The following is a 72,089-nucleotide window of genomic DNA, read 5'->3' as shown; positions in this document are numbered from 1 at the left end:
TGATTTTTTATATATGTTTAAATTGTCGGATTTAAGTGTGCTCACTATTCTTGTATTGACTTTTTTGTCAGAAATCTTCAATTTAAGCAATGGAATCCCGATTAAAAAATAATCTATAAAGCCATTTTTGGTTTTTGTAGTTTTAATTCATATAGTCTGAATAGCCATTTTTGAAAATCTTATAAAATCTCTGTTATTTTGTCATAATTTATAAAACTAAAACGCTGCAAAAAAAAAAAACAAAAAAAAAAAAAAAACAAACAAACAAACAAAATAAAACACAAAAATACAAAACTCCGAAGAAAATTCAAAAAGGAATGACAAATTCAATAACATAAACACATGAAACGAATGAATAACAATTGTCATATTCCTAACTTGGAACAGGCCTTTTCTCATGTAGACAATGGAGGATTAAACCTGCAAATGTTAAATGTATGAACAATTTAGAGATATTTATTTCTCGCATTCTTTTTTAGTACAGTTATTTACCTGCTATTACTTTATAATAGTCTTTAAACAAACTTGTTTTTTTTTTAAATTGAGGGGTTAACATCCTTAATCTGTAAAGTATGTCATACTGATGTTAGCAAAATGTCGCTAATAACTTCAGGTTAAATCAATTAATATAAATGTTATTATGTCACAGCCATTACCTGAAATGATTATCACTTAATATTCTTACACATGTAAATGTTACATGTTTCAGGTGGTACCGAACACTTTCACTAAAATTAATTTGGCTCGTTTAATTTGCACAAAATTTTGACTATGTATTAACTTTGATCCTTTGACAAAAATATAAAAATTTCAAAAAATTTGAACCAACCATTTTATCAGAAAAATTACACTGGTTACATAGCAGTTTGACAGACAGTAATTTTGATCATTGAGAAGCTTAATATTCCCTTAAAAAACGCAACGTAATTAGAACGTTTAGCTGACTTTACAGAGTTATCTCCCTGTAGTGTTAGGTACCACCTTAAGACATACATTTTAGTTTCTGTAGAATGACGAACAATAGGAAAAAAACCTTTCATAGTAATTAGACTTTTCAGTAATGTTTGACTGGCAATCGCAAGGCTTGCATATATTTCCATAGAAAGAGATTGAATTTGATGCATTCATTTTTTTTAACCCCTTTGTTTTGAATCAGATGTTTTTTATTTGTATTGTACAATGTTGTTAGTCGTTTTGTTGTTCTTGTTCGTACGAGTTTGGATCGATGTAAAGTAGATTATTCACGTTCATGTATGCGCTTGTATTATGTAATTTGTCGGTTTTAATTTTACATGTTTCTCAAATCGACGTCCAAATCTGACGTCACAATGAAATATCCTTCCAAATTGACGGTCAATTTGATGCATATCTAATCGATGTCAATTTTTTGGCTACTCTAAACGACGTCTAATTTTTAGCCTCTCATATCAACGTCCGTTTTGGACACAGAACACAGAATTGACCAGAACCGACAGCAGCTGAAACATTTTGACATATGATACATATCATGTGCGACAAAATTGATCTATTTAACAAAATTTGTCTTTTTTAAAATTTATAACATACTAGACTAAATATATACCCAGGTTGTGATATTTTTTTTTTAATTTTAGAGATTACATAAAAATAAGGAGATGTGGTATGACATGAATAATGAAAACAATTGAAAGTAGAAAGTTAACTATATTATCTATATTTTTTTCCCAAAATAAACAAATATAACGGACATAAACCATCGAAAACCACTACAGTACGGGCCCATAAAGATTATGTCGGGGTTAAACATGTGTGTTACCGCTTAAACTAAAACAGTTGTGTAACAGCACAACAAAAAACATTATTCCAATTTCCAATTTGTTGAAATATATCTTACAAAAACAATTGGCTGTACTTCTTTATTTTGTCTATTGTTGAAGATTCAATAATGTCCTCTAGATGTCGTTTGGTTTTCTTTGTCGTTAGATTGCTTTCTCCTTGACATACACTTACATGCATGTCATTTGTTAAGTTAACATGAATAGTAATGACACACTACTATATAGATCGATTCTATGACCTTATCAAGATTAACTTTAATATGCATGATACTTATTTCGGTTTGATTAATCTATAAAGTATGTATAAATGTTTGAATCCTACAAAACATGTACATCAATGAGTGTAAACAGTCCAGTAGTTTATTATTTAATGATATTGGACATCTATTAAAGATGACTACAATCAATCGGGCGTAGTTTTGTCAATACATGCCGTCACATTGGACGTCGATGAGAGTATTTACAAATTGAATGTCGAGTTGAGAATGTGACGTCAGATTTGGACTTCGATTTGAGAAACAGAAGTCGTTTAGAGGCCGGACGTCGATCTGAGTCTAACATATAAGCACATGTGTTATGAGTGCCAATGAGACAATTCTCGAGATGCATCACATGCAGTCACAATTTGTAAACGTACACCATTTTAGGTCGAAATACAGTAGTCACCACGACTCGTAATTCTACTTTCGCTCTGCGTTCAATACCTATTGGTGGCCTTCTGCTATTTTCTGCTTTTTGATCGGGTTGTTGTCTCTTTGACATATTCTCAATTTCCATTCTCAATTTTATTTATTTATCATTCCATGTAGGTTTTATAACGTCATATGTTTAACTCAAATTTACACGTATCATATTCCTAACAATAGTGTTACCGCTAAAAGACTCAACAAATAAAACTTGACATTTCTACTTTTATTTGTAATGGAGGCGTTATATCCTGAAAGTCTCGTTATTGACCATACCATACGGTGGTATGACGTTCAATGTATTCTTTAAGTATATAAAGCTAAATGAAGGCAACAGTAGTATACCGCTGTCCAAAAATCGTAAATCTATGGACAAAAAACCAAAATCGGAGAAAACAAACTAAAACTGAGGGAAACGCATTAAATATAAGAGGAGAACAACGACACAACATTCAAATGTAACACACATAGCAACGGACTAAGCATAGACAAAATCCGATGAGAATAACCAATATAACATCAAAACCAAATACATGAATTTGGGATAGAAAAGTACCGTGACACGTCTTATAGAATTCACACTCAAATATAGGAGAAAACAAACGACACAACGGAAACACAACATAAAAATGTTACACACACAGAAACGAACTATGATATAACAATGGCCATTTCCTGATTCAACACAGGATTAGACAATCCGTCACACCTTTAATTGTTTTTTTGAAACAGAAGTCTAACATAAAGTTTAAACTTTATTGCTTAAGTCATGAAATTCAGGAAATGGAAAGTTCCTTAGCATTGATTAGTGAATGCCTTATCTCTTGGGAAACTCAAACTTGCAAAACTTTTAATTGAAGGAGGACACAATGTGAACTGTTGTAATACCTCAGGAGTTTCAACTTTAATGTTATATACATATATGATATTACAGATCATCAAGCGTCTTTTAGATAATAGTGCGAGTTTAAATGTTTCGGACAACATTGAAAGGACAGCTTTAATGTATGCACTATTTTCAGAATGTACACAAACAATACAGTTACTTAAAAGTCATGGACTCGTTGAATCGGTAGATACTTCTTTAAAGACCAAAAAGAAACAAATCCACGGTTACTTCACTGTTTTTGAATATGCTAACGATACTTATAGTCGAAACGACAAAGTAATTCAGTGATTCAAACGTCAAATATTAACTATAATAGTTGAAGGTTTCAAGCCATTTGAAAATAGATTTAGAACTAGATTTCAAGTACCGAAGTCGAGTATAAAAGTGATGTATGTCAATTTTGTTATTGTTCTATATATGAGAATAAACTCATCGTAGATACCAGGACTAAATCAATACGCCAGACGCGTGTTTCGTCTACAAAAGACACATCAGTGACGCTCGAATCCAAACTTTAAAAGTTAAAAAAAAAACCCAAATAAAGTACGAAGTTGAAGAGCATTGAGATCCAAAATTTCTAAAAGTGTTGTCAAATACACCTCAGGTTATCTATGCCTGAGGTAAAAAAGCCTTAGTTTTTCAAAAAAATTCATAAATTTTGTAAACAGATAATTTATAAATATAACAATATCAATGATAATTCATGTCAGCACAAAACGTGCTGACTACTAGGTTTGTGATATACTCGGGGAAATAAATCTCCACAAGCAGTGGCATCGACCCAGTGGTTGTAAATAAACTCATCATAGATACCAGGACTAAATTTTAGAAATTGATGTTATAATTATTATTCGTTGTATTATACTTCATTGTCAGGAAAATACTTTCATGCATATTAAAACCGAGTAGGGGGCGATAAGAAAAAAACCCACGCGTTTCAATTAGGTTAAAATAGCGTAATTATGTTTTACAGGCAAATTTTAAACCCAAGATTGTACTCAGATTGATCAATCTGGATCATAAAGTTGGCTTTTTGCAAAGATTAGAAACTATATTCATTTTTGTTGCATAGAAGCCATTGAATATTGCTTTTCCAGTTGATTAAGTTAAAACTATTGTTTTTATAACTGCATTAAAGGTCAACTGTTCTGCAAGACCCTGTATTCTATAAGCGAGAATTCAACACTGACATTTTTGACATCAAAAAGACAAACACTATTGAATACAAAACCATAGAAAACTCAAGACTGAACATCACTCATTTCACTATTCCAATCAAAAGGCTTGGTTGAAACAAAATTAATACACCAAAATCGAACTATTTCTAGAGAAACATATGCAAGCATTGCGATTATCATGTAAACATTACTTAAATGTAAATTTCATACAATCAACAATCATTTGAAATTAGATATAATCTTATTTTTAAGATGAATTCGTTCTTTTCATTAATACTATGAGAATGTTGGTTGCTGATGTTTTTTGTATTTTGTGTAATTTCAGCATATGCTGGTGACAAAAATATCATCAATGAAGTATATGCAAATTACATCCGTTAAAACAGATGACGCAACACGATATAGCAATACAGAATTAGTTCATTGACAAAAACCAAGTATTATTTGATTATCAAAATTCTGCATAAGCACACATTGTCAAATATTAAATGTATTTTTGTTCTTCTATGACGAGCAATTGACTCTTACGAGTAAGAGCGAAAAGTGATTAATACAGTATAAGAGTCTAGGTAAAGTGATTTTAACTTTGAGATTCAGCATGTTATGCATCCAGCTAAACCAATTGTTCAATTAGCATAACCAGTAGCTATCCAATGTTTAAATTTCGTAAATCTATTAGAATTGTTAAAAAATCCTTGAAGTACCAGACGAACAATCATTATGATAAAGTTCAAGTGCTTCGTCATTTAGGGCGTCATCCTTTTTCAAATCAACTGCCATGCAATGTAGCCACCCCTTTATAATCATATATTGTCCTTTATGAGTAGAGAGTAAAGAGCCAGGCTTTATGTCAATTATATGTTTAACCAAAGGATAAATGCACAAGAAACTATAAAAAAAAAATATCTCTGGAGTCTTGAACTTAAAACCTGTCCGTCAGCACATTACTGCCTGTATTAAAATTTCTCTTGTTATCCCCCCTGTTTTGAAAGCATATGATATCAATAAGCTAAGTATAATGTTTTAATCTCAAAATGGTATAATATGTTTATCAAACTCATTTATATTATCTTAATCATGATTAAATAAAAATTTCAATAATATCAAAATTCTTTAAAAGTAACCTGAAATTGCGACTCAGTTCTCCATGTTCTTTTGTTCTAATAAAGACATGTGAGATAGATGTATTGAAATAGCATAATTATAACGTTACGAATGTCGCTTATTATGATCATAGTGGGGTTTCGATTTGTATTTAACCAATATATGTATTTGACAGCAGGTCAGTGAGTAGAAATCAATGCGTAACAACAACAGAATATACATTTTTTTTAAATTTCCCCCACTTTACAAACATATATATGACCCTCCAGGGTAACAACAACAGAATATGAAATTTGTTAAAATTTGCCCCCACCTTACAGTAAAATTATATAGATATAAAAATCATATTACATTACGTCCTGAATTCAACGACATGTTTTTGAAGACTGATTCATACCAATATATATATGACCCTATTTAACCAATAATACATTATTTAAGTTGAATTTCAATACCAAGGGAAAGAAATTTTTAACACGTGTTACAGCTAATATCCTAATGCATGTAACATGTGTAGATCTTGGTTATCTTGCTTTCTTTTTTTGTATATTGTACAATAGTAATTCAGATAACGTCCTATCGAAGTTATTTATAATATCTACAGGTTTAAGATTGCATATATTTCTTGTTCAAAGAAGTCAAGTAGAAAGTTTAGCTAAACGTTTTTACAAGCAAAGCAAGCAAGCCAACTAAAGTTTTACTCTTCAAGCTTTAGGAAATTAGCTGAAATGGTTTCAGTATTCTGATTTTTACACCATAAAAAATTTTAACGATTAAAATGATCATTATGGTTTTTTGTAACAATGGCTCGATTTCGAAAGCAATAAATGGACGTTAAAACTAATTCTTAGCCGATCAGATGCGGCGGGTGAACATCCTCGAGGTTGGAAAAGTATTGATTATCTGTTTATCGCTATTTTAGCCTATTACGTCGTTGATAAGTACTCTGACAATGACACGTCCTAATCACTCACGCTAGTAGCATGATAAAAATAATTATCACAAACAATATCAAAAAGAAAAAAAAAACGCAAAATGGACACGATATTGATTATCATATATATCTTGTTTATGTAAATGGCAAAATCAAAAGCTTAAACACATAAGACGAACAATTACAATATTTCTTACTTGGTACATGCATTTTCTTATGTAGAAAATGGTGGATTAAACCTGGCTTTATAGCTATCTAAACCTCTGACTTGTATGACAGGTGCATCAAATTTCATTATATTGACAACGAAACATCATAAACAAACATAATATAAAACATAAAACATAAATAAAAATGTCAAAAAAAATGGGCACAACAGTCAACATTATGTTATAATCTTAATCAGCATAAAAACGAACACATATGTAAACTAGAGGCTCTTAAGAGCCTGTGTCGCTCACCTTGGTCTATGTTCTGCATATTAACAATGGACACAGATAAATTCATGACAAAATAGTGTTTTGGTGATGGTAATGTGTTTGTAGATCTTTAGTTACTGAACATTCTTGTTGCTACAATTATTTCTATCTATAATGAACTTGGCCCAGTAATTACAGTGGAAAATATTTCCTAAAAATTTACAAAATTTAACTAAAATTTATGAAAATTGTTAACAATTAACTATAACGGGCAATAACTCCTTAAGGGGTCAATTGCAAATTTTGGTCATGTTGACTTATTTGTAGATCTTATTTTGCTGAACATTATTGCTGTTTAGAAGTTTATCTCTATCTATAATAATATTCAAGATAATAGCCCCAAAACGGTATAATTTCCAAAAAATTGCCAATTCCAGGGCAGCAACCCAACAACGAGTTGTCCGATTCTTTTGAAAATTTCAGGGCAGATAGATCTTGACCTGATAAACAATTTTACCACGTGTCAGATTTGCTCTAAAGGCTTTGGTTTCAGAGTTATAAGCCAAAAACTACATTTTACCCCTATGTTCTATTTTTAGCCATGGCGGCCATTTTGGTTGTTTGGCCGGGTCACGCCACACATTTTTAAAACTAGATTCCCCAATAATGATTGTGGCCAAGTTTGGTTTAATTTGGCACAGTAGTTTCAGAGGAGAAGATTTTTGTAAAAGCTAACGACGACGGACGACGACGACGGACGACGGATGCAAAGTGATGAGAAAAGCTTACTTGGACCTTCGGGCCAGGTGAGCTAAAAAGAAGCAAAAACGGAATAGACATAGAACATTAACTAAAATTAAAGACAAAGATACAAAAATTTATAGAAGCACAATAATGCAATGACGGAATACATAAGTAAAGAGTTACGAAAATAGCATTACTTTAAAGTCAATCAACAGCACTGAAAACAAACTCCACATGTTGCTCATGCCTGTTTATAGACGTAAATATCAAATGAGATTATTGAAATGTTAGTAGATCATCAATATCTTTAAATGAATATCACCCATTACTCCTACATAAAGGTTCTACACAATATTAATTTTATGTTTTTGGAAGTTGCAATTTATATCTGACCAAATTTGTATTTGGCAGCATTTCAGAAAAGAAATAACAATGCTTCGCAATAATATAAACTGAAATTTGAAAAAAATAAAATATGCACCCTTTTTACAGTAATTTAAATACAAATGAAACTAAAATTACTTCATGTCTCGAATTCAACGACATAGTTTTAATGATCCTGATGATCATATATATGCCCCTATTTAACCAAGAATACATTATACAAACTGGGTTTCAATACCAAGGGAACGAAACTTTTTACACTTGTTAATGATTGATTTAACACAAAACGAAATTTTAACGATGTGAATGATAATGTTGTCCATTGTTAACATCTCCTACTGGTCATGACTCGGTTTCTGAAGAAAATAAATGGACTTTTAAAGCTGACAATTAGCCGATTAGATATGGCGGGTGGACATTCTTGATTTTAAAAACCATTTCTAATCTGTTTATCGCTATTTTGCCTATGACGTCGTTGATAAGTACACTGACAATGACACATGCGTCCTTAATTACTCATAGGATAAAAACACAAAATGGCAATAATCTTAATTATCATATATATCATATATGTAAATATTCCGATAAGTTTTATATTTTTTTTTGTTTTGTATAAATATCATTAATTCAGAGACTTTGTTGTTTATATAATTAGACCTAAAATAATGAATTGACTTAGAGTATAGTGTCGACAACTGACCGGAAAAAATTGTTTAACACCACACCCCTTACTTTATTAATTTTGTATTTTGTATGGTGTCATAGATCAAATTTTTTAATTTAGTGTATCTTCATCTGTGTGAATATGTCTTTTGATTGAGTTAAGCCAGTTCAATTGTTAATTTTAAGTGTGTCCTTCTTTGTTGTGATGTTACACTATTATTTGAAGTAAGGTCAAAGACTGGTAACTATTATACCGTTTATTAGACCCGCTGCATTTATTTACACCAGTTTTAATTAGTCAGAAACATTTTGTTAAGTGGGTATCATTTGTTTACGTCATTCAGAAGTGCTTTTCTGTTCTCGTTTTTATTAAGATTACACCGTTGGTTTTCCCATTTAAATGATTTTACACTAATCATTTTGGAGCCCTTGATAACTTGTGTTCCGTACGAGCCAATAATCCGTATATGCACATATTTTGGTCTACTTTTACAAGTTGTGACTCGGATTGGGAGTTGACTCATTGACACTCAGGCCACATCTTATTATATCTTCTTACCTTTAAAGAACAGCTTTTGTGAATATTTTATAACATGCAGAAAATGGTATTAGTTTTAAAGTCATTCGGCAGAATTAGGAACGAACTTCCACATGTTTCTTATATATACTTAAATATCAAATAAGATTAATGAAATGTTAGTAGATCATCAATATCTTTCAACGAATTTCACCCATTACTCCTACAGAGTGGTACAACAAATATATTAATTTACTTTTCAATGACGTCGAATGTCATAAATAAATACTTGTATGTTCAACTTCTCTCTAAGATTTACTCTGAATTTTATAATTTTAACAGTAAAATACTTGATTCGATAACCACTGCATTTTCATTTCATTTTCCAAAAATCTAATAGAAATATGTATACCAAGTATGTTACTATACATTGGACATAGATTCCACACCAACAGCTTTCTTTAAACTTTAATTCGTGATGAAATAAAACCTAAACACACCAGTTTTCTCGAACACAAAGTGCTTGTGTGTCATATACGTTTGTATAAAGTAATACGTCGAATAGCGTTGTGTAATAACTACTGTTCAGAATCTTTGGACATTCTGAGCAAGAAAATATTCCTGCAAAAAATATTTAAAATAAAAGTCAGAGAAAAGCAACTTTGTAACTGGCAGGACACTTGATCATTTCCCGTAACATCAGATTATTGTATTTACGAACTTTGAATGTACCGCTTTTCATTCCCTATTGATTCTTTTCGTAACTAATTAACGATAAAACAAACAAAAAATCTGTTCTTCGGATAATGCATTGTATAGATTTACTGAACTAAAACACTTTGACATATGCAGGTAGTTTATTTATTTAAGCATTTTCTGCTAAAGAGCTTTTATTTCTATTCTAATAGTTATTTCTTCTTAGTTTTTTCAATCTCTAATTTATGAGAAACTCATCATATATACATAACTGAAATTGTGAACGCAAGTCGCGCGTTTCATTTACAAAACATTCCTCACTAACACACAAATTAATATTCTAAAAAAGACCAACTAAATAACTAAGTTATAGAGCAGAGCATTGAACATCCAAAATTAAGTAAGTTTTTACTAATCCTAAACGATGATAATAACATCATAATATCAGACAGAATAAACAAAATTTAGTTTCTGTACGATACCGATTTATACTGTCATAGAATTTGTTTGCAGACCACTGTTTGAAGAATATATATACCTACAGAAGTTAGCGATATACTGATTTGAGCGAATTTTCATCAGTAGATCTGTGAAGCTGATTTGTAACGTACACAATAATCACATAGAATTGAAAGCAGCAGGCATCCGATTGTTAACTATTCTGTGGAGGAATTTTATTGAGTATTTAGTTTTTGTGGCATATTCTGAACAATGAATCATGCAATTTACAATATTTTTCTCATTTTCTATAAAAACGTTAACGTATCCTTACTTAGACAATAATATAGTTATTATTACATAGTCACAGTTTATCTACTTTGATTGCAATCATTCTGTTGGAAAAAAGATAATGTAAACGTTTCGGAATTGTCCTCAACATGCTCGATGACTCCAGTCCTAACTATATATGTCATTTTTAATATTTTTGATTCCGTCTTTTATGGACAGACGCACGTCCGAAGGCGCACAAATTTTAAGCCTTGTACCTTTAATCCTCCATGACACAATTTGTTTTCTGATATCAATAATGTCAGGGAATCCTGACCAATTATGGAATATAGTTGCTATCTATAATATTTTCGATGAAAAAAAATGATTCAGAAACATATGGTAGAATTCCGTTATTGAAGGAATGACTGTTATATTTTTCTATCTATGAAGAAACAACATAAAAAAATATGGTTCACACTGAATAGCTCGTGTGACGGGATATTTTAAAGTGTACACCACATTTTAATGTTATTTTGAATAGACAGAAAAATATTACAGTTATTTCTTATAATTTAATTCCAAATTCCATTTGTAAATGTAGTAAACCATGAAAAAACGTTGATGACGTCATTGTCATATGACAAAAAGATTATGTCTATGAGCTGATAAACAAAACAACGTCAACCAATCAGAAGACGCGTCACGTCCAAAGTTAAATTTTCTAATTTAAACAGCAGAATGATTCCCACCAAGTCATCTAAATATCATAATACTACAAAACAATCTATTTGATTACCACTTATACTGCCACATGTAGGAGGGTAGACATGGGGGAATATTCCTGACGAATAACGGTTCTTGCCAAAAGACGTTCACGGTAATTTTTGGTGCATGACGATAAAATATGCACTTCCTTTTAGACGATAAAAAAATCGAATTATTTTTAAAACTTATCACATTAATTTTTTTCAAAAATAACTGTAACGATAAAAATTGAGACCTCTGACGAATCACGATAAAGATATTTTGACGAATCACGGTAAAATTTTAATCAATGGCTGATTGACGCTTGACGGTAAATGGGATTTCTACCCTCATATAGTTGATACACATACACTTAATTTTTCATGAAATAAACTATCTTACACTATAATCTATTTTACTTCCTTTTTTATCGTTATATAAAATTAAGATACTTGCTTCGAAAACAAAGGACATGGTTTTGTCAATATACCTATATTAACACAAACACTACATGTGTTATTAAGACACACTTTTCAATTCATTTTTACCCAAACCAAAGTCTTCATAATATGGAGGCCTTTAAATAGCTAAAAGAAGTAAATTATATTTTGACATTTCTATCGTTGTACTACCTGTCATTGTTATTAAGATGCTGTGTTATGACGTAAATGTATTTTCAAAGCATATAAAAGGGACACAGAGTGAAACACAACATTCAGTAGATCATTGGTAACTACATCGAAACAGAAGTAAATTGTAACGTTAAATTGAGTTGCTGAAAACAGGAAAAAAAAAGAAAATGGAAAATACGTTGCTGAATGCTCTTTTTGCAGAGAAACTCAAACTTGCCAAACTTTTGATCGAAGGAGGACATAATATTGATTTGTGTACCGAATCAGGCGTTACACCTTTAATGATTGCTAGTAATCTACAAGTGGAGGAGAAAAATGTACCCAAAAAATTACAGATAATAAAATGTCTTCTAGATAACAACGCAAATTTGAATGCTTCGGACAATATCGGACGAACGGCACTAATGTTTGCACTATTTTCAGGTTGTAAACAAACAATACAATTACTTAAAAGTTATGGACTTGTGGATTCTGTGAAGACTTCTTTAAAGACCAAACGAACAAAATCGAGAGAAACGTCCCTGTTTGGTAATTGTGAATATGCTATCAAGCATTCTTCAGCTTAGATTATGATGTAGTCTTTCGACCGAAAAATATATATATTTCAATAGTGCTTGGTGAGATTCTTTTAAAATGTTACGTAACTGTATCAATGTAATTAAGTGTTTCTTATAGTGAGAAATACCTTCTTGAATTTTGTTTGTATTTGTTATATATATAAAAAAATTAAAAATAAATATAAGTTTGTTATTAATTGATAATACTTCTTAGATGTTTAAAACCATAGCACGTGAATTCAGGTCAAACTATATCATTGACCTATCTATTTAAAATAAAAAAAATTGTCTAAAACAGGAAACATGTTTTTTTGATTGTCGAATAATTTGAAGAGTACAAGTCTCCCTCTGATATCGTAAAAAGTAAACTTTCAATCTGTTGAATTTATAAAAAAGACTGACAACACCAGGTCAAAAATATACCCAAAAAGACACACAAAACCATATATAATACAACATATGAAACTAAAGACCAAGCAACACGAACGCAACGCAAAAACAAAGGGCCATTTGCGATGCTCCACGTGTGGCATGGCCGTCCTGTTTCTCAATCGCGGTGATCAATTAAAATCGGTTAACAATGAGACAGCTTTTATCATATTATGTCAGTAGACGTTTTGATGCTTCTGTGTCTCCGAATGACCCTAGACAAAGACAATAACTAAATGTTAAAGGAAGTAAGAAAGAACTGTACTCATCAGTTAGTCCCAAAACACAAACGAAAGCCAGTGTTAATGATGAACACAAATTATGCATAGCTACACTGTGATACAAAAATTATCATAAATTCATTTATCAAAAATGGTTTTATTCATAAATAAGACACTCAATGAACAGATTAAGCTAAAAATCAAAAGGTCGTAATACAGGCTTATTTGATAACCATTAATTATGAGTGGTAGAAATGTTAAAATATCCAGATAAATGATTGTCCATTTAAAAGGCTAGTGTTGTCTAAGTCAAAAGGGCAAAGTAGCTTTACAAGGTTTAAATATCGAAATCGGAATTGTTATCTATATGATCGTGGAACTAATGATTTAGGTCTTCATTTGTTCAATTTTTATTTGTAGAGTTTCATATTTGTAGTAAATAAATACTAGTGTTAAAGTTAAAGTTAAAGTATCGACTCTGTATTGACAAGGATTGTGAGACATCTTCCAAGCTTCCGCTGTGATTTTTCTTCGACTCTAAATATTCCTTAATGCGGCAATTTTTGACAAAGTTGTGAAGGTCTTCAGATAATCTAGTTTCATCGATAGATGCATGTAGAGGGCAGAACTTAAGGCCTATCGAGAGAAGAAATGTTTCAGCTGTCGTCAACTTTTGTTTTTCAAAGATTGAACACAATATTAGAGGGTGAAGAAGCCTCTTGTCGCGTACGTTTTAATAGTAACACTGTTGTTTTCTTTTCATCAGATGGTAAAGAAGGATATATGAATTCAATGCTATCTCTAAGGAATTTTATTTTCTGCCTTTCACTCAGATTTTGGGATCGTGTTGAATTTATATGCGAAAAATATAGCATCACAGATGAACTATATGAGATCTTTCTTGTAGCTATTTAAAACAGTGTTAAATTTGCCAGTACGAGTGTTGATATTTATATTTATCTTACTATATACTTTACAAAAAAGTGTATTTATTTATATCTTGGCAGTTTTACCATGTCTCTGCAGCCTGGTTTGACGGCGTATGCTGATTTTTGGTGTATGTTTAGTTTTACATGCAAGATTATGTCAATTAACATATACTCAGACATATAGAATCTTTCAAAAATTAAAGTGTTAAGCCTCACAGTTTTGGTTTGAGACCAGAATTTTTGTCAGTTAAGAATGTTTGATCGTCTACTTTTTTGAATTTTTGCCAGATTTTCGGAATCCTTTGCTTTTATCCATGTATTGTCATTAAACTTTTTTGCCCACTAACCTCTTCTTTTCTTTTCATAGCTTTATTACATGAAGTTCAAAAAGCCATATTTCAAAATCTTATAAAATCCTTGTTATTTTTTCATACTTTTTGAACCAAAAAACGTTTAAAGGTTAAATGTATGACAAATCTAGAGAGAATTATTTCCCGTCAAATTTTCTATGGCTTACATCTTGAAAAAAAGCATACGTACCCTCATTTTTATGCTTTTTTTGTTTCTTTATATATATACTTTCAATTCATAACAGTCTTTTAAAAAGCTTGTTATATTTAACCAGATTAGCTAACATCCTTAAATAGATTTGTGGCTATTGCAAAGCAGTATACTACTATTGCCTGTATTTAAACCCAACGAATATAACAAATTTGATGACAAATCCTTAGATAAGTATTAATAAGATACCACTCCTGTAACATATTAATTCACACCATTACAGTATGATTTATTAGACTTGTATATAAGATTCAAATTAGCACCATTAGAACAGGAAATTAAATACAGAACAAATGTTAACCTTAAAAAAAGTAAAATTCAGTAGTGAAAGTATTCAATCGTTTCACATGTTACAATTGTGATGGTGTATAGACATTTAGTTTCAAAGGTCTCAAATATGTATTCGAGTTTGAATTGTCTAGTCATTTGTGTTGTATGTTCTTTGTGTATATTTACATAGTTTAGACTGCTAAATCCCAGTTATTATCAGATGGTTTACCTATTTTGTCGTTTTTAGCTACTCACTTTACCTTGTCAATTTTACGTAACTGTTAATAGCTCTCATAGAAGTAGGAGGTTTAAAATGAAAAAAAAAAAAAAAAAAACAGTTTAAACCAAACATTTACTTTAAAAAATGCGACTAAAACAAAACATTTGTTTTCCACTAGTTCTGTTGGTTAATGACGTTTTATTTCGACCGTTTTTGTTGAATTACCCGTAGGGAGTAGTATAATTGTCATTAATATACATAGCACTTATCACACAGATTATCAAAAGGTCACAATTTTCTTAGGTTTCTGATATGTTTAACCTACATAATCGGTACCAAGCTTAATTTTTAGATGCATATGTTATCATTTCAAAGTCAGATATAATCGATATAGATTACGACAACAAGACTGTAAGTTGCCGATCTTTAAAAGCTATAATAAATTTAACGTGATGTATAATACAATGATGCCTCTGTATGTCTTTTTGAGGCACTAATGTTTCAGATGCGCACATGACACATTCATGTGTTTATGATAACTTGAAAAAATTGGTATTATACGATGATGTCTTGCTATGACTTATTGCAACACTAATGTATTAGATGTGCATGTGACACTTTTACGTTTGTGTAACTATAAAAATATTAAGATTAAAATTCAAGTGTTACACCATGATGCTATGACACCTCTAGATATCAAAATCATATACATTCTAGTTAATAATTTAATTCTTGTGTTGACCTTTTTGGAATTGTTATACGCACATGGCACCTTCTTTAAAATCTAATAAATATAAAATCAATTAGATTAAACTGTTGTATAATTAAGTACGCCAGACATCAGTTTTATCTACCAAACCTATAAACGGCACATAAATTAAACATTTTGAAGAAATTTTTTTTTATGAACATAGGAAGATCATTATTTAAAAACAAAGTAAACTTTGTAAGTTTATAAAGAATAACGGAAACAAAAACTAATACAAAATGTAATAAGGCCATCATGGTAAGTTGAATAGAGCGTTTATACATCGTAGAATTCAAACAATTCGCAAGGACAGTTAAATATCTGCTGAACATACACATAAATTTTGGGATAAATATATTATAACAAAGGAGGGACGAAAGGTACCAAAGATAACAAAAGACATCAAGCAATGTTGTTGTTATTTTATGTACCAACATGAATACCAGGCTGATTGTAAACCATTTTTTTATTTTTTAAATTTCATTCAGACATGAACTAATAAAAATTAAATCAAATAAATTAACAGGCATTTAAACAGCATATTATTCACACAGATATAATGAACATTTGAAAAAAAAAAAACAAACAACGAGAACATTTGATTACATTTTTGAATTTAAGGTCCGTTTTTTCGGATTTCGGGAGAATTCAATGAGAATAGAAATTTGTTCCCATATTTGCAAATCTTATTTTACTTGATCTTACTGGACCAGTTACCAATATTTACTACCACAGAGTTAAACAATTGTATACCCTTGTCATATGAAATATGTCTATTGTAATGTGAGTTAAAGAATAATTTATAAGTTGGGAAATTGGATACATTTTATATTATACATCTACCAATGATGTTAAAAATGAATATGTAAATCAAAATTAAAAGAATAAACATGTGATATCGAAATTTTTAAAAATTAAATTAAACAAGTTATAAGAGGTATTTACCATATTAGGTTTATTTTTTCCATTTTTTTTTTTTTGTTAACGAGACTAATATATTTTATTGCACTTAATTGCTGTTAACAATTTACCTAGTGTACAGGATTGGACTAAGTATCCCTGATATATTAGGTATTAGGTATCCAGGGAGAATATCTAATAAAAGTAAATTGATCTTACATAGCAATATAATGAGTAAATATTACAATATTTTAAATGATTTCATGTTTACCGGAGAATTTCACTTCCATCCGATAGTGGGTTTTAATATTAGATAAATGTGCATCGTGTTTATCATCATCTTTGTGATTTGGATAGAATTAATTCATAATACTTTGACAATTTGTCTAATTTAAAATGTAAGTTGACTATAATTTACGTTATGTTTTTAATCATAAGCGACGTTTTAACTTATTTGAACAGTGAGGTATTTTAGATTAAGATCATATATAAACTACTCAGGTAAACATGAGTATACATAACCTCAGAGTGTGCAACACAAAAGTTGTTAAAAATAAAATGAAATAAAAAGTAAAAGGAGAGAACAAAGTGTGTATTATACAATATTGAATAATATGTTATATTTTTTAACATGTGTTAGATGGTAAATTACATTATAGTCACCTGACATGCTCAAGTCATGTGACTTAATAATTTTGTAGTCATAATATAGGTTAAATAATTAATAGGTTTGTATTTTCCTAATATGCATGGATTTATGTTTATATGGTACTGGGTATTCAGTAAAATAACGTCAATAATTTTGATTGTTAGAGAGAAAAATAAAACGACTGCTATATGAATGCATGCACAGCGAGGATCACAAAAGGAATTGCGAAGGGACATTATCAGATGCCTAGTTTCGAAATCTTCTGAATTTTTTGCCTTTAATGTACTCTTTGTACTTTTCAGTACAATGGCCTTAAAATTTCTCAAAGAGAAATCAAGCATTGTCATAGGGTAATATACAAAGTATCTATTTGCAAGTATCCTGAGTGAATTTCAATGTGAACTGAACTTGTTTTTCGTACCAATTTGTTTTGGGTTGGGTTTTTTTTCGGGGGGGGGGGGGGTGTCTTCGCTATACACGTTCAACCGTGTAAATTTATCTTAAATGTAAGTTAACACATTGATGGATTACCAATACGGATACTGGTGTTTGTGGAGGCGGACGGATTAAAAGTAATGCATACTTTGGTCTTGTTAGAACTAAATATATATACCTAAATATCAAATAGGATAATTGAAATGTTAATGTGTCAATTTAATTACTTAAATTGATAATCATCCATTACCCCTACATAGAGGTGCTACAGATATATTAAAAATATTTTAATGACATAAAAAAACAGATATAGGTACCGACCAAGACCTCGATACAAATTGTAAAAATGTGTGGGCAAAAATATCTTATGAAGGTAACAAATAACTTTACCTAAGCACTACTATCGACCACCATCAGATAAAGGAGAATACCTAGAACAACTTGGTATCTCACTCAACAGAGTAATATGCAAGAAAACAAACTCAAATATTGGGGTAAATGGCGATTTCAACCTTGGCCACATAGACTCCAACACACCAGCAGTCATACCTAGTGAACTTGGTGCATCACTACACCAACAACTCTTCGATATATTAACTGACAACAATTAAACACAGGTCATAAACAAGAACACCAGAAACGACACAACCCTAAACCTTTTGTTTATAACCAATCCATCATTTATTATTAGAGTCGAAACATTACCACCAATCGGAGCAAGTGATCGTGGCATTGTCTACAGTAAAATAAACTTAACTCTGCCGCAAAATAAACATCAGGCTCATAAAATACTTCACTACAAAAAAGAAAATTGGGAGCAAATAGAAAAAGATCTTACTGAAACATATAAACAACTAAAACAAGATTAAGATAAATTAAATCTCAATGAACTTTGGAACACTTTCAAAACCATTCTCCAATAAAGAATCATACAGACAAATTCAGGACAATAAAGACAGCTATAAATTTTCTTTTTTCTGTCAAACCATCATAGACTGGAACAATCTATCCCCTGAAATTACTAAAAACACTACTACAGAAAACGTCAAGGGTGTACTCACGCACGATGTGCTCCTTGATACTTACCCTCATCTGAAATAAATAGTAGTACTATATTAGTATATATATATAATACCATATAGGAAAAAATGTAATATTTAAAACCAAAGAAAAATTGCATGAATCAAAAATACAGAAAAATTGTAAAAATTGAAAATATATAACCAAAAAAAAGTTTGAACAAGAAAAATTTTGTTAATCTATGTTTTGACAAAAAAAAAAATAATCCACATAAATGTATTTTGAAACATTTACCAGGCATGCGCTGGAAAGTAAACATCAGTACGTTGATAGTTTTCTGTAATAAAAGAAGAAGAAGAAGACGAGAAAAGAGGTAAGAAAGATACCAAAGGGACAGTCAAACTCATAAATCTAAAACAAACTGACAACGCCATGGCTACAAATGAAAAAGACAAACAAACAACAGCACACATGACACAACATAGAAAACTAAAGTATAAACAACACGAACCCCACCAAAAAACTAGGAGTGATCTCAGGTGCTCCGGAAGGGTAAGCAGATCCTGCTCCACATGTGGCACCCGTCTTGTAGCTGATGCGATAACAAATCTGGTAAATAGTCTAATTGGTAGGTCACATTCATGAAAGGGAAGGGGATTGTAGTTACGACGTAAGGAACATATCCAATATCATTTGTGAAACGGTTATTCCATCACGGTCAACCAACTCGTGATGGCGTCCGTAAAATTTACGAAGGGAAGATTTCAACTTCACCATTTGGAACTCTTGGTTTAATAGCTTCCTTGTGAGCAGCAACCCTCTATCAAGAAAATCATGAACATGCAAGAACGAGAATATCGTATCAATTGGGAGATATATACCCCGTATGCAGGTGCTGCTGGAATGTTGCTACTTAGAAATGGTAAGTTCACAATTGGAAAGTTGTAATCATTTTTTTGTCGTAAAGTTTTGTTTTCAACCGACCCTCATTGTCAATTTCTAGATGTAAGTCAATATATGAGGCCGACTTAACTGTATATGTAGTATCCTTTATCTCTAGCTCGATGGGATAGATGCGTTCCATATAATCACCAAATTTTGAATTATATAGTGAAAGAACATCATCTATATAGCGGAAAATAGAGTTAAAGGATATTGCTAACTTCTTATCTTTCTTTCTAAGAAGTTTCTGTATGACGTCAGCCTCATAATAATAAAAAACAAGTCGGCAAGTATAGGGGCACAGTTTGTTCCCATTGTAATACCGACAGTCTGTTGAAAAACACGTCCTCCGAACGTAACAAATATGTTGTCAATCAAGAAATCAAGCATCTTGATAATATCAGTTTCAGATTTTTTTTTGTTTGAATCAGAGTGATCCTTTACAAAGTAGGATTTATCCCTCCCTAAGACAAGATACTTGTATCTACGTTGGCCATTCTTTTTTATGAAAAAGATATGTTTAGGTTCTATTTTTCTAGTTTTATAAACATAAAGTACTTAAAATGGTTCATCATATCACCAATGTTTTATCAATTTCAGGTTTCGTAACACTTAACATTGATATTTTCCTATTGATTTTACATAACAATTTCCAACAAACCGCTATCCTGTCTTAAACTGGAAAACAATTTCATTCTAAATCAAACATCCGAGTTTTGTTTAAGTACAAAGGGCTTATGTGATTCGACTGATTTTCATGCTTATATTTATGTTATATAACAGCCTTTTTATCTTTGTTTTCTTACAATATTTTGACAGTTTTCACACCAAAAAATATTTAAGCAACCAACATTGCAAAAGTATAAAAAAAAACTATTTGCCCACATTCATGATATTTCTCAAAACTTAAACATTTTCTGAAAAATGATAAAATGTTTTTTCAAAAATCGGAAATGTACTACTATATTCTATCAGCTGAACTTTTTTCAAGTGACAAACTAACGACATACAACTCAAAGGGAACGCCCACATATGAAAACCCGGTAGCTGTATGTACATATACAGAATCACGTACAAAGGGGAAAAAATAGCAAAAAGACTAAAAGAGGAAAATTATAAAATGATTAAAAAAGAATTGGAGCTTATCACAATAAATCTTTTTAACAAAAGCATTTTCTATTATTTGTATTAGACACAATGCTTTCAAATTTAATATTTAAGAAAATCACACGTGCTTTGTGGATTGATTATACAGACACTGTATATTTATATATTAGTCTAAGTACTTTATAATCAATCCACAAAGCAAGTTTGACTTTCTTAAATATTAAATTGGAAAGCATTGTGTCTGAAACATGAACCTGTCAATACTGTAATATAAAAGCAGACCATTCACATGTTAGAAGTCACACGTTTAATATACAAAAATTTGGGGGGGGGGGGGACAAAATTTTACACTTCAGTCAAGAAGGTTTACTTTATTTAGCAGAAAAAGTTAATCCATTTTGGCATGATATCCTGGTAAATTTTTCCAAGTTAAAAAAAAGGCTGACAGCTGAAAACAATACTGAAATTTTGATCCAGTCCATATGGCTGAATCCGAACATCAAAATTGATGGCAAGATGATTTTGAGGTTCAAATATATTGAAAATAGTTTATTCTTCATTAATGATCTGATGTCAGATAATAATACATTATTCTTATATGATAAATTTTAAAAAAAGTATGATATCAATACTAATTTTGTAGAATTTTATAGTATTTTAAGTGCAATTCCAAAAAGATGGAAAAGTATTATAGAAGGTAGTTCAAAACTGGAAATTATTGAAAATAAATTAATAGATAAAGTTAAAAAGGAACCAAAATCTTGTAAATTTTTCTATACATTATTTTTGGAGGATAATAAGTGATATCTTTATCTTCCCGTGAAAAATGGGAAAGAGATTTAAATATGCAGATTGAGGATTGGAATGCTATTTATTCCATGCCCTTCATTATAACTAGAAACTCTCAAAAAAAAAGTCACACGTTTAATGTTCATATTAACACGAATTATAGTCATCACATTATGGCTGACATTAACAGTTACTGTTTAAAGGTTAATGATTTCTCACGTTTCCATAGGACATATTCGAATTGTTTTATCCTCGTAGTCCCGTCATTCTTAACATTACGCTGTGTTATGACGTGCTTTGAAAACTAATACTGTAAACCAACTTTTTTTGCGGATATTTTATTTCGTGTTTGGTCCTTACCAGCTTTTTTTGCGCCGATTTATTTTTGAGATTCTAAAATTTACTCAATGATGTTATGTAAGGAAAATTCGAGTTTTACATGTTGGCAACTATTTGAATACACAATAATTTTCTACTTGCAAACTTCTCGAAAATATAGTTGGTTTACAGTGAAGCAGACACAAAATTAAAACAAATGTTTTTGGGTCATTGAAAAAAAAATACCGTTTTAAAAAATATTCTTTCGTATACAAATTTGAAACAAAAAAAACAAAGGATGAAAACTTACAAAACTGACTTGAACATCACATCAGAAAGATGTCTTTTGGTTAAACAACCACACACAAATAGGAGCACTAGTTCGCTTCGAAATCATTCAGAAACGAAATGACAACCCTGAGTAGCATCGACATACAGCACTTGCATAGATCTCTTTAAAAAATCCCATCTTACATGTACAAGACGATTGTATCGTCTACATAAGACTTAATAGTGGTGCTCAAATCGAAAATTAGTTATGAAGTTCAGTGAAATGCAACAACAACTGAAATTGGAAGCATATGAACTACGATTTTTATGAGCAATGACAAAAACAAATAAATGCCGAAGGTTGTAATTCAGTAGGTTTCCTTTTCTGTTTATCATATATGTTTTTTTGTTTATTGTTTTGATTTAATTGCCTTTACTTTTTAATCTTTGACTTCTTTTACATTTGTTATTTCGAGACCTTTCATAGATGACTATATGTGGTATGGGTTTAATTTTATATTTCATCACATAGATTATCAATTTATCCCTTATATTCATTAAATGTTTTCCAGACTTCGCAAACATAATGCATTTGCACTGTTTGATAATATTTACACGGTTTTTGTTGATGCTTAATTTCTTTTTACTTTGATATTTAAAGATAAATTGCATAATACAATATCAGACATTCCGAAAAGTTGCCTTGAAATTCAAAAATTGATTTCAATTTTCTATTAAAATCGATCAAATATCATAATTTTACTCGAGTGGGCCCCTCAATACTTATATCTAAAACAAGTTATTCACATGTTAAATTGTCACTTGTTTTCATTCAAATTGACACGAAATGATGTGAATGCTGTTATAGAGGTGTTTTAAGGTATTGCCTTTCTGACATTTGTACAGGACATATTAATTTGAGGAATCATATCAAAATAGCCCCTGTTATTGTCAATACCATGCTGTGTTCTGACGTAAATTTATTTTCAAAAACAATAAAGCTGACACAAAAAATAAGAAATAACAGAATATCAAATTTTTATGACTTTGTTGAAAAATAAATGGATTAAAACATTAAATTGCTTTAGATCATAAAATATCAATTCATGAAATGGAAAATATATTGATGACTGGTAGTATTTAAGGTGAACAAAAACAATACTGAAAATGGCAATAGAAAATTCGTATTGCTGTGCTTTGACGTAAACATGTTTTGAAAGCATATATAGGGGAAACAGAAAGGAAAAAGAAAGACTTTTGAACTTTTTTAATATCGTTGAAATGAAGGTAGATGACAACTTTGAATATTTGTTGCTGAAAAGTTTTGATTCACAAAATAAAAAAATACATTAATGACTGACTGCTAGTTATTATACTTTTTATGTATGCCATTTGTAAAGCTCAAATGCTTTAAATTTTTGAATTGATATTTGCCCTTTAAAAATTAAACATATATAGATCATCATTCTATAGTTAAAACAAGTTTAATCACATGTTATAAGACATTTGAAGACAACACTTTAAATAGCTATATATATATAGGTACATGCACATGTATTCAAAAGATACAAATAGTCTCTTGGTGACCTTCTACTGTTGCTTGTTCTATGGTCGGGTTGTTGTCTCTTTGACACATTCCCCATTTCCATTCTCAATTTTATCTAACGGTTCATATCAATTAACAAATTATATTTTATAATTATAATATTGTTACTTGTGATGCATATTAAAACACCTACCAAACCAGAAATTGGAACACTTGACAAATGCCAATTTTTCAAAATTTCGAAACATACAACCAAAGTAATTGTATGGTTTATTTTTACATTTAATTTCAAAGGTCTAAAATATATAGCAAATGTCACACGATTGGTGAACATGGACTACTGTTTCTTATTCACAAATGACATACTCTTTTTTTTTCTAAAATAATATCTTTATTGCACTTTTCTTTGCTGTTTTAACAAATTACTTGACCTAGAGCAGTTGGCCGAGTATCCCTGTGAATTAGTCACTGGATAACCAGGGAATTTATTCAGTTAATTCATATCTATAGGCAGTTTGATAATTTTACAATTCATAGGTGTTACATGCATCTGAGACATACATTTTACAAAAAAAATATATTGTTTCATGATTACGGAAAGTGTACAGTTTTGTCCGGTTTTGTTTCTAAAGATTAAAACGTTGTGATCATTGACCTTAACCTTTTTTTGAAAGCCGTTGAAGCTTGATCAGTTGTCCTAATTAATTTTTGTGTTTTATTGAATCTCACGAACAACTTTTAAAACTTTAGTTAAAATTTATATATGGTAAGTCTTGACAATTTAATTGAACCTTTATTTAATTAATTATGCATAAATGAGTTTGGAGACAAAATTCTGTACATTCGTTTTCAGTAAGCATACTATTTTGATTTATTGTCATGTGTTCAGATACATTATCAACTTTTGCTTAAATTTTCTATACATGAAAGTATTTTAGATTCATGATCATATGTATCTTTTTGCATCATTTAAAAATTTGCTATTTTTAACATTAATATATTTGTTAATTTCGTGTATGTAAAAATTCATTACTGAAAACTGCATAAGCGTCTATGCCTTTTTGTTTATAATTTGATATATGAATACTTTTATGGATTGAATATATAAAGATAGTTAGGAAGAGATTGATATCGTGATACAAAGGAGCATGTATTTTATAGCCCAGTACTAAAGTTCTTAAGTTAAATATATGTGACCCAATCTTGATTTTGCTTTCAAGTACATATATTTTCTTCCAAAATTCATTGAATAATTGACATTTAAGAAAAAAGTGTTCGTAATCTTCAATCAGGTTACACAAGTCACACATACTTGTGTTTTGTATGTTCCATTGTAACAGTAATTGTTTACTTGGGAGGTTATAATGGAGTAATTTCCATCTTAACATTTTATAGTTATTATTAGTTAAATAATTAAATGTAAATTGTAACATATTATTTATTGGATTGATCGATTCTAGTTTAAAGCATTTTTTTTCCATTTAGAGAATCCTATGGGTCTCTCCATATTTATGTAATTTAAATGGTTGTATATGTCTTTGGATGACATATTTTCAATTAGCTCTGTCAAATGACATATTCACGTAAAAATAAGGTCATGTTTTTTCTCCATCAAATGCACATCTGATTAATTCGAAGTTAACCAAAAATAGCAAAAAACAATAACAGTAATAAATTCTTTTTAAATCTCCTGTATCATGTTTATCGATATTATGAGTAATATCATTAGAATTAGCTATGACTTATTGACAACTTCATATTTTATGAGTAATATCATTAGAATTAGCTTTAACTTATTGACACCTTTATATTATGAGTAATATCATTAGAATTAGCTATGACGTATTGACACCTTTATATTTTTGCGCACATGATACAAAGAAAAACAGAACATTTGTAAACAAAGTATACAATTCGTTAAACATTATTAACGTGATAAACTAATGGTTTCAAATATTTCAATAAATCGTTGTCAAAGCCTATCCCAGCACCCCAACTCCATAGATCACAAGGTGTTTCGAACATCTATTTAGACCAATTAGAATTAACTAATTGACCATGGCCATGTCCATCGTCAGGAGCCCAAGCCATTGCATAGTGACACTTATTATAAAAATACTGTAATTTTTATTAGGGGCTCGACACCTCATGATCTGTCTGACTACTATTTTCTATACTCTTTATCTACTTAACCTTGTTTATCAATTTAACGAACAAAGTATAGAATCTATTTTCATAATCTGCAACATATTAATTATTCAGAGTTGCTGATGTTACTGTGTCTTTCAAGTTTTTATGCCTACGGAAAGCAAACAGAGGTCTTTTATCAAATAAAAGTTTTGCCTCTTCGTCATCCTTTAATTTATCCCAGTGTTTGAAGTTAGATTCAAAACAAACCGGACATAGTTTTATAATATAGTTAATTGCTACCTTAGTTTGATATTAATAAGTATTAAAATGTGCTTTGTTATTAAATGCTATATCAGTATTTAGTTCAAATATATAATCTTAAATCAATCCTAATTCTATCTTATTCATTCTTATGTGACGTCATTTTTCATTTTTTGATGATCTGTTTTACAAATTCAAATGACGTCATTTTTTCGTCATTTTTCAGTTTCAAATAGGACGTCACTTGGCGTAGAGGTTTAAACTTATTCGGATGTGTCTACTTTTGTGTTTCAAATGTCTGGTTATGTAAATGTATTTCAGTTGTTTCCTGTAATTAGTTAATACTTCAGTTTTATCATGTACATCTTTTGAATATTCATTTTATAAAATTTACTGTTTGCAAAAGTATAAATTATTCTAAATTATAGGGATTTTCTGGTAACTAACAGAAAACCCTTGCCGTTTTTGGCACAACCTTTTTGATCTTTTGGTCCTCGATGCTGTTCAACTTTGTACTCGTTTCGGCTTTCAAACTTTTGTATCTTGGCGTCACACGTAGGTCTTGTGTGGACAAAATACACTTCTGGCGTATCAAAATTTTGAAGTTGTTGCCTTTTATTGGCTGTTGTTCGTGTGATTCTGTGTCAATTGTGTTCTCCAATTTATTTATATTGTAGTCCTGTGTTGTCATTTTGATGTCATATTTCACATGGCCATAAAAGTGCGAGGTTTGGCATGCCACAAAACCAGGTTCAACCCACCATTTTTTCCTTTAAAAATGCCCTGTACCAAGTCAGGAATATGGCCATTGTTATATTATAGTTCGTGTATTACATTATAACGTTGTGTCGTTTGTTTTCTCTTATTTTTGAGTGTAAATTCACATTGCGATAAGACGTGTCACGGTACTTGTCTATCCCAAATTCATGTATTTGGTTTTGATGTTATATATATATGTTATATTTGTTATTCTCGTGGGATTTTGTCTATGTGTGTTACATTTTAGTGTTATGTCGTTGTTCTCCTCTTATATTTAATGCGTTTCCCTCGGTTTTAGTTTGTTACCCCGATTTTGTTTTTTGTCCATGGATTTATGAGTTTTGAACAGCGGTATACTACTGTTGCCTTTATTTTTAAGATATTGGTCTTTATGTGTGATTTCTGTCTTGAAAATACTGTGGAGAATACCAAGGGAGGTAACTTTAATACAGATTTGGGCTTTACCATTAATTTGTCTTTTCTTTGTTTTGCAGTCACTTCCTGCATAACAGTTTTAATTTCATTTTTTGGATATCCCCTTTTAATAAGGCGCTCAGGAAATAACGCATATTGTGTTTGCAAATCTACTGGATCGTTCGTACATCTCTTAAAGCGAAGCATTTCTCCTTTAATTATGCATCTGAAAGTAGAGGATGGGTGGCATGAGGATCTCTCTAAGTACTGATAATTTTCAGTCTTTTTTCGGAATGTCGTGAGGTCTAAGATTCCTGTTTCTCTAAATCTTGGACCTTTGAATACCAACACATCTAAAAACTGCATTTTAGTTTGTGATTTCTCGTGTGTAAATTTAGAAGTGCATGTTGTCTGTTAGCATGTTCAAAGAATTGTGCTATTTCATCATCTGTACCTTCATTGTAAATAAAAAAGCCATCGTCCCTAAACCTGTAGAGGCTTGATATTTTCTGTTTATGTTGGAAAGTCCTTAAAATACTATTTAAGACTTCATAAACTCTCAGATCCGTAATTTCAGGTGATAAACTATTTCCCATTGGAACTCCAGTTGAAGTTTTATAAAATTTACCATTGAACATAAATTCATTATTTTCAAGAACTATCTTAAGACGTTCCAATATATATCGCAACGGAGGCAATAGTATCGTATGTTTACATTTAATTATCGTAGGCCAAGCATGCTTGACTGCGTCAATCATTTCTACATGGGACATATTGCTGTACATTTCTTTTATGTCAAAACTGACTAAGTAGGCGTCAGGTTTTACCTGCACTTTCTCAATAATATTTATTAATTCTAATGAGTCTCTTAAATGTGTTTCTTGTTTTACTACTGCTGGAAGCATGAATTTATCCAAATACTGCCCTATTCTCTCTAAAACAGTACCCGATAATGAAACAATAGGCCTTCCTTGAATTCTGAAATTTTTATACAGCGTAGGATTCTGTTGAACGCTTTCTATTAGTTCAGGATCAAGTTTGTGCAATTTAGGCAGAAGATACAACCTTCCTGGTTTGAGATCTCTCTTAGCAGAAAGCTATTTTAAGGTGATTTCATCCATGACCCCTTTTCTATGCATTTCAAAGATAATAGTATTGATTTTCTGGTTAGTTTCTATTATGTTTAATTTTGCAATTTCCATGAAGTGAGTAGCACTACTTAATTGCCTCAGACCTTCATTTATATATTCTGTTTTATCCCAGATCACTGTGGTGTTATTTTTATCTGCTTTTCGAATAACTATTTTTTCGTTTCGTTTGAGGGAAGAAATTGCCTTTCTTTCCAGCGTAGTGAGATTATCGTGTGCTTTATTAATTGTTATATTATCTATCTCAATCTTAGTTTTGAATATATATGTCTCAATGGCATTGTTTGCAAGTTCCCGTTCATATCCGGATTTTGTTAAAAAGGGATGACGTTTGAAAATATCACCCTTGTCAAAATGATATTTACATCTTAGTTTTCTTGTAAATTCATTGAAATCTGATGCAATACACAGCAAAAAGTGCCACGCATGTTTCACGCATGGTAAAGAAAACGTGTGTAAAACGTATGTTTTTTGTGTGTTTAACGCATGTTTTTTACAACATGCGTATAACAGGCGTGCAAAAACATATATTAAATATGCGTTACAAAACGCATGACATATTTCACATGTGTAAAACATGTGTAAATACAAACTCATGTAAAATACATGTTTTACATGCGTTTTACATGAATTTCAAAATTATATTTTTTTTATGACTGATTTTTTATCTTTGGCTTATTTTTTTTTAGTTTTGTAGTGGAAATTAACAATTTATAAATGAAAGACATGATTGGAACCTCTCCTTTATCCTTGGTTGGGAAACCCCTTTGAAAAATGGGCTTTTGGCTGGATCCGCCACTGAAGAATGTAATAACTTGAAAGTTTGAAAAATAAATGAAAATTACAAAAACATGTCTGCCTAAAATATTTAATATTTTAATTTCAAAGCATTTTGTTAAGCTTGAATAGACAAAATTTACACATGGTTAAAATGGAATGCTGTAAAGTATGTAGATGAATTAATGTGTTAACTGACTAAATATACATTGTGATATTTGATATGCTGTCATTTATTGTCTTTTCCTTTACTTCTCATCATTGATGTCCTCCAATAGAAGCATGAGAGTATTATCTGACACAAGTTTGGTAAATTCTATATTTTGATTCAATTCATAATAAAGTTCTATTCGTCACAGTCCTGTTGCTACAAATGACTGGAACTGCTTCCTAGCAGAGTTACTTCTCCTTTTTAATTTGCCCAAGACATTTCCGTGTGACAATTTCTTCTGTAAACATAAAAAAGGGTGATTAAGTAAAAAGACATTTGTGATGTTTATATAAGAGATGTTGAATTTCACAAGAACTGAATGTAACTGAAAGTTAAAAGTTCACGAAAGGCAAATATATACTGAACATTCTTATGAAAAAAATGCGCAAAATCAACAAGTTATTATACTTGAAATAAGTAACAAATGCAGTTTTCCAGAGCAGCTTAACTCCTGTAAAAAAAGGTAATCTGCAACATTTATTGAACTCATCCATGACTTTGGCTTGCCAAAACTAACCTTTGAATTTGATAAAAAAAAATATAAAAACAAACATGAAGTTGAACAATAGGATTGAGATTGACAATGCAATTTTCATTATACTTTCCATTTTAAAGGGGAAAATATAATTCCTGTAAAAATAGTTTCTTAGCACTTAATTTTTAAACTAGAAAAAGTCAAACACCTTCCTTTTTAACAGAATTACAATGCATAATTGACCAAAGCTGATTATTTAACTGGTCTTAGCAAAGGTGGATTTAGAGTGGGGCCAGGTAAAAATTTGGTTGATTATATAGGGATTCACTGAAGCAGGACTGGAGCGGGTGCCCTCTTAGGCAGTCAGTGGCCCCCTACTTATGAACAAATGATTAAAATTTCTAAAATCCTACAACTCACATAGGCTTGCGAGAGCTCACAATACTATTTTCCATATCATTTATATTTCCAAGTGGCAACATGTGTACAAACTACTATTATTTAACTTCACCAAAACATTGTATGGGAAAGAGAATGTGCAAACATGAAAAAAACTGGATAAAATGAAAACTTGTTGCATTTACTTTATCCCTGCAATGTGTTGTTTTGCAAGACAAAATTTTAAAAAGATGAAAAAGTACTAACCTAACTAGATATGCAAATGCAGTGAAAAATTTGCGGCTAGCATATAGACATAATAAAGGACAGATTTTTTCTGTAAAATTCCTGTTGCATATATTCATACCTTCTTCAGATGAAGGATAATTTATAGCATGGCACTTTGGTATTAACTTTGTTGGATTCAGTAAGCAAAATATTTACCACTTGATATCTCTTCTTATTTATTGTTTGTTGGGATGCTGTCCCACTAAAATATACTTTACACATTCTTTTACTGTAAATTCAGAAATTAATGCGATGTTTTTATTATTGCGAAAAATGCGACAGAGTTGTAAACGCAATAATTTAAACTCGCATTTTGAAATATTTTATATGAATTAAACAGGGTTTTTCTTAAAATCGTAAAAATTAAAATCGCATATAAGTCTAAAACTACAAAATCGCAATAATAAATGCACGCAATAATTTCTGAATTTACAGTATTCAAAAACAGATTATTATTAAACAAAAGTTATTGCAGAATAAAACTTCTTACCTGAAGAGTCCATTTTTTCTCCAGTGTCGATTACAAGTACATTTCCTTTTCTTTTCTTTGGTCACGTTTTTTAAACAGTGTCTTCTGTCCCAAAAGTTTTTTGTTATTGCATGTATTGACTTGCTTGGAAACTTTAATAAAAAATATATCAGTTATAGATAATCATGATAATTAAACATGTTAAACAAAAATTGTAAAACGAATTTCTCTGATAATTACATCTATACATATATATATATGTGTGTACGGGAAAACATGGTTTATATATAATGTTTGAGTTTTTATTAGCTTTTAATGAGCTTTCAATAACTGAAAGTACTATTAAGTTTTGATTGTTTGTCTTCATGTTAGATTTTTTAGCTTTGTACCAATTCAATGAATCAAAACAATTTCTAACCGATTTCACCACTTTGTTCCTCTTTTGTGCTGTTACACAACAGTCACAACATTCTATTTATGCCTGTTCCAAGTCCGGATGAAATTTAGTTGTTGTTTGATGCAGTCTGCCATATTTGATTTATTTTGGCAAATCATTTTACATTTTGTCATGTCAAGCCTTGATGGCCTGTTATACATTTTTTGTAGCTGACAGTATGAGCTTTGTTCATTGTTAAAGGTATTCAGGTATCCTATATAGATGCTTAAATCCAGTTCATATGGACATTATTAGATAGTAATCTCATAGGTGCTGACTGACCTAAGGGGGGGACCGCTCCAGTCATGCTTCAATGATTCCCTATATAATCAACCAAATCTTTCCCACGAAAAGCCCCCCCCCCCCCTGGATCCACCTATGCATAATTGTTTTATAAACTATCTAATATAATTGAACTGATCCTTAAACCTCCTTTGAAAAAGGAACCATATTTTCACATGTAGAATCTAGGTGCTCTATTTATATACAGTGCTGTTTTTCCATCTACCATTGGACATTTAACCAAATTTACATGATCAGCTTGTGTGCTCTCTGTATAAACAATCAATGGAGCCACAATAGATCTGTTCCTACTGGAACCTATATTTATTATAATGAACTTTTATTTCATAACAACTGCACAATACTAGCAAACAATAGTATTTATTGTTTTCAAGTATACAGGTAAAAGCATAGGTGGATCCAGGCGGGGGGGAGGGGGGAATCATTGGAGCATGACTGGAGCGGGCCTCATGTTAGGTCAGTCAGCGCCTCCTCCCCATAGGAAAAGTTATGGATCCGCCACGGAAAAGATCAGGAAAATCAGGAAAGGCAGATTATCAAAAAAAAAAATCATTCATAAAATTTAAGTGTTTTCTTTTCTTTTTATCCTCATCTTTATTATATATGAGGGGGAGGACAGGGGGGTACCCTTCTCCCTTCTCCCACCCCTCTTCTCCTTTCTCCTACCCCCGTTCTCCTTTCTCCCATTAGTCTAAGAATAAAACATCTCCTTTTGAGATATTTTTTCTTGAAATATTAGATCATTTTTTAAAAGGAGAGATATTTTATTTTTTCTCCTTTCTCCAACTTTTTCTCCTTTCTCCCAGCCTTCCTCTCCTTTCTCCTACCCCCTTTCTCCTTTCTCCCACCCCCTTTCTCCTTTCTCCTACCCCCTTTCTCCCTGTCTCCCTTACCCCTGTCCTCCCCCTCATATCTGCAGTAGAGAAGAGAACCAATAATTACTTTCAAATAAAAGATGAAAAACGTTTTAAATATCAGGTGACAGTTAAAAAATCAATTTCAGAAATGTCCTGAAAAAAGGTGCCGATTTGACTTAAATAATGTAATGAAGGTGACGAATTCGGTGCCCGTGTGTTTTGTGTCCAGTAAAATTATTAAGAAATTACAGAGTTTTTTCATGTTAATTAATTCACCGTATCGAAATACTTACACTGAGTGAGTCTTTGCAAAATTGTTCATTCTGTTAGGTACATAGTGGGCCTGGCAAGTGATAGTCATACCGTATTTTATTTATAAGTTGTACAAAAATAACCGCGGGAAATACCATTACACTGGCATGGAGACTCAGAGAAAATTACGGAATCCACATTCATATATATTTTTTTAAGGTCCAATCGGTTACATACAATTATTAATCATGTTTACTTGTTTTCATTACTTATAAATCTACGCATGGATTTCAATCATTAAATGCCGTTTAAATGTAATTTTTAATGCTTCGCCTTTGGTTTAATATTAGCCCGTACGGTTCACCCGGAAACGAGCGTTCAGACAGACGACACTGATACTGACATCATGATTCGTGAAGCAAAACGCAAATTTTATGGAAGATATGAGATGCAGCTAGGACAATGTAGGATATCTTCAATCTAGGACACTAAAGACAAAATGGGTAAGAATACAACTTTAATATTTTATTCGATTAACATTTCACGAAGGATTTTTAAATGTCATTTCCAAAACTGATTTATTTATCCACAGGACTCAGGAGTTTGAAATCCTATCAATAACGGGGTAAACATATATATACCAAACTTGAATATCACAGTAGAGCTTCACTCGAATCAATCTTCTGTGATATATCCAGTTTGAGTAAATTATAAAGACATGCACGAACTTAAGTTAAGACCGTAAAGTAGAACCAGCTAGATGACCATTTATTCTTACACTTCCGGAGCACCTGAGATCACCCCTTGTTTTTGGTGGGGTTCGTGTTGTTTATTCTTTAGTTTCCTATGTTGTGTCTTGGGAACTATTGTTTGTCCTTTTCTTTTTTAGCCATGGCGTTGTCAGTTTATTTTCGATTTATGAGTTTGACTGTCCCTCTGGTATCTTTCGTCCCTTCCTGATCCTGATCCTAAGGTCAATAATTGACACTACTGTTCTCTGTGTGCTATCTTCCTCCTCTTATGGTACACCGTTGCTCGAGGTAATATCTCGCGGTACTTTGGTATACTTGTTTAGGCGCAGGATCGGGAATCAGGGATTGCAAGTTCTTGGAATCTCCCTGATTTTGTAATATATTCCCCTACAATTTGCGATGTTGCTTCGTAGGTTTCTCTTTTTGGTGGTGCTAGTATTGACTGTATATTTGTTGGATCGATGTTAAGTAGTTCCATTTGTCTTCGCATGTCCTCTCTTTCTTGTTGGTATCTTGGGCAGTATAGCAGGAAGTGTTCTGATGTTTCTTCTTCTCCGCATTCACAATATGGCGTGAGGGATTGACCGATTTGGTTTCTGTATTTGTTAAGTCTGCTGTAGCCCGTTCTTATTTCTGACAATATTCTTCCTATTTGGTTGTTAGGCTTGTCTAGTTGTGCGTCCTTACCAACGATAGGAATTAGGTTGAAAAGCTGTCTTCCAGTTTCACTAATTGTCCATCTGCTTTGCCATTTGAGTTTTGTAGACATCTTGACTGCACATCTTACATCTGACATGGTTATGACATTATACTGATCATTTAGTGATGAGGCCTCTTTTGCAGCGTCTTTTGCCAACTGGTCCGCTATCTCGTTCCCGGCTATATTAGCATGGCCTGGGATCCAAGATAGGGTTGTTAGTATGCCGTGTCTTAAGAGCGTTCCCATGCATTCTTTGATACATGTATCAGTAATTGTGTCGATGTAGTTAGAAGATTTCCAGTTCAGAGTCAAGATGCCTACAGCAGTCTGGCTATCTGACAGTATTTTAAGCTCAGAAAACTGGTCCTTTATAGTCGTTATACAGTGCTCCAGGACCATTAGTATGGCTACTAGTTCAGCAAGAAGTATCGATCCTCTATTAGCTACTGGCCTCTTTAGACTTATGCCTTGGCTATTTCCAGAATATACTACTGCTCCTGCCCCACATGGTCCCGGGTTACCTTGACATGAACCATCAGTGAATGCCACTACTGTTGAGTCTGTGCTGTCTCCTAATAGGTCCTTTACAACCTGTTTACTTTCAACAGTTTGTTCGGCTGTTCTGTTCTTTGAGCTACCTAGACGACTCCAATAACTTGGTGATCTCCTTAGCATGACATCTACACCAGCTTTGTATGTGAATTCTGGTTCTATAAGTTTGATGTCAACTTTCGTGGCTTTGAACATGTCTATGGATTGGTTTATAGCTTTACCAAATGGAGAATCCTGTTGTTCATAGGTTGCGTTGTTTGTTAAATACTGTTCTAGTTGTTGTTTAATTGGTTCTGCTATGTTCTTTGATTGTATTTTTGCCAGTTCACGTACTGATATTTCCTCTATTCTGAGGTCTATGGGTTGTATATTGGCTTCAACTTCCATTGCCTCTCTACCTGATGTTCCTGGTAGTCCTAGGCATATTGACAAGCCTTTTCTTTGTACAGCTTCTAATTTCTTCATATTCTCTGCAGATGTTATTTGCCAGACTGGGCATGCATACTCCATGATAGATCTAACCATGCTGTTGTATACTTGGAGCAGTTTTGATCTTGATATTCCTCCCATGCCCTTAATATCTCTAATTACATATATTGCATTATTTGCCCTCTTCTGCATCAAATTGATGTGGGTGTCAAATTTAAGCTTCTCGTCTAGAGTTACTCCAAGTAGCTTCGGTGTTGGACTATATCTATAGGAGAAGGAGTTGACTTTTAATGTTTTCTGCTCTGCATCTGTGTTGCCTTTTGAGAATAGGCATACTTCACACTTTTCCAGGTTTACATTAATTCTCCATTTTTCTGTCCATTTTAAAATAGTTTTGACATCCTCTGAAGTTCTTTCTTTCATTTCCTTTATGTCTTTCCCCTTATGCCATAGAGTGCCATCATCTGCAAACTTGCAATTTTCTCCTTTTGTGTTATCCATTATATCAGCTATGAATATGTTAAACAAGGTGGGTGATAGTACTGACCCTTGTGGCAAGCCGATTTTGGTATCAAATTGTTCTCCAAAGAAGTTATTCAGCATACATCTGGCTGTTCGATTTGTGAGAAAGCTGTTTATCCATAACCAGGTTTTTCCCTTTATCCCAAGTTTATGCAGCTTGATCATTAACCCCTCACGCCATATTGAGTCATATGCCTTTTCAAGGTCCACTAGCCATGCAAGAGTTTATTCATCCTCGTTGAAACCATCAGCTATTGTTTGGACTAACCGAAGTAGAGCATTGGTGGTTGAGTGATTCTTTCTGAACCCTTCTTGAGTTAAATCAATCAATCTGTGACCCTCAATATATGCCACAATGCGTTCTAGGATGACTCTCTCCATTAGTTTGCATATAATGCAAGTTAGGCTGATTGGTCTGTAAGAAGAGGATGAGTAATAGCTGGTTTTTCCTGGTTTTCTTAGAAATTTTACATCTGCCATTTTCCATTCTGTTGGTAATTCCCCTTTTTGCCATATGATGTTCATCATTGTTACTACGGCTTCTGTAAATTTGTCACCTGCATGCTTATAGAATTCAGCAAACTGCTGATCTGGTCCTGGGGCAGTCCCCGTGCGAAGGCGGTATATAGCTGCTTCTACCTCGTCTTTGTCTATTTCTCTATCAAAGCCTTCTCTATGTTGATCTGTTTCATTTGCTGCCTGATACATGTTATTTAGTTCTTTGTATTCTTTGTTGATACTATCATAAAATTCTTTATCAAATGACTCATCCTTTAGGTGGCTACCTCCAAAGAAAATTTTTTGTAGAAGTTCAACTTTACTTTTGTTGTCAAATATTGGATCTTTATTTTCAACAATTAATGGGAGTACTGAGTTATCTTCTGTTTTCCTGGACATCTTTTTGTACGTGTTCCAGAAGTCTTTTGAGTTTTTAGCCTGATTTAGTTGGTTTACGAGGTTATTACTCCATTCTTCTTGTGCATCTTCCTTTGCCTTGTCAAAGTTGTCTTCTGCAATGATGAGTCTTTGTTTGTTTTGTGGAATGTTCCTCATTCTGTATTGTTTCTGGCAGTGATTTAGGTGTTTTTTGGCAGATGTTACTGAGCTACTCCACCAGCATGGCTTTTGGTGTTTTCTTGGTTTAATTTCTTTATATGGGATCATTTCTTTTTGTGTTGCATTTATGATGTCAGCAAATGACTGGTAAATATGGTCAACTGAGTTGTTATTTGCTGGCCTGTTTTCCAACCATTCACCAAACCTTTCTTCTGTGACACGTTTCCACTCTTCCCAATCTACCTTGTTAAGTTGCCATATTTTCTTTGGTGTTCCCCAATTATCTTCAGAGCAAACACGTAGATTAGTAAGGATACTGATATGGTCAGATCTGATGGTCTCGTGTGAAAGAGTGTCGCAACTTATCATATTATGTTGGAAATTGGAGTTCATCAGCATAAGATCTATAACAGAGTCTGAATTCCTTCGTGTTGGCTGGCCATCGTTTATGCAGATCATGTCTTGTTTGGTTAGCATGTTCTCTATTAGTTCACCAGCTTTGTTAGTTTTGATGTTTCTCCATTCTTGACTTTTGGCGTTTAAGTCTCCTGCAATAATCAAGGGAATATTGCTTGTTACGTCTTCGAGTTTAGAACACAGTTTTTCTATTTGGTCAGATCTTTCTGGTGGTATGTATGGGCACAGCAGTGCAAACTTTATGCCTTTGTCAGTTGTAATATTTACTGCTACTGATTCATATTCCAAGCTGTTATAGATGTCTGTTTCAATAGCAACAAATTTTCCATTGTTTTCCCTCACACATATTGCTACTCCTCCACCTTTTCTGCCTATCCTGGGTTTATCAAAGACTTTCCAGTTTAAAAATTTCAGTTTACTATTTACATCTTGAAAAGTTTCATTTATACATACAACATCAACATCAAAAGTATTTACAGTATTTACAATGTCCTTGTATGCCGTATTAATAGCTTGGGCATTAATAAGAAGGATTTTCATCCTGACGGGTTTATCTGTTTATAACCATTGAAATGTATATGTCTCTTTGATAACTATACATTTTTTGGTAGCAAGTGAAACCGGAGTGAAGTTAACACTGGCTTCGTAATATTCCTGTTGTCTTCCCAAGTTCTGAGATAAACTATCAAAGCACGTAAACAATAAGATGTTTATTTAAAAGACATATATATATGGTTGAATATAAGTCTATTTGTTAATGTTATTGTAACAGTCCCTAAAGTGGGAGCCATAGGATGAGCGTCCTCTCAATTCAAGTCCAATAGGGTTTGGAAGTCTGGCAAGATCAAAGTCCTGACAAGAATAATAACATGGCAGGTGGTGTCTCAGGAGAAAGAGTTACGGAACTATAAGTAATACATTTGTACTAACAATAGTAACAATATATAACACCAGACTAGAGGACTGTGAAAACAAGTGACCTGGCATAAAATGAATATCCTGGTCTGGTTTCTCAATCTGGGGTGACTGGTAAGAACACATTCATAAATCATGGGCTTTAAGGAATCTTATTTAAGAATGTCATATCAAATTAAAATTTTCAGAGAATTGGATTATAAAATTACAGAACCAGGTGCTCTGCAGGGAGCAGCTTTCTACGACCCGCTGAGGGTGAACCATGAATAGTTGGGGCTCAGTATCATGAGTATTGACACAACATTCAAGCTTGATACAGCTCTGAATTTGGATTCTGATAAAATTTTTGACATACATGTACATGTAATATGAGTTTCTGACACTAAGCAAATGTCAAGATCTTACAAATCTATTGCTCAATATTGTGCAGTTAAACATTTCTTCTTTAAACTTTTTAAAAATTTGGAATCCAAGAAATTCAATGACATTTTGTCATTTTTTTTTTTATTAAATCGCTATTGACAGTAAAAGCTCGTCTGGCCTACTAAACAAGCCCCTGTGAACCACTAAAAAACAATAAATTAAGCAGCTTTGACTCCATAATAAATAAGATGCTCAAGCGCAGCCAATCATATCTGCTTAAATGTTTTGTAAAGATATTTAACAATGTATTAACAACAGGAAAATTTCCTGAAATATGGGCTAAAGGATTTATTGTCCCATTACATAAAATCGGATCTAAAGATTACCCATCAAATTTTAAGAAGCATCACGATAGGAAGTTGTGTAGGAAAACTCTTTTTAAAAATACTCAATAATAGATAAGAATAGTTTATATAAACTAAAAGAAATATAGTTGGTCCAGAGTGGACAATGCTCATTGTTGAACGCTGTATGGTGGCTATGGTTGTTAATTTCTGTGTCATTGGCAAAAATATCACATCTCCTATTTTTATAGGACGACTGCAAGTTCTGGTGGATGGTCTTAGAAAAATATCATAACATATACATGTACATGTATACGGTATGATAGAAAAATAATTTCTCCGATAAGTAACTGTGTGGATGATGAATACATGACAGGGATTTTAACCTCACTGTAATAATTTAAAATATTGTAGCACTTGATACAATCACTTTTTAAACGACTGCAAAAATTAAAAAAAATCACGTCTGCGTCGTTGTCGTCCTCGTCCGAATACTTTTAGTTTTCGCACTCTAACTTTAGTAAAAGTGAATGGAAATCTATGAAATTTTAACACAAGGTTTATGACCACAAAAGGAAGGTTGGGATTGATTTTGGGAGTTTCGGTCCCAACATTGTAGGAATTAGGGGCCAAAAAGGGCCCAAATAAGCATTTTCTTGGTTTCGCACTATAACTTTAGTTTTAAGTAAATAGAAATCTATGAAATTTTGACACAAGGTTTATGACCACAAAAGGAAGGTTGGGAAAAATTGAATAAATGGGGTTCTTTGATATGCCAAATCTAACTGTGTATGTAGATTCTTAATTTTTGGTCCCATTTTCAAATTGGTCTACATTAAAGTCCAAAGGGTCCAAAATTAATCAAAGTACTGAAGTACTGAACATCGGATGACCGCAGGTTCTTGTGGATGGTCAAAAGCGCATGTCACAGAAACAGATCACATCTCTATACCTGAAACTTGGGTTAATTTACAGAGATATTTTTTTCTGATAGAAGTTTGTGCTTGGATGATGAATAAATGACAGGAAATTCAACCTCACCGTAATAACTATTATATTGTAGTGCAAGAAATCCGTATACCTTGGACTATTATACTTATATAATAATAGTCGTAGAGAATATACTGGTTTGTTGTTATATATATTATTAATATTACGATTGCATGTATATATAATTTTCATCTATTTGTATATGATAATTCAGTCTATTCTACTATTATTATAGTGCAGTGCAAGTGCATGGTGGACACTCTTCTGTAAAAAAATCAAAGCCTTAAAGGCTGTAAAAGCAATTGCTGCCATGTTAATGTTTTGGGAACTTTTATTTTCATCTACATATATAAGAATTAAACCTGACAGGACATGGTTGTCTAGTGAAAAGCAAGAAGGTTTTGACTTTATATCAATAAAAGACTTAAGCAGGAAATCATTTTTAATATGTTTTATATTTCACAAGGAGACAACAAGTTTACCAGGCTAAAGTTGGGGGTAATTATGGATTATTCCCTGGTAGTGTTTGTAACTGGGCAATAATTACTTTTATTTATTTAATTTTAACAATTTTCATAATTAATTTAAATTAACCATTCAGTTAAAACATTTCACCTTTCGAGACGCTAATGTTGAAAAATGGGACAGAAATAAAATAACTTACAAGACATAAACATGTAAAAAAATAAATATATATTTCAGCTTACTAAAAATATTTTCATAGTGTTACTTTGACATCATTTCTTAAAACTAAGTCCCACACATAATTGTTCATTTCATATGTGTCATCCTCATGCGATACGAGAAGTTTTCATGTCGCTAAATAGTCTTCTTGTCGCTTAATTTATTTTTCTTGTCCGTTCTTGACACTTCTTGTCGCTAAAATTCTTCTTGTCGTTATTAGTGAGACCGCTATTTTTAGATTACAGGTGGTCATTTACACTGTGTAGTGATTTTTATTTTACGATGAATTTATGAATGAACGATAATTTTATGAATGAACAAGAGCACCTGACCTCTTTCTGAAACACAAATTAAACATATAAAATCGTTTTTATTAAGATATAATTCAGTCAAATTTTCACCACTAAATCAACAACTGAAATGATTCCATATTTTGTTGAAACATCGTACAACCGGAGAACAGAAATCGCAGGTATGAGGGCCCTCATGGGGTTTTTGATTATGTGATTACTTGGCCGTTTTTTTAATGATTATTTGATTATTAAGCCAAATATTTCATGATTATTTGATTACCTAGGACTGTATTTTTAGTTTATGATTATTTGATTACTAAAGATAAGCAAATATTTAATGATTATGTGATTATATTGGCAAAAAAATGGTGATTATGTGATTACTAGGACCCCCCCATGAGGGGCCTCAGGTATGAAAATGCACTTTTTTCACTGATGTTGAAAACCCAAAACTAATTTGACTATAATTTATGAATGACGGAAATTTAAGCGATAACAATACATCGGAGTGACCTCAAGGTCATCCTCTGTAAAAACTAAGTTTGATTTTAACAAAAAATAAATTCTTTGGTTTCTTTGATATTCTGATTCTAAACATGTACTTAGATTTTTGATTATGGGCCCAGTTTTCAAGTTGGTCCAAATCAGGATCCAAAATTATTATATTAAGTATTGTGCAATAGCAAGAAGTTTTCAATTCCACAGTATTCAGCAATAGCAAGAAATCTTCAAATGCACAGTATTGTGCAATAGCAAGAAATTTTCAATTGCACAGTATTGCACAATAGCAAGAAATCTTCAATTACACAGTATTGTGCAATAGCAAGTATTTTCAATTGCACAGTATTGTGCAATAGCAAGAAATATCTAATTGCACAATATTGCGCAATAGCAAGAAATTTTTCAATTGGAGTTATCTTTCTTCTAGAATAGTAGTTGAATCAACTTAAATCATTGTTTTATACAATATACAATGTATATTCACTTTTACTACCAACTGATAAATTAAAACAATCTTTACCTTTCAGTGATAACAAGCACTTTTTTTATATTTTAATATTTTATGATATATTTAAATGAGTAGTTATTGTTGCAAACTCCATTAGAAATTTGAATTGAGATCAGTTTTGGAATAAGGGAAAGGGGGATGTGAAGAAAAAAAAATTGGGGGGGGTCAATTTTTCTCATTTCAGATTTCATAAATAAAAAGAAAATTTCTTCAAACATTTTTTTGAGAGGATTAATATTCAACAGCATAGTGAATTGCTCAAAGGCAAAACAAAAATGTTAAGTTCATTAGACCACATTCATTCTGTGTCAGAAACCTATGCTGTGTCAACTATTTAATCACAATCTAAATTTAGAGCTGAATCCAGCTTGAATGTTGTGTCCATACTTGCCCCAACCGTTCAGGGTTCAACCTCTGCAGTCTTATAAAGCTGCGCCCTGCGGAGCATCTGGTTATAATTATACTATGGTTTGTTTTAATACAAAAATGTATATAAAATATTAATACAACTGATCAAAATATAGCATATTCCCTCAACCAATATAGTGAGTTCAGTATAATATACACTTCTTAGTTTTATTATTTGATTGACATGAATTGTTTATACTGTCTTTTTACTGATATCTGAAATATTTGCCACTGAGACATTATGCAGACTGCCTTATGTAGGCATTAAAAATTTAAGGGACTGTTGGTCCATCTTTCAGTATTACATTGGATGATGATTCAATTTTTGTTTCCTTTTGTTAACTTTAGTTTGCAGTTGCCTCATGCAAAGGATTAGGTCCAGTGTGACCCCTTTTTGGCCCCAAAATATAGCAGTTTTACAAAACTGTTTAAGTGTAAACTTCTAGTTATTCATCGGAACGTAGAATGCTACTGCTACATAAATGTGGGCTGTTTCAACAATACAACGCACATATATCGGGTACTAGCATCATTAAGTCATGCTAAATTACTGAAATCTTCACAATTTTAGAATTTTAGTTAAATTTTAGACGTTTTTTTGTCTTAAATGAAAGTAGCCGCATTGGTGTCCATTCTTAAAAATATTGAAAAGTAAGTTGTATTTGATGATAACACATAACATATATAAAGGTTGAGGATGAACACGAATGCAGCCATTTCAATTAATATTTTATAGTGTGTCTTTCTATGTTGTGATGTTACACGTGCACTATTGTTTCAGATAAGGGTGAAGGTTTGGTACCATTTAAAAGTTTAAACCCCCTGCAATTGTGTGTCACCTGTCCTTAGTCAGGAATCTGAGGTTTAGTAGTTTTCGTTTGTTGATGGAGTAACTAAGTTCATAAGTTTTTCTCGTTTCTTCTTTTTATACGCCCATTTATGTGAGTACATATATTATGGTATACCGTTGTCTGTCTGTCCATGGTCAACATGTTGGACATTAACTCATAAATGCTTTAACCATTTTGCATAAAACTTTGGTGAATTGTTTATATCTATTGACATGAGCTGCCTTTCATTTTTTATAAAGTTTAGATTTTAAGTTTCTGAGTAACAGGGTTGTTCATAAAAAAAAGTGATTTTCCAGTTTTTAGTCAATAACTCAACAATGTTTTCTCCTACTTTCAAGAAATTTTGGTGTATTTTTTATATCTATTGACATGAACTCCCTTTCAATTTTTATAAATTTTAAATTTCTGAGTTACCAGGTTTTATATTCATAAAAAAAGGGTGATTTTCCAGTTTTCAGTCAATATCTCCAGAATGTTTTCTTTTTCTTGCAAGAAATTTTGGTGAATTGTTTATATCTTTTGACATGATATCCCTTACAATTTTTATAATTTTAGATATTGGGTTTTTGAATTACCAGATTTTATTCATAAAAAGATGGGGAATTTTTCCAGTTTTCGGACAATAACTCAAAAATTCTTTCAGCAGCTGTTCTAGTGAAACTTTTGTGATTTGTTTATATCTTTTGATGGAAGCTCCCTTTAGAATTTTAAAATTTTAGATTTTACATTTCAGAGTTATGGCATGGGGTTTTATTCATTAAATAAAGGGGATTTTCCAGTTTTGGACAATAACTCAAAAATGGTTGCAGCAATTCTCATTGGATGGTTTTACTTTAGTAGTAATTTTGTGGGCCCTTTATAGCTTGCTGTGCATTGTGAGCCAAAGCTCTATGTTGAAGACTGTACTTTGACCTTTAATGGTTTACTTTTACATGTTTTATAAATTGTGGCTTGGATGAAGAGTTGTCTCATTGGACCTCATACCACATCTTCTTATATCTATCATCTTCATTTTGGCTTTCACATGAACACAGACTGTGTCTGTAATTGTAAAGTAATATGAAAATAGTTTCTGTAAAATTTTTATGAAATGGATTTCTTTTTATCCTATAGGCTAGTTATCAAATTTGACCTCCCCTATGTCAGGAAGGTACATGTACATGGATGTTTAAAAAATTCCACAAATGGTGAAGAAAATGGCAAGGGAAGACACCTAGTAAATGTTTCAAGTACAATTCAGCAATGGTAAGTATATTTTTTGTATGGTGCAAGATTTTTTTGCTGTGTTGAAAACAATTTGTGGCCTTCCGTTGTTTTTTGCTCTTTGTCAGACTTACTGTATTGAATATGTGTGAGTCGGCAATGCCAAACAAACAATTTGTTAAGGGTGGCCTTGCTTTCAATACATTATTTATGCTGAAACTTTATTACTATATATTAAGGTAACTTTGCTGTTACAGTCTTTGCCAAACTGAAATTGAACTTTTCTACTATACATTCAACTAAAACATCTTGAAAAATCTTTCTGTCTGAATTGCTTCTTGTCTGAGACTTGTTGGTTAGACAGAGTTTGGGATTCACTGCTGTTACAAATAGTAAGGAGAATTTATTAAAAAAGATATAATGCAATAGAGAAACAACTGATAACTTATAAGGGGTATACTATACATGATATATATCAATGAATCAACATTAGTAAATACACAGCGGAAAAAAAAGAAACACATACAATTGCAAGATGGCCCCTATATGGTTTTTTGAACCTCATCAGGTCAAAATACAGCTATGGCAATTTAACCCCCTTGTATGGAAAATTGAACATTGAGGTAAAATATAGATTTTGGCTTACAAAAAATGTATATCTCTGAAAACAAAGCATTTAGAGCAAATCTGACATGGGGTAAAATTGTTTAACCAAATATTATGAAACTTACACACCCTGATAATATCCACTAAATGCAGATCAAGTACAAATTTGGGTAGGTCACTTTTACTGTTCTGGAGTTATTTCCCTTATTATAACATTATACCTATGCAAGAGGGGGCATCATCTGTGTCCCATGGAGATAAAAATAAATAATTAAATTATGAAAATGGACAAATCTGACATTTTGATAAACCAAATATTTATAGTGAATCTAGTGTTTTATTTAGAGATGTCTAAAAGGATGGAACATGATGATCCGGCATGTATTACAGCTGATTTCCTTATGCTTGCAAAGTAAAACTTTGGTTGGCTTGCTTGCTTTGTTTGTATAATTGTTTATACAAGCTTTGTGAATAAGATTGACATCTTTAATCAATATATATATGGCATAGTTAAACCTGTATATATTATAGATAGATAGATAGATAGATAGATAGATAGTTTATTAACGTCTCACCATTAATATACACAATACAATATTTACATATATATCATAAAACATAAATATATATTAATGCCACTCTTAAAAGAATTATGAGAGACAAAAAGTAAAATTTCATCAAACAATAAAAGGACTTTATAAAACTATGTACATGCACTTATTAAAATTTCTAAAACAAATTACAAAAATTTAAAAGTCTAAAAAAATTTATTGATATAAAAAACGTCTCCTTCTGTCTAAAATAGATTTGCAGGTTTTGGCACATTTGTAAATTACATTAACGTTTTGGCATCCCAACACAAAAGACAGTTGCTCACGGTTCGTCAACATGTTAAAGTTCTCATCTACACTGTTTATATATTCATAAAGTTCGTTCCTTAAATCGTCATAAAGTGGACATTCAATTAGTACATGTTCCTCAGTTTCAGTTTTATTTTCACACATAAAGCAAGTCCGTTCATGCATTGGTAAACGTTCGAAGTGCTTGGTTTCAATTCGTATGGGTGCAACCCCACATCTGAATTGCGAATATGCTCTACGTTGAGCAGGAGATAATAGTGTTTTTAAATAAAGTTCACAACTAATTTCGGTTTTAAATGTTCTATATGTCCTTAATTTGTTACTACCACCATCCATACGTCTTGCAGAAACTCTATGTAGATCTTCCGTCCACTTATTTCTAAAATCGGTTAAAAGTTTATCTTCTATTTTCGCTAACACCATAGTTTTGTGAATGTTCGTGTCATTATACCAGTCACTAATATTACACGATTCAAACTGCTGATAAAGTCTATAATTTGAATTTTTACATGCTTTATAAAGCCTAAAACTATGTTCCGCCCAGTTATATTATATTATATTTGAATTCAATTGGGTGTTATCCTAATATGATTGTACAATATACAAACAAAGCAAGCAAGCTAACCAAAGTTTTGCTCTACATGCATTAGGAAATTAGCTGTAACCCTGTATGGAAAAACACTGTCATTGAGAGTGAATTGAAACTATTTGTACCTTTACCATGTTCATAATTAGTACAAAATGACATCTAATAAAGAATTTATTCAAAACTTAATTTATTTCATTTATGTTACAGGAGTTTCTGGAATGCCAAGCAAAATCAAAGGATATTTTCATAGAAAGGACTTCTGTAGGCAAAAAAAGTAGGTATGTGTATAAATATATTTATCTTAATGTAATATTTGGAGAGAGATTTAAAAAAAAAAATGTTTTAATCCTTGCTCTTCCAAACACATTGCAGTTGTTAAAGTTTCATGGGTTACCTATTATATAAATAAATGAATGAAAAGTTTCAACTTAATTCGTATGGTTATAACACTTTAAAAACGGCTCGATTTTGTAAGTAAAAAGATCAGTTGTGGTTACATTTTGTATTCAAGATTGTTTTTATTACAAATATTAATTGCTTCCAATTTTTAGCTACATATATTAAAGTTTAAAAAAAATATAAAAATAAGAAGATGTGGTATGATTGCCAATGAGTCATTACTCTCCACCAGAGACCATTGAAGAAGAATTTAAAAATTAGCAAAACTCATGCCAAATGTAAAACCAAAAATCATGTGTCTAAGACTTAAATATCAATCAGTAAACATCTAATTGATTTAGACTGCCATTAATCATAGGATAAGGACATGATCTTGTACAATGTCAAAATATAGGTATCAACAGTTTGTAAAACTGGTCAACATACATATGTGTATAACAATAATGTTTAGTTTGGTTTTAATTTACTGATAGCAAAATCAATATTTATATTTATAAAATACTTTCCAGTTTTATTCAAATATGTTGTTATATCAAAACGAGACAAATATAAAAAAGTAGATGTGGTATTATTGCCAATGAGACAACTCTCCATAAGAGACTAAAATGAGACAGAAAAGCATGTTTAAAAGTCACTGAGGATATGTCATTATGTTTAAAACTAACAACTTACAGTATATGGGAATAAATCAAATTAAGTTTTTAAAAGTATGAATGTAATTTTATTTTTTTCAGATGAAGACAACTTCAAGAGTGACATTTAGAAGATAGAACATTCTATTGATATTGTTATTATGTCAACAACAAAAAAACATTTAGTTGTGTAACGTTTTGAGATTGCTGTATAAAATAAAAGTAGAGTGAAATCAAATGTTTGGAAGTTTTTTGAAAAATTTATATTCTGCAACAAATAGACAACAGAGAAAAAAAATATGAATGAAATTCTTTAAAGTGGATTTATTGAATTTTTCATTTAACATGTTTAAAAAAATAATACAATCTCAGATTTCTCAAGACATTGGTTATTATCAAACCGGCAAGGGACACAACTTCAAAATTGTATTTAAATTGATGCTAGAGGAAACATCTTATACACTTTTGGGGTTTTCCTTTTCATATTACATGCATAAGTCAACAAATGTGTTTGTCAAAGTTTAACCATAATGAAAATTTTAACAAAAATTGTCAAATACATGTACAACATTCCACAAAATCCATTTAAGACAATTTTGACCTCTTTTTAAAAGAGTTGTGGTATTACTGCCAATGAAACTACAGAGACAAAAGATTGTCGGTTTATATTCCATGAAATATTTCATATCATGGTCTTTTCAATCATCTTAGTGTCAAATGTACCTGATCAAGGTTTTAGAAACATGAAAATTATGTTACAGATATTTCTTTTGTTTATTGGTGTATTCAAACAGGAATATTTAAAAGACTGATGAAAAAAGAAGTCTGGTCTGCAATATATGATTCTGATGTTGCTTGTCAAACATGTCAAAAGGAGATTTGTGGTCAAAATAACATGAAGAGATGTTGTATGATTGCCAATTGGACAACTATCCAACAGAGTCCAAATTAAACTGATTAAAGCAATTATATGTCCAGGGAACAGCCTTCAAAAGTAAACATAAGTCGTCTTGGTTGTGTGGAACATATGGAATGTGAACTAGTAAACTTGACAAAGGTTTTATGGATGATTTGGAATAATATCTTATAATTTGTTTGAAATATGCATTATTCGCATGTTTGTTACACACATGCTATACGCATCATTTAAAACGCATATTATACACATGTTTCTTACAACACATGTTTAACACATGGTTTTGAAACATGCGTTTTACATCACATATATTTTTCATGTGTAAAACGCACGAATAACGCATGTCTTAAACATGCGTTTTACATAACATGTACTTTTCATGCGTAAAACGCATGAATAACGCACGTTTAAAACATGCGTTTAACATAACATGTATTTTTCATGCGTAAAACACATGAATAACGCATGTTTAAAACATGCGTTTTACATGCGTGGTAGGAAAAAGACGTTTCCCGTGCGTTACCAAACACATGTTTTACATATGTAAAACATGTGTAAAACATGCGTGGCACTTTTCCCTGTGTACTAGATTTTGCAAATTTCGTCGAGGGAGACGGTATATATTTTAATCCTTGACTGAGTAACAAAATCTCATCGTCTTTTATTTTTTCCGTGGTGAATATTTTAACATATTCACGTGCTTTTTCAATTGATTTTTTCCTCTTGAGAGAGCGAATCGTTATCTTTCTATTTTTCTGATAGAAGGCCTTTTTCATGATAGCCTTTTTTTGTTTTTTTCGCTCTCTTAAAGTGTCTGTTAGCCATGCTTACAGATCGGAGGAAATCGCCAGAAGGCAGTGTGCAATTCATTTCTTGATGTAATATTGATTCTTTATCAAGCCTGTATGAACGCACCAACCAATCAGATATCAGTTACTCATTAGGAAACTAAATAAGGGGAAGAGGAGAACATCCCTCATAGACATTGAAACCAATCACCATTCATTGCTCTATAAACTGACACGTATACCAGATGTATTTCGACAATTTGACTTTTAAATTTATCAGACAATCAAAAACCATACATTTTTGTTTTGCAAATCTCAGCACTTTATTATCAACTTATTCCACTAACTAAAGAATCTCTGACGTATTGGTTTTTACATTCACTTTCCCTGTATTATGTAGGTATTATAACTTTAACATGAAATTGACATAATTAATCAACCCTTTTAGCTTTCGGTAAAGATATTTTTCAAATTTAATATCTATTTTGACAGAAATAAGAAACATATTAGCAATGCACTATTGCTTTTGCCGATAATAACCGTTGCATTTAATTATAATGTATTAATTCTGACCACTTAACGTGAACAAAATATCAAAAATTATCTTTGATAGCTTTATTTCTCAACTTAAATAAAGATATATTTGTAAACATTTGTTTATCATCATAATTGCATTGGGTTCATTGATAAACTAACCTTCTGTGTTCTGCTATATCAATTATCTATAAATTAAGTATTTCAATAAATCGTTGTCAAAGCCTATCCCAGCACCCCAACTCCATAGATCACAAGGTGTTTCGAACATCTATTTAGACCAATTAGAATTAACTAATTGACCATGGCCATGTCCATCGTCAGGAGCCCAAGCCATTGCATAGTGACACTTATTATAAAAATACTGTAATTTTTATTAGGGGCTCGACACCTCATGATCTGTCTGACTAATATTTTTCTATACTCTTTATCTACTTAACCTTGTTTATCAATTTAACGAACAAAGTATAGAATCTATTTTCATAATCTGCAACATATTAATTATTCAGAGTTGCTGATGTTACTGTGTCTTTCAAGTTTTTATGCCTACGGAAAGCAAACAGGTCTTTTATCAAATAAAAGTTTTGCCTCTTCGTCATCCTTTAATTTATCCCAGTGTTTTAAGATATTGTTCTTTATGTGTGATTTCTGTCTTGAAAACACTGTGGAGAATACCAAGGGAGGTGACTTTAATACAGATTTGGGCTTTACCATTAATGTATCTTTTCTTTGTTTTGCAGTCACTTCCTGCATAACAGTTTTAATTTCATTTTTTGGATATCCCCTTTTAATAAGGCGCTCAGAAAATAACGCATATTGTGTTTGCAAATCTACTGGATCGTTCGTACATCTCTTAAAGCGAAGCATTTCTCCTTTAATTATGCCTCTGAAAGTAGAGGATGGGTGGCATGGGGATCTCTCTAAGTACTGATAATTTTCAGTCTTTTTTCGGAATGTCGTGAGGTCTAAGATTCCTGTTTCTCTAAATCTTGGACCTTTGAAAAACAAAAAAGGCTATCACGAAAAAGGCCTTCTATCAGAAAAATAGAAAGATAAAGATTCGCTCTCTCAAGAGGAAAAAATCAATTGAAAAAGCATGTGAATATGTTAAAATATTCTCCACGGAAAAAATAAAAGACGATGAGATTTTGTTACTCAGTAAAGGATTAAAATATATACCGTCTCCCTCGACGAAATTTGCAAAATCTAGTATTGCATCAGATTTCAATGAATTTGCAAGAAAACTAAGATGTAAATATCATTTTGACAAGGGTGATATTTTCAAACGTCATCCCTTTTTAACAAAATCCGAATATGAACCGGAACTTGCAAACAATGCCATTGAGACATATATATTCAAAACTTAGATTGAGATATTTAATATAACAATTAATAAAGCACACGATAATCTCACTACGCTGGAAAGAAAGGCAATTTCTTCCCTCAAACGAAACGAAAAAAATAGTTATTCGAAAAGCAGATAAAAATAACACCACAGTGATCTGGGATAAAACAGAATATATAAATTAAGGTCTGAGGCAATTAAGTAGTGCTACTCACTTCATGGAAATTGCAAAATTAAACATAATAGAGACTAACCAGAAAATCAATACTATTATCTTTGAAATGCATAGAAAAGGGGTCATGGATGAAATCACCTTAAAATAGCTTTCTGCTAAGAGAGATCTCAAACCAGGAAGGTTGTATCTTCTGCCTAAATTGCACAAACTTGATTCTGAACTAATAGAAAGCGTTCAACAGAATCCTACGCTGTATAAAAATGTCAGAATTCAAGGAAGGCCTATTGTTTCATTATCGGGTACTGTTTTAGAGAGAATAGGGCAGTATTTGGATAAATTCATGCTTCCAGCAGTAGTAAAACAAGAAACACATTTAAGAGACTCATTAGAATTTATAAATATTATTGAGAAATTGCAGGTAAAACCTGACGCCTACTTAGTCAGTTTTGACATAAAAGAAATGTACAACAATATGTCCCATGTAGAAATGATTGACGCAGTCAAGCATGCTTGGCCTACGATAATTAATGGGAAATAGTTTATCACCTGAAATTACGGATCTGAGAGTTTATGAAGTCTTAAATAGTATTTTAAGGACTTTCCAACATAAACAGAAAATATCAAGCCTCTACAGGTTTAGGGACGATGGCTTTTTTATTTACAATGAAGGTACAGATGATGAAATAGCACAATTCTTTGAACATGCTAACAGACAACATGCACTTCTAAAATTTACACACGAGAAATCACAAACTAAAATGCAGTTTTTAGATGTGTTGGTATTCAAAGGTCCAAGATTTAGAGAAACAGGAATCTTAGACCTCACGACATTCCGAAAAAAGACTGAAAATTATCAGTACTTAGAGAGATCCTCATGCCACCCATCCTCTACTTTCAGATGCATAATTAAAGGAGAAATGCTTCGCTTTAAGAGATGAACGAACGATCCAGTAGATTTGCAAACACAATATGCGTTAGTTCCTGAGCGCCTTATTAAAAGGGGATATCCAAAAAATGAAATTAAAACTGTTATGCAGGAAGTGACTGCAAAACAAAGAAAAGACACATTAATGGTAAAGCCCAAATCTGTATTAAAGTCACCTCCCTTGGTATTCTCCACAGTGTTTTCAAGACAGAAATCACACATAAAGACCAATATCTTAAAAATAAAGGCAACAGTAGTATACCGCTGTTCAAAACTCATAAATCCATGGACAAAAAACAAAATCGGGGTAACAAACTAAAACCGAGGGAAACGCATTAAATATAAGAGGAGAACAACGACATAACACTAAAATGTAACACACATAGACAAAATCCCACGAGAATAACAAATATAACATATATATATAACATCAAAACCAAATACATGAATTTGGGATAGACAAGTACCGTGACACGTCTTATCGCAATGTGAATTTACACTCAAAAATAAGAGAAAACAAACGACACAACGTTATAATGTAATACACGAACTATAATTTACAATGGTCATATTCCTGACTTGGTACAGGGCATTTTTAAAGGAAAAAATGGTGGGTTGAACCTGGTTTTGTGGCATGCCAAACCTCGCACTTTTTTTTGGTATTCAAAGGTCCAAGATTTAGAGAAACAGGAATCTTAGACCTCACGACATTCCGAAAAAAGATTGAAAATTATCAGTACTTAGAGAGATCCTCATGCCACCCATCCTCTACTTTCAGAGGCATAATTAAAGGAGAAATGCTTCGCTTTAAGAGATGTACGAACGATCCAGTAGATTTGCAAACACAATATGCGTTATTTTCTGAGCGCCTTATTAAAAGGGGATATCCAAAAAATGAAATTAAAACTGTATTGCAGGAAGTGACTGCAAAACAAAGAAAAGACACATTAATGGTAAAGCCCAAATCTGTATTAAAGTCACCTCCCTTGGTATTCTCCACAGTGTTTTCAAGACAGAAATCACACATAAAGAACAATATCTTAAAACACTGGGATAAATTAAAGGATGACGAAGAGGCAAAACTTTTATTTGATAAAAGACCTCTGTTTGCTTTCCGTAGGCATAAAAACTTGAAAGACACAGTAACATCAGCAACTCTGAATAATTAATATGTTGTAGATTATGAAAATAGATTCTATACTTTGTTCGTTAAATTGATAAACAAGGTTAAGTAGATAAAGAGTATAGAAAAATATTAGTCAGACAGATCATGAGGTGTCGAGCCCCTAATAAAAAATACAGTATTTTTATAATAAGTGTCACTATGCAATGGCTTGGGCTCCTGACGATGGACATGGCCATGGTCAATTAGTTAATTCTAATTGGTCTAAATAGATGTTCGAAACACCTTGTGATCTATGGAGTTGGGGTGCTGGGATAGGCTTTGACAACGATTTATTGAAATATTTGATAAACAGATATTCAGGAGGGAACAATGATCACACTTATGGAGAGGTCAGAAATTGCTCTTAAGGGGGCTCCTGGGTACAAATCAATTTTTTTTTCTAATATAGGATTTCGCTATATTTTTTTTATAAATGAACTTCATCATATACTTAAAAGGAAAATGAAATAAAAAAAAATTGGGTCACCGTTCATTTAAGCTCACAATCTGCCTCTGGAAGAAGCATACATTTTTGTTAATGTCCTTTTTTTCTATTGAACTAATAGGAGAAATAGAGATAACATCGAAATAAAAAAATAACCTAATTACAGAAATCGCTTAAATTTTACAATTATTAAGTTTATGTACAGCTTATTTGAAAACAATAATAAAAATATAGGTCACCGATGAGTTAAAAAAGATATTTCAAATTTAATGCCAAAAAATTGCATTTTTGCACCAAAGGGAGATATAATTTGGAGCTTTTTCAATGATATAATCATTTTAAAAGTCATCTGGGGCCAAACTGAATCGGTTTTTCTGGTTGATTTTTGTACCATATCATAAAGTAATAACTAACAGACTGAGTGTAATAAATAAAATTTGTAATGAAAGCATAAAGGTTTAATTTTTTGCTGAAATTTTTGTACCCACGAGCCACCTTAATATATAGTCCAAACTTATAAAATTTCAATATGATTAGTTTATAATAAACAATCATAATATGCGTGATTATTTTTTGGACATTTAGTTTCAAATGTTCTAAACATATAGCATTGTTCACACTGCGCACTGCTTGTCAGAAGTTTAACTCAAATAATGATTTCTAATGTGCGTGTGATGTATATATAGTAGCATATCCTTGAAGAACATTTTAATAGAATTTGGTAAAAATAAACAATCAATATATGCGAATTTGTTTCTTTAAGATTTAGTTCCGAATGTTTTGAACGTACAGTATTGTTCGCACTTATTGACAGAAGATAAACTCGAATGATGATTTCCAATGTGCATATGATATATTAGCGCGTCTTAGAACATTTTTCGTTTTAACCACGTGTTTTCGTGCACTATATGACGTCATAATTTGAACATCTCTTTAGTATCTTCCGCTTCTCATAAAAACAAAAATCACTGAACTCCCGGGAAAATTCAAAACGCAAATTACCTCATCAAATGACGACATCAAAAGTTCAAACATATCAAACGAATAGATAACAACTGTAATATTACTGACTTGGTACAGGCATTTTCTTATTTAGAAAATGGTAGATTAAACCTAGTTTTACAGGTAGCCTAACCTCTCACTGGTATTGGCAACGATGCAGGAACAAAATAAACAGAAATAATAGGTTAAACGTTGTGTTATAATCTTAATCCCCATAAAAAGCACATAAAAAGCACAAAACGGAATATATGTCTTTTAAAAATTGCGACTTGGTTGGAGAGTTGTCTCATTGGCACTTATACCACATCTTGTTACATCTATATAGACGAAAATAATGAAGTATTTATGGTAACTAAATATATGACTTACAATACATGATGAAATTGCTGTAATGACTTGAATTATTCAACAACATTTTGCAGTCATCAAAAAGTACTATCGATTGATAATATTTGAAATTTTTTTAACAAATTTGACCTTAGCTTTTTATTTACAATAAGATCTGACCATATACATGTTTTATCCCCCGCCGCAGGGGAGGTAGAATTAAATGTTACACTTGTCCGTCTGTCCGTCCGTAGATATATATCTACATACGTATCGAAAATGGTTTCCGTTATCCAACTTTAGTTTGTCAATACCAAATATTAAAAAAACTTATACTCAATGATCATAACCACCAAACACAGACCGAGTGAGAATTCGGGTGTCGTCACTTTTACCATTTCAGAATTAGTTTCTTTTCAAATTGAACTTTTCGTTTTAATCACTAACTTAAGTTTGCCTCAACCAAATGTTATGAAACTTAAAAACAATGCTTATACCACAAAAAGTCAGCAACGATGAGTTTTGGTGAAGTCATTTTAACCGTTATAGTGTTTTGTCCCTTTAAAATGTTGCAAGCAGCGAATTTATTTGGTTAAATGGGCACATAATCTTTTTTTTTTATATAGATTAGACCGTTGGTTTTCCCGTTTGAATGGTTTTACACTAGTAATTTTGGGGCCCTTTATAGCTTGTTGTTCGGTGTGAGCCAAGGCTCCGTGTTGAAGGCCGTACATTGATGGTTTACTGTTTTTAAATTGTTATTTGGATGGAGAGTTGTCTCATTGGCACTCACACCACATCTTCCTATATCTATGTTTACATCGGATGTAACCTTAAGAGTCCATACCGGTTTTATTTTGCCGCAATAATTTCTTCATACTTATACTGATAAACGAATGAACTTCGTATGAATATGCGGATGTTATGGAGTGTAAAAATACATTCTTTATCGCTTGTTTGTTACAAATTAATTTCTTTAATAAATACCCGTGACAGTATTGAGTTAGAACATAGATAAATTATATTAATATGCATGAGTTCGAATCCCGGATGGATGTTATCTTAACGAATAATATATATAAAAGTTACAAAACCATTGATACATATGCACACGTATCGAAAAAATATGTTTGCGATGAGTATGCCATTTATATAATGTTTATGAATAATTGTAAGATATACATTTTTGTCTGTGAGGTTTTATATTACCGTCTGTCATTTATGCATCATCCAACATAACGTGCCTGTCATCCGATGTTTAGTACCTTAGTACCTCGATTAATTGTTATCATGCACAATTAAAGAAAAAAAACATGAGCATACCATTCGGGATCACCAAAGATCATTCTTCTCCTTTATCTATTTTTTTCTATAAACTGGTTACATAATATACCTTATATAATCAGATTTTCTATAAATGTTCGACAACAGCCGTGAAAGTTTAATTTATACTTATCAACACACAAAACGCACAACATTTTTAAATAAATAATTACTTGTTTTTTGCACATAACATTAGAATCAATGAAAAGTTTACAGAGATATTTTCATTTTAGTGACGACAACAGAGATATCAATTTGAAGGGTCCAAAAGTCATAAGTCTAAGAGGAGTCTACTTCGAATTGGTCATTTGAAACGTGTTTGAAGAAAACCCCTGAAAATCTGAGTAACTTACGTTGTTTTGTGAAAAGATACACATGAATATAATAAATATAGTTTTCCAAAATTTGGCAATATCCTACAATTTTATATTTTCCGTTAAAATGTGTTAAAAAATTAGTTCTTACATAACTTTTGATTTTTTAACCCTGTGTACCACCATTCCCCATGTGAAATAATATTTTTTTGGAAAATACTTTGAACGACAAAATTATTTTATATTTCTTCCTAAGTGACGTTTAAATTTCTGACGTCAATATGCGAAGCAATGTCTGTGATTTTTGAATTTGATAGGTGCTTTTTGTGCTTTTTTGTTAAATGTTTGTTTGTTTTGAGATTGTTACACATTGATGACTGCTGTACCCATATTTTGACTTTTTTACCTATTGTGTCTGTTTTGTTCACCCATCGTAGAAAATATAATGAAATTTGATGCGACTGTCATACAAGTGAGAAGTTTAGCGCTATAAAATTAAACCAGGTTCAATTCACCATTTTCTAAATTTGAAAATGTCTGTACCAAGTCATTAGTTTGATGTTTTTTTTATCATTTGATTATGCCATTTGATTAGGGATTTTCCGTTTTGAATTTTCCTTGTAGCTCGTTATTTTTTGTGATTTTACTTTTTTTCCGAGATTTAAAAAATCAAGATTGTTCACAAATTAGTGTTTATGTCTTCAGAAACATTGTTTATTGTTTTTTTTTTTACTGATTTCAATTATAAATTAAAAAAGATATAAGTTATAAATAAAATCATCAAAGAAAGCAATGAATTTGTGTTTTTTAGTCGTTTAGTATAAGCTGGAAGCTAAATAGTATATAAACGTGTCGTCGATACTACTACATTGAATTAGGTCATTCTAATGTTGTGAAACCGGAATAGGTTTATAAATTGAAAATGTTTATCAACAATTATTTTCACTTTCTTTGAAATGACGTAGAATATCAAAAGAAAGTAGGCATTGATATGTCATAATTTTGAATAATTATTACTTGTCAAAATAATTTCCTTTTACCCTGTGTGTGTGAAACAAAACATTCAATATATAAGGTCTTAATTAACAGAACGTATTTTTTTCCCTGAAAACATTAAAGATTTCGTGCGAACTCGTACTTTTATCTTGAAAATCTTAGGTTATTATACAATCTTCAAAATTGTAAAGGTTGGTGTTGATGATTAAGTTTTTGACATTTTAACTAGACGTATTTAACTAAAAGCGTAATACTCTAGAAACCAATTTAGTGTATTTTATAAGCTATGACGTATCACTTATTACTTAAGGCAGAAAAGAGAAGGAAAAATTCATTCGCAGTTGTTTGACTTTGTAGAAAGAAAAGTATAATATATTGTTCTTTTGTCGTTGTTCAATAGTGATTGAACTCAAAGAATGGAAAATACATTAATAAACGCACTTTCTGACGGGAAAATGAAACTTGCTAAACTTCTAATTGAAGGAGGACAAAATGTTAATTGCTGTAACTCATCAGGTGTTACACCTCTAATGCTTACGAGTATTCTAAAAGTAGTGAGTGAAAATATACCAAAGAAATTGCAGCTCATCAAGTGTCTTCTAGAAAATAATGCAAACCTGAATGCAGTAGATTTACACGGACGAACAGCACTGATGTATGCATTGTTGTCAAGATGTAAACAAACAATACAGTTACTTAAACGCCACGGACTGATGGACTCGGTTAATACATGTTCAAGAACCAAGAGAACCAAATCTAAGGACAATTCACTTTTTGGTAGTTGTTAAGAGGGTGTCCATGGAAAAACCAGGCAGTGGATGGCACATGATATATTTTTTTTTCAAAATTTTTTCATCTATTTCATATCACAAATTCATTCTTTCTCAGTTAAATTTTGTTTTTTTATTAACTGCAACAAATAAAGAGAAAAAAAATACATAGAAAGCACTGAAAATGCATTGAAAAGGGGAGATAACTCTTCATTTTGTACAAAATTTTGTTGCATTGTTAATTCTATTTATAAGTAACACGAACATGCTATTATATTAAAGTTATAAAAACATGAAGTTAAAATATTGTTATATATATAGTTAATGATTTGTTCAAGGAGTACTGCTAAGTCATTGTTGCATACTTTATTTATATTAAATATATGGTTTAAAAGATTGTTATCTGTTTTTTGTATGCCACTTTGTGAACCCATGCATTTTATAAAAAAAGCCTTTCTAAGTCGCATTAAAAAAAAAGAACAAAACAACAAAACAGAACAAACCAAACAACACTAACTCTATTAGTTGCATAGTATTATGAAAGTAATTGCGAAGATCCTGCCTAAATAATAATCTTAATTATCTATCGCATGCATTTGTAACATAACCTTTTTTCTTTGATCAAAATAGAATATACAATTTTGTCAATGTGCTTAATTCAAACCTGGAACTACTTATGTCAAAAGTTTAGCTCCTAAAACATTTTAAAACGATTATTTGATGGTATCTCAAAGTGCTTTTTAGAAACTCGGAATCTACTACTGAGAAGCATATTTTGTGACTCTGAAGGTGGAGTATCAGTTAGTAACCATTAAGTATTGAAATCAATTGTTTTTTTAACCAGAACAGAATTGATTTTGTATTTTAATTATTACGATATATAGTATATACATACTATAAAGGCAAAGTTATAAATGTGTTACATTCAGCACCTGGACTTGACATGGCTACCAGGAACATAGCTGTTTTCATTGTTGATTGTCTTTAGAATTACACCTGTTTACCCTGCAGGGTCGTAGTTGAGGGTTTATAATGTTTATTTTATTGATCGATACATTTGGTACAGTACCTAATCTGTAGTATTTCACTGACGGTGACGGCATTTTAATTAATATTAAAAAAGAGGGAAAGAAAAGGATACGGGTTATGTTCTTCCTAATTATTTAATGATTTTATTATACTTAACTCCTAACGGGAGGGATTGTGCTTGATTTTCATATGTTGAAGACATAATTTTTCAATACGTTTAATTGAGGTTTGGAGCTTGCATGTCAGTAACCGCTAGTAGTCCTCTGTTACTGTATGTATCATTGGCATTTGCCTAGTTGCTTTCATGACTTATTCTGACATCGGACTCGGAATTCTTTCAAACTGAGTTTTACTGCGCCTGTCCAATGTCAGGAGCCTTAGCCTTTCTAAGTCTTGTTTTATTTTTTATTTTAGTTCATTTATATGTTTCGGAGTTAAGTATGATGTACATTATCACTGAAATAGTAAATGTGTAAAGAGGTCAACTGAAGCACGTCTTTCGGGTGCAGGATTTTCTAGCTGTGTTGGTGGCCATTGGTGGCCTCCGGCTGTTTTCTGCTTTTTGGTCGGGTTGTTGTCTTTTTGTTGGTTAGAATGATCAATTTCAAATTGTTCATTATTTGGAACTTCATAAGTCTTTATTGCTGGGAGTCAAATTTTTAGATATGTTTATGACTACCGATATTGTCGAATTTAAGGGTGTTCACTATTCTTGTATTTGACTTTTTGTCAGATATTCGAAATCTTCAATTTAAGCCATGGAATGCCGATAAAAAAATTACCGTTAAAGCCATTTTTCTTTTTTGTAGTTTTATTTCATATAGTTTGAATAGCCATTTTTGAAAATCTTATACAATCTCTGCTATTTTGTCATAATTTTTACATGAAAAACGGTGCAAAAAAAAAGTCAAATCACAAAAACTCCGAGGAAAATTCAAAAAGGAAAGTACCTAATGAAATGACGAAAAGCAATAACTCAAATACATCAAACGAATGGATAACAACTTGTCATATTCCTGACTTGGTACACGCCTTTTCTCATTAGAAAATGGCGGGTTAAACCCGCAAATATTAAATGTATGAAAATCTAGAGATAATCATTTCTCGCATTCTTTTTAAGTTCAGTTATTTATATGCTATTAATTTATAACAGTCTTTAAACAAACCTGTTATTTTGAAATTAAGGAGTTGACATCCTTAACCTGTAAATTATGTCATACGGATGATAGCAAACTCAAAATGTCGCTAATACCTTCAGGTCAAATCAATTATTTTAAATGTTATTATGTCACAGACATTACCTGAAATGATTATCACTTAATATTCTTACACATGTAGGTGTTACATGTGTAAAACATACATTTTATTTTCTGTTGATTGACAAACAATAGAAAACAAAACTTTTTAGTAATTTTCAGTAATGTTTAGCTGACAACCGCAATGCTTGCATATGTTTCCCTAAAAGAGAGTTTGATTTGTTGCATTATTTTTGCCAACCCCGTTGTTTTCAATTTGAATCGTGATGTTCAATCTTTAGTTTTCTATGTGTATTGTACAATGTTGTTAAGTCTTTTTGTTCTTTTTTTCTACGAATTAGTTTAATTGGAGGCTTAAAAAGTAGATTAATGAAGTTCATAATTGCGCTACTGTTTTGTAATCTGTTGATTTTAATTTTACATAAGTTAGAAAACTTTGTTTGGCCCTGCAATATCTGTTTCTTTGCATTAGACCCTGAAAGACGCCAGGGTTTCCCTATAGTGTGCGCAGTGATGCATCTTGTTTGCTCAGATATCGATCTTTACTAGTGTATCTTTAACATTAAATAAATAGATATAAGAAGATGTGGTATAAGAATCAATGAGACAACTGTCCATCCCAGTCACAATTTGTAAACGTAAACCATTCTAGGTCAAAGTACGGTCCTGAACTCGGAGCATTGGTTCACTCCGAACACCAAGCTATAAAAGACCCCAAAAAATTACTAGTGTGAAACCATTCAAAGAAATAAACATTGATTTGTAAAAATAATCAAGTTTGGTTGTTTTTAAATTTCAAATATTTGTATCTCAATCAAATAAGGGCACAAGACTCCTAATTCTACTTTCTCGCTACGTTGAAGACTAGTTAGTGGTTTCCGACTATTGTCTGGTCTCAGGTCGGGTTGTTATCTCTTTGACTTATTCCCGATTTCTATTCTCAATTTTACTAGATAATCATGTCATGTAGGTGTCATAACGTCACATGGTTAACTTAAATTCACACGTATCATTGTCCTTACAATATTGATAGCGCAAAAAGACTTGACGAATAAATCTTGACATTTCTACTTTTATTTGTAATTGAGGTGTTATATCCTGAAAGTCTCGTTATTGAACACACCATGCTGTGGTATGACGTTCAAAGTATTCTGAAAGCTAATAAAGCTGACACAGCATTAAACAATTCGTTACACCTTTCAATAATTTTATTTGAGATGTAACGCGTCTTCTGATTGGCTGACGTTATTTTGTTATCAGCCCATAGCCATAATTTAGTCATGTGACCGTGACGTCATCAACATTTTTTCATGGATTTCTACGGTTTAAAATGGAATTTAGAATTAAATTATAAGAAATGACTCTAATATTTTTTCTGCCTATTCGAAATAACATAAAAAATGTGGTGCACACTGTTAAAAAACTCGCTACGCGCGTTATTCAGTGTCCATCAAATTTTTTATGTTATTTCTTTATAGACAGAAAAAATATTACAGTCATTCCTTAATTGTATTTTTGAAACAGAAGTTGAACATACATTTCTTTATTGCTTAACCAAAGGGATTCAAAAAATGGAAAATTCATTGGTGAATGCCTTATCGTTTGGGAAACTCAAACTTTCAAAACTTTTAATTGAAGGAGGACACAATGTGAACTGTTGTAATAGCTCTGGTGTATCATCTTTAATGTTGGCGTGTAATTAAAAGTTTACGAGGAAAAAATACCAAAGAAATTACAGATCATCAAGTGTCTTTTAGATAATAGTGCGGACTTAAATGCTTCGAACAACATTGGACGGACAGCTTTAATATATGCACTTTGTTCAGGATGTAAGCAAACAATCCAGTTACTTAAAAGTCACGGACTCGTGGAATCAGTAAACACTTCTTTGAAGACCAAGAGAACCAAATCTAGGGTTACATCAATGTTTGCTAATTGTGAATATGCCAACAATAATGTTACACTCGAAACGACAAGGTAATTCAGAGATTCAAACGGTCAAAAAATATGTATACTAAGTATGTAACTATACTTTGGACATTGACCAACAGCTTTCTTAGACCTTTAATTCGTGATAAAATAAAAATCAAACATACCAGTTTTTTCGAGCACAAAGAACTTGTGTGTCATATAAGTTTGTACAAAATGTATAAAGTAATACGCCGAATACCCTTGTGTAATAACTACTGTTTCAGAATCTTTTGACATTCTGAGCAAGAAAATATTCCTGCAACTAATATTTAAAAAAACTTTAGAAGAAAGCAACTTTGTAACTGGCAGGATACTTGATCATTTCCCGTAACATCAGATAATTGTATTAACGAACTTTGAATGTACCGCTTTTCATTCTCTATTGGTACTTTTCATAACTAATTAACGATAAGACAAACAATAAAATAGGTTCTTCGGAGGATGCATTGTATAGATTTGCAACCAACACACTTTGACATAATATGCAGACATTTTATTTATTAAGCATTTTCATGTTAAAAAGCTTTTATTTCTATTCTTATAGTGTTTTCAATCTCTAATTTATGATAAACTCATTATATATACTATACTGATATTTTGAACCCAAGTATCGCGTTTCGTTTACAAAATATTCCTCAATAACGCACACATTAATATTCTTAAAAGACCAACTAAAGAACGAAGTTATAGAGCATAGAGCATCCAAAATTTAGGAAGTTTTTACCAATCATAAACGATGATAATAACATCATAATATCAGACAGAATATACAAATTTCGTTTCTATACGAATATAAATATACCTATATAAATAGTTGAAGCCATTTGGAAATAGATTCAGAACTGGATTTCAAGTGCCGAAGTCGAGTATAAAAGTGATGCATGTCAATTTTGTTATTGTTCTATATATGAGAAATAAATGTTAGAATTATTATTTGTTGTGTATTATACTTCATTGTTAGAAAATACTTTCATGCATATTTAAACCGAGTAGGGAGCGATAAGAAAACACCACGCGTTTCAATTAGGTTAAAATATCGTAATTATGTTTTACAGACAAATTTTAAACCCAAGATGGTACTCATATTGATTACTACTTTTTACTAAGATTAGAAACTATATTCATTTTTGTTTCAAAGGAGTCATTGACCATTGCTTTTCCAGTTGATTCGGTTAAAACTGTTGGTCTTTATAACTGCATTGATGGTCAACTGTTCTGCAAGACCCTGTATTCTATTGGCGAAAATTCGACACTGCCATTTTTGTGATTTTACAACAACAACAAAAAGCCACTAATGAATAACAAAAACATAGAAAACGTAAGACTAAACATCACGATTCCAATTAAAACGTAAGACTAAACATCACGATTCCAATTAAAACGTAATACTAAACATCACGATTCCAATTAAAAGACCTGGTTGAAAAAAAATACACCTAAATCAAACTCCTTCTAAATAAAATATGCAAGCATTACTATTGTCAGATAAAAAGTAAAATCACAAAAATACTGAACTTAGAGGAAAATCAATTCGGAGAGTCCATAATCACATGGCAAAATCATATATCAATACGCATCAAAAACGAATGGACAAGAACTGTCATATTCCTGACTTGGTACAGGCATTTTCAAATGTAGAAAATGGTGGATTAAACCTGGTTTTATAGCGCTAACCCTCTCACTTTGATGACAGTCTCATCAAAATAAAAGTTTCTGTAATGTAAATTTTAAACAGTATACAATCATTTGAAATTAGATATAGTCTAGTTTTTAAGATTAATTCTTTTTTTTCATTATTATGATTATGAGAATGTTGGTTGCTGATGTTTTTGTATTGAGTGTAATTTCAGCATATCCTGGTGACAACACTATCATCAATAAAGTATATGCAAATTGCACCCGTTTAAATAGAAGACGCCACTCGATATCACAATTAAGAATGAGTTTGTTGATTAAAAATGTATAATTTAAAATCAATGTCGAATATGTAAAGCATTTTTGTAAACAAAATCATTCACCAAATATCCTAATCAAAATATTTAAAAGATTTGTACATATATTCTGTTGCCTAGAAGTATGTTCGATCCACGGCCGGATCAGAATTTTGTAATTTACTTGCATAACTGGCATATAAGAGTAAGATCGAAACATTGATACAGTCAAAGGTAAGGTGATTTTAACTTTGAGATTCAACATGTTATGAATCCGGCTAAACCAATCGGTTCAATAAGCATTACCAGTAGCTTACATATGTTTAAATTTCGTAAATCTATTAAAATTAACAAATAAATGTTAAAAAATCCTGGAAGTACCAGACGAACGACCATTATGATCAAGTTCAAGTGCTTCGTCATGTAGGGCGTCATCTTTTTTGAATTCATCTGGCATGCAATGTAGGCACCCCTTTATAATCATATATTTTCCTTTATGAGTAGAGAGCCAGGCTTTATGTCAATTAAAAGTTTAACCAAAGGATAAATGCCAAGGAAAGTATAAAACAAATAGTTATCGTTTTATATATCTGGAGATTCTTGAACTTAAAACCTGTTCAACAGCACATAGTTGTCTGTATTAAAATTTCTCTTTTTATCTCCCCTGTTTTGAAAGCATATGATTTCAATAAGCTAAGAATAATGTATTCAACTCAACATGGTATAAAATGTTTATCAAACTCATTTATATTATCTTAATCATGATTAAATATCAATAATATCAAAATTTGTTAAAAGTAACATGAAATTGTAATTCAGTTCTGCATGTTCTCTGTTTCTAATATAGAAATTTAAGATAGATGTATTGAAATGGCATAATTTTAACGTTACGTATCTCTCTTATTATGTTCATAGTGGGGTTCCGGAGGTGGAAGTTACAATATGTATTTCACCAATATTTGTATTTGACACTGGTCAGTAAGTAGAAATCAATGCGTTACAACAACATAATATGAAATTTGTTAAAAGTTGCCCCCACTTTACAGTTAAACTATATAGATATAAAAATAATACTACATTACGTCTTGAATTCAACGACATGTTTTTGAAAACTGATCTATACGAATATATATATATAATCCTATTTAACCAAGAACATATTATTTAATTTTGATTTCAATACAAAGGGAAAGAAATTCTTAACACGTGATACAGCTAATTTCCTAATACATGTAGCATGTATAGAAATATTTTGGTTAGCATGCTTGCTTTTTTGTATATTATACGATATCAATTCAAATTACGTCCTATCGAATTTAAATATAATATTTACAGGTTTAAGTTTGCATATATTTTTTGTTTGAAGATGTCAATCTTAGCTACACAGCTTAGGTAAACATATTTACAAACAAAGCAAGGAAGCCAACCAAAGTTTTACACTACAAGCTTTTGGAAATTAGCTGTAATGGTTTCAGTATTTTAATTTTAACACCATAATAAATTTTTTCGAAGGAAATGATACTTAAATTTGTTTCGAGCAATGGTTCGATTTCTGAAGAAAAAAATTGACTTTGAAACTAAAACTTAGCTGATCAGATGCGGTGGATGAACATCCTCGAGATAAAATCTTTTTATCGCTATTTTGACTATAATGTCTTTGATAAGTACACTGACAATGACACGTGCGTTCCTAATCACTCACGCTAGTAGCATGATCAAAATAATTATCACAAAAATACCAAAATGACCACGATATTAATTATCATATATATCTTGTATGTGTAAATGGCAAAATCAAAAGCTAAAACACATAAGACGAAAGGATAACAACTTTCATATTTCTTACTTGATACCTGCATTTTCTTATGTAGAAAATGGTGGATAAAACCTGGTTTTATAGCTATCTAAACCTCTGACTTGTATGACAGGCGCATTAAATGTCTTTATAATGACATCGAAACATCATAAACAGACATAATAGGTAAACATGTAAAAAATAAGGGCACAGCAGTCAACATTAGGTTTTAATCTTAATCACGATTAAAACAAACACATGATGTGTAAAAAAAAGCAAAAAAGGTATATAGACAAATAAAATTAGCGAAAATGAAAGACAATAATTCAAAACTTTACAGAAGCACACTAATACTTAATCCTCTTCGTGCGCATTTGCACATGAGGCCACCACCAAAGCCCTCAACTGTTGCCTGTCTTGTGCCTTTCTTTCTGCTTCTCCCCATGTCATTCCTATGATTCTCAGTTCACGCTCTATTGTGCGTCGCCAAGTCTTTTACGGTCTCCTTCTCTTTCTTTTCCCCTCTGCTGGTGTCCATGGAAGAGCTATCTTTGTAATGTCATATTTGTCTTTTCTTAGAACATGTTCAATCTATTTCCATCGCCTTTCTTTGATTTCTGCTCTGATGTCTCTTTGTAACGTTAGGTTGTAGAGGTCTTTATTACTGATGGGTTTTGGCCAGACGATCTTGCAAATTTTGCGAAGACATGCATTATGAAATGATGATAGTTTGTTGAAGTCAGATTTGATAACCTTCCATGACTCTACACCATATAGCAAAACTGATTTCACATTGCTATTATAGATTTTGATTTTTGTGGACCTGGATATTGATGTTGTTTTCCATACTGTGCGTAGTTTGCAGAAAGAAGTTCTCGCTTTGTTGATCCTTGCCATTATATCTTTGCTAGTTCCGTTGTCCTGACTGATATTGGTGCCAAGATATGTAAAATTTTAAACTTCATCTATTTTCTTTTCTTTGAGTGTTATGGTTTGTTTTATATTTTTTTCATTTAGGCTTATTATCTTGGCTTTTGTGTGTTTATCTTTAAACCTACAGATAGAGCAGTCTCTTGATGTTTTGTTCTGCATGTTTGTTCGATTCGTTGATAATAGGCATATGTCGTCTGCAAAATCTAGGTCTACTAAGATTGTGTTTATCGACCATCTTATTCCAGTTGTTCTATTCCCAAGTGTTTTTCTCATGCACCATTCAATGACAATGAGGAAAAGAAGGAGAGAGATGATTCATCCTTGTATTACTCCAGATTGTACATTGAACCAGGTGTATTGGGTTCCATTGTGTAACACACAGCATCTGTAGTTGTTGTAAACTAATTTGATCATGTTAATTATTTTATCTGGTATTCCGTATGTTCTCATTATTTGCCACACGCTGTCTATGTCCAAGCTATCAAAAGCCTATTCAATGTCCACAAAATTTGTAATGATGTTGTGTTGCCATTCTATGCACTGCTCTATGGTGTTTCTGGGTGTGAATATGTAGTCACTGCACCCTTTATTGGCTCTAAAACCTGCTTGTTCTTTCCACAGTATGTCATCTAAAGCATCTATTATTCGCTTGGCAATAACTCGAAGGAACACTTTTACAGGTACAGATGATATGTATGTGTAAATGGCAAAATCAAAAGATAAAACACATATGACGAAAGGATAACAACTTTCATATTTCTTACTTGGTACCTGCATTTTCTTATGTAGAAAATGGTGGAATAAACCTGGTTTTATAGCTATCTAAACCTCTGACTTGTATGATAGGCGCTTCAAAGTTCATTATGATGACAACGAAACATCATAAATAGACACAATAGGTAATAATATCAAAAATAGGGACACAGCAGTCAACATTATGTTTTAATCTTAATCACGATTAAAACAAACACATAATATGTAAAAAAAAAAAAGAAGCAAAAAAGGTATATAGACAAATAACATTACCGAAAATGAAAGACAATAATTCAAAACTTTACAGAAGCACAATAATACAATAACGGGATGTATAAGTACAGAGTTACGAAAATGACATTCGCTTTAAGAGTTACGAAAATGACATTAGCTTCAAGAGTTACGAAAATGACATTAGCTTCAAAAGTTACGAAAATGACATTAGCTTCAAGAGTTACGAAAATGACATTAGCTTCAAAGTCAATCAGCAGCATTAACAACGAACTCCACATGTTGCTCATACATGTTTATAGACGTAAATATCAAATGAGATAAGTGAAATGTTAGTAGATAATCAATATCTCTAAATAAATATCACCCATTACTCCTACATAAAGGTTCTACAAAATATTAGTTTTATGTTTTTTCGGAGATGGAACATGCAATTTATATCTCACATAATTTGTATTTGGCAGCAGTTCAGAAAAGAAATAACAATACTTCGTAATAACGTTAACTAAATTTGTCAAAAAATATACACCCTTTTTACAGTAATTTAAATACATAAAAAAATAAGATAACTTCACGTCTTGAATTAAACGCAATGGTTTTCATGATTCTGAAAGACATATATATTTAACCAAGAAAACATTATATAAATAGGATTTCAATACCAAGGGAACGAAAATTTGAATGGCTGTTTTAACACAAAACGAAATTTTGACGCTGTGAATGATAATGTTGCCCGTTATAAACATCCCCAACTGGTCATGGCTCGGTTACTAAAGAAAATAAGTGGACTTTTAAAACTTACAATTAGCCGATCAGATATGGCGGGTTGTTCCCTTGAGTTTGAAAACCATTTCTAATCTGTTTATCGCTATTTTGCCTATAACGTCGTTGATAAGTACAGTGACAATTACACGTTCGTGCTTAAATACTCACGCGTGTAGGATGATAAAACAAATTATCACTAAAAGTTCAAAAGAGAAAAACACAAAATGACAATACTGTTAAATATCGTATATATCATATATGTAAATATTCCGACAAGTATTACATTTTTTTTCTTTTGCGTTATATATCATTAATTCAGAGACTCTGTTGTTTCCTATCATATTATAAGAACTAAGATAATGATATGAGTTAGAGTATAGTGTCGACAACTGACAGGAAAACAATGTTTTACATCTCACCCCTTCCCTTATTGATTTTGTATTTTGCATGGTGTCATGAATCAATTTTATTCATTTAGTGTATTTTCATTTATGTGAATATGTCTTTTGATTGAGTTCAGCCAGTTCAATTGTTATCTTAAAATGTGCCCTTCTATTTTGTGATGTAGCGCTATCGTTTTAGGTAAGGGTGAAGGTTTGTACGTATTGAAACGTTTAAACCAGCTGCATTAGTCAGAAACCTGATGTTCAGTGGTTTTCATTTGCTGAAGTGGTTCATAAGTGTTTTTTTTTTCTCTCGTTTTTTATATTAGACCGTTGGTTTATCCATCTAAATGGTTTTACACTAGCTTGTGTTCGGTTCGAAACAATGATCAGTGTTAGAGACCGTTGTTTGACCTATACTGGCTTACTTTTTCAAATTGGGGCTTGGATGGAGAGTTGACTCATTGGCACTCAGGCCACATCTTCTTATATCTACTTACCTAAAATGAACAGATTTTAGGAATATTTTATAACATACAGAAAATGGCATTAGATTTAAAGTCATTCGGCCGGAAGTAATACGACCGAACTCTAAATGTTGCTTAAATATACTTAAATATCAAATGAGATTATTGAATTGTTACCAGATCATCAATGTCTATAAATGAATATCACCCCATACTCCTACATAGCGGTGCTACACATATATTAATTTTATTTTCAATGACGTAGAATTTTATAAACAAATACTTGTAAGTTCAATTTCTCTCTAATACCTACTCTGAATTTTATTAATTAAACACTAAAATACTTGATTCGATAACCACTGCATTTTCATCTCCTATCCAAACATCTAAAAAAATATGTATACTAAGTATGTTACTATACATTGGACATTGATTCCAGACCAACAGATTTCTTCGAACTTTAATTCGTGATAATATAAAAATCAAACATACCAGTTTTCTCGAACACAAAGAGCTTGTGTGTCATCAAGGTTTGTATACAGTAATACGCCGAATAGCCTTGTGTACTAACTACTGTTTTAGAATCTTTTGATATTCTGAGCAAAAAATAATCCTGAAACTGATATTTAAAAAAAATCAGAAGTAAGCAACTTTGTAATTGCTCATTTGATCATTTCCCGTTACATCAGATAATATTCCTGCAACTAATATTTAAAAAAACGTCAAAAGAAAGCAACTTTGTAATACGTCGATTCCGGGATGTGTAGTTGGACATACCTTATCACGTGATATTATTTAGGGCAATTTCAAAGTCAAAATGCCCATAAATTAAAAAAATTACTCTGTTCAAGAATTGAGAAGTTACCTACTGTAGGCTAATTGCTGCAACAAAATTCAATAAAAGGAAACTGATTGAACTTGCAGAATACGCACATGACCTTAATTTGGAAATTATTAAAGAAGATGACTATAAAGATCTGTGTAAAGAGCGGAGACGAATTTCAACAAAAGAAGGGCAATCTCATTATGTAATAGATGTGTCGGAGGTAACAGATTGGACAGTTGATCTCAGAGGAGTGCCTAGTGTTGAAACTGGAGATATTATATGTATATTTACTCAGTACTTGTCAGTGGTCAGACGATAGACTGCGTGAATAAACAAGACAATGGTTACAAGTTGTATATGTGCAATCACATTTCAGACATGAAGCTGTACACAACTGACACTTTGGGTTACATGTATGTTCATGCCAATTGTGTTCCTGAAACTAGACAGACTGCTGATCCCTACAATACATGGGAACTTATGGATTCTACAGATATTTGAAGTCTGGAAGATGTACTTGTGTGGCGTAAGTAGTACAAATCATTTAATTTATGTACAATTAGAACATTTTATCATTGATAACTCTTTGAAACTAAAATGAAACACTTTTTGACCAATTGTTTCAACATAGATACATCATATAATATTATACTTCCCTGATCATGATGTCAACATACATGTAGTCATATATACATGTACATTCAAGGATTGTATGCTATTATACAAATCCTTGGTACAATGGACATGTTTAATACATGTACATGTATCGTAGCGTATTGTGTTAACATAATGTTCGACCGTCTTACGTTTTCGACCTAATTCTACTTTCACTTCCCGTATGGTACGCATGCCCGCGTGACGTCATATTCGGTTGTTACACTTAGTAACAATAGAAAATGATACCACGTGCGGTTAAGATTTTCCAAATAAAGTTACTATGATTAAGTATTTACGTTTTTATAT

At 31.6% G+C, this 72,089-nt stretch overlaps 2 long non-coding RNA genes across 3 annotated transcripts; one reads left to right on the top strand and one right to left on the bottom strand.

Moving 5' to 3' along the window:
• Positions 1-29,595: 29,595 nt before the first annotated feature.
• LOC143055673 (uncharacterized) lies at positions 29,596-33,280 on the bottom strand. Its single transcript, XR_012972125.1, has 3 exons — positions 33,229-33,280; positions 31,361-31,491; positions 29,596-29,967 (listed from the first exon to the last, which is right to left on the bottom strand). It is a non-coding gene; the product is annotated as an uncharacterized LOC143055673 (long non-coding RNA).
• Positions 33,281-33,384: 104 nt separating this feature from the next.
• LOC143055672 (uncharacterized) lies at positions 33,385-47,999 on the top strand. Of its 2 annotated transcripts, none has more exons than XR_012972124.1 (4): positions 33,385-33,690; positions 44,586-44,717; positions 46,938-47,004; positions 47,864-47,999. It is a non-coding gene; the product is annotated as an uncharacterized LOC143055672 (long non-coding RNA). The 2 variants fall into 2 exon arrangements; XR_012972123.1 differs by having other exon boundaries at positions 33,386-33,690; positions 46,938-47,008.
• Positions 48,000-72,089: the final 24,090 nt, after the last annotated feature.

Source organism: Mytilus galloprovincialis, chromosome 12, assembly GCF_965363235.1.
Source record: "Mytilus galloprovincialis chromosome 12, xbMytGall1.hap1.1, whole genome shotgun sequence".
Taxonomy (NCBI): domain Eukaryota; kingdom Metazoa; phylum Mollusca; class Bivalvia; order Mytilida; family Mytilidae; genus Mytilus; species Mytilus galloprovincialis.
The sequence above is the reverse complement of the archived record's forward strand: the minus strand, read 5'-3'. Positions and strand labels throughout refer to the sequence as shown.